Source organism: Quercus robur, chromosome 5 (assembly GCF_932294415.1).
Source record: "Quercus robur chromosome 5, dhQueRobu3.1, whole genome shotgun sequence".
Lineage (NCBI taxonomy): Eukaryota > Viridiplantae > Streptophyta > Magnoliopsida > Fagales > Fagaceae > Quercus > Quercus robur.
Genome location: NC_065538.1, coordinates 58,096,984 through 58,169,072, shown reverse-complemented (window position 1 = coordinate 58,169,072; position 72,089 = coordinate 58,096,984). Strand labels below are relative to the sequence as shown.

At 35.0% G+C, this 72,089-nt stretch overlaps 3 long non-coding RNA genes and 3 pseudogenes across 9 annotated transcripts in view; 2 read left to right on the top strand and 4 right to left on the bottom strand.

Annotated features, from left to right (window-relative positions):
- Positions 1 to 2,223, bottom strand: part of LOC126726445 (uncharacterized) — a 3,691-nt gene extending 1,468 nt beyond the window's left edge. The window contains exon 1 of the long non-coding RNA XR_007655878.1: positions 963 to 2,223. This is a non-coding gene — a long non-coding RNA (uncharacterized LOC126726445). The remainder of the gene's footprint in view (positions 1 to 962) is intronic.
- Positions 2,224 to 4,091: 1,868 nt separating this feature from the next.
- On the bottom strand, positions 4,092 to 7,762 carry LOC126726443 (UDP-N-acetylglucosamine transferase subunit ALG14-like; annotated as a pseudogene).
- A 30,721-nt stretch (positions 7,763 to 38,483) lies between these two features.
- On the top strand, positions 38,484 to 45,400 carry LOC126728435 (probable purine permease 10; annotated as a pseudogene).
- Positions 45,401 to 50,925: 5,525 nt separating this feature from the next.
- Positions 50,926 to 56,122, bottom strand: LOC126726444 (uncharacterized). Of its 7 annotated transcripts, none has more exons than XR_007655872.1 (8): positions 56,060 to 56,122; positions 55,569 to 55,974; positions 54,550 to 54,651; positions 54,352 to 54,442; positions 54,080 to 54,130; positions 52,772 to 52,840; positions 51,434 to 51,513; positions 50,926 to 51,242 (listed from the first exon to the last, which is right to left on the bottom strand). It is a non-coding gene; the product is annotated as an uncharacterized LOC126726444 (long non-coding RNA). The 7 variants fall into 7 exon arrangements; XR_007655873.1 differs by having other exon boundaries at positions 55,569 to 55,934; positions 56,060 to 56,105; XR_007655874.1 differs by lacking the exon at positions 56,060 to 56,122 and adding an exon at positions 53,393 to 53,487 and having other exon boundaries at positions 55,569 to 56,047.
- A 3,991-nt stretch (positions 56,123 to 60,113) lies between these two features.
- On the bottom strand, positions 60,114 to 62,386 carry LOC126726446 (uncharacterized). Its single transcript, XR_007655879.1, has 5 exons — positions 62,099 to 62,386; positions 61,946 to 61,983; positions 61,502 to 61,755; positions 60,675 to 60,798; positions 60,114 to 60,574 (listed from the first exon to the last, which is right to left on the bottom strand). It is a non-coding gene; the product is annotated as an uncharacterized LOC126726446 (long non-coding RNA).
- A 7,321-nt stretch (positions 62,387 to 69,707) lies between these two features.
- Positions 69,708 to 70,873, top strand: LOC126728434 (purine permease 21-like; annotated as a pseudogene).
- Positions 70,874 to 72,089: the final 1,216 nt, after the last annotated feature.

The following is a 72,089-nucleotide window of genomic DNA, read 5'->3' as shown; positions in this document are numbered from 1 at the left end:
ATAATGATTAAATCCTCCTGATTGAGGTTTATCTTATATGTCAAGAACTATCAAGGCACTCTTTATTCGTGTTTTGGCACAAAATGAGGATTTGGTCTGGAAAAGTGATTTTGTGCAATGTTCAAAATTGTGGCATTTGGATATAACCATTATGGTAGCTAACCCTTGAAACAATTAAAGCTTAATCAACAACTTCAGAATTTAGCCATGCCTTGGATACGTTCCATCACATTTGTTGATCAATTTAATGTACATAGCCAATTTCCAGAACCGTCTGAAATTCCTATTTGTGAGAGGTCTTATTGTTTAAGATTTTTGTGTTTGTAACCAAGTAGGAAATTATGGATTGATCTAACAAGAACTCACTTTGAAAAAATTGATTTCAAAAGTAGCCCCATTGGAGCTGACATTCATGAGAATAGAGTTTGAAGACAAATCTAATTCTTTTCATTATGAGACTTCAACAAAATGCATTTCAGACACAATGTCCTCCAAGAAATTCTGTTGAATATTTTAACTCCTTCCAAGTATGAGAGTAGAACCCAGCTTTCTAGTGTGGTGCCGCCATTCAATTGATTCAATATAAGATGTAATGTCCACAAGGTTAACAATTTTCCAAGAGATTTTTAGATGGGACCATCGTAGAAGTTATCATATATACAAAGATATGCAAGATGCCTAAATTGGTCTAAGAAATATGGGATTTTCCCTGTAAACTGACTGCTGGCCAAAAACATGTTAAGGTTGCAAAGATTTAGTTTGGTAATCGGTACTTGACCTTGTAGATTACTGGAGCCTAATGGAATGTATGAAAGTTTATTACTAATTGCTATTGTGCCATTAAATGATTCATAGAAAGATTAGGTGGGATGTAAAGTTGACATTTGCAGGGACCAATGCATGTCATGAAGTTGGCATTGAGGCAACCATAATGCTGAAAGAGAAGGGGGCTAATTCATTACCTGAAGCATATTTTTGTTCCCCTTGAAGGTTGATACCCCTTGTGTAAAAATATTGAACGAAAGAAAGATGAGAAACCCACCATAGAGCATTCATACAAAGATCATTTCCCTACAGATTAAGAAAATAAATATCTGATAGATTTCTAATTTGTTGATAAATGAATACTTCAAATCTTGCAAAGGAGAGATCGAGATGTGTAAGTCTCTTCCAAGTAACCAAAATAGCTTAGAATTCCCTTAACATTGCCTAACCAGGTGATGGGCTCCCGGCTTACCATCATTGTCTTGATCAATTAATCACAACATTTGATTCCCTGAACATCATCTTTTTAGCCAAACGAGAACATATTCATCATAAAAAAATAAAAAATATTGATTAACTAAGTATAATCTTTTGTCTCCTAAGTATCCTTTTTTTTTAGATGAATGAGATTTATTCATCAAAAACAAATACATTGCAAACAGGACTAGCAGACTACCAAAGAACCAAAACAATACAAAGAGCCCTATTAACAATATAGGATAAAACACTATAGTTTACAGCTCAACATATCATCAAAAGCAAAGAGAAGATAGAAAAATACAATGGTTAAGAATTAGAATCAAATAGTCATAGGGATGTTCCAAAAGAACACAACCTTTGTTTCTGGCTGTATTCACAATATGCCTGCTTGATGCCAGTCCATCTATCCTTTACAACAATAATCTTGAACGTAGTTTTTTCATCTTTAAGTTGTTCTCATGCCACTGAGAGTTTTGTCCATCCAAGTGTGATATATAAGAGCAATCCAAGAAACTTCAAAAAAAAAAAAAAATAACAAAGCTTTTTTGCCTTTTAGAACTATTGCCCAAGCCTATGCACTGCAAGTATCAGGTCTTCAAGGAATGGAACAAAGTCTATTAGTTAGAATACCTGGTAAGCTTGAATTGCTAAACTTTTGATGGAGTAAGTCTAATAGCATTCCATGATGTCCCCCACATTCAAATTCTCCAAATTTTGTAGTTCTAAATTGACATTTTCTGCTACATTTTGATCAAGGTTTGCCTCAAAACACTTGCCCTGAATATGAACCAAAGCCGCAAACCCTGCTGGCTGCCAACTTTAGTTTCCTCCATTGTGAGCTAATGAGACCTTTGCATTCACACTACTGAATGTCATTGCTTATCCGAGGTACATATTTAAGCAACAGAGGACCAAGATGCCAACCATCCTGCCAAAAATAAGTACCATTCCCATCTTCATAATGATATTTGGGAAATTTTCCACCTAAATTGGGGCCTAAAAAAGTGTAAAACTTCCATATAGTTTGTCCCAAGTAAGAGTCCAGATCCCCTCAAAAGTACATTTTCACTAACACTCCCTTGCAAGCACAATCACGACATTAAATGAATAACATTTCTCTAAAAAAAATGAACCATCCAGTTTTAGATGTCTTGAAACATGAGGGAAACATTGCTGAGAGACATGTCATTTAGGAGAAAGGTATAGTAAATTAACTAGCATTTGGAAGACCTGAGAAACAAAAACTTAGCAATTAATTTACTACTGTATCAAAATATTGTGTATATTTAATTAACATTTTTTTTTTTGAAAAGCTTTAAAATAAAGATCCAAGGTAATTGTTTCTTTATGAGATTATAGAAAATAACAATGAAAATATTTTTCTTAAACATCAAAGGCTAGATTTGGCATTGGAGGAGAAGTAGACTGTAAAAATACCCACACTTTCGCAATCTAGGCTTCCTTCTTAGTTACTGGTGGCAAATATTCCACCAAATAGCCTTGGAATTTGTCACAAAGAATACAATTAATTTGCTCACTTATGCAATATCTTCTTGTCTTTCACTGAAACTTTATAAAGAGATCACTAGGAGATTCTAAAGAGAGCTAACAGGATAGCCGAATGAACACTTGGCTTGTCACGGATTGCCTTTGAACTAAAATTTGATTTTACGCTATTAATCTACAGGGTTTAAATGAAATTATGAAGTTAATTGCCTTTGATGTTTATAAGAATAAACACCATATGCATACATGCCAATGGAGTGAATATAAATAATAATAATAATAATAATAATAAGTTACCCAGCAAAAAGATTATATAGAAATTGTCGAAATATTAATAAACATTATCACATGAGATCTACACTAAATATTTCAAAGACCATTATTAAATGAATGATTTTACACAATTAGGAACAATATTCCAATTTCATCAAAATAGAGTCTCAAAATACCAAAATAAATCCAAAATAAATGAAAGCAATAAACGTAAAATGCTCACATTATAGATACTCAAAGAATGTTGAGGGGGAAATCATAGATACTCAAATTTTGACAGAGAAGCAATTTGATTATAAAATGCTGATTATAACTACCAATTAAAAAAAATACCTATAGATTTGTTAGGTTGATACAGAACTATGGTATTTAAAAAACAGCATTCTTAGATATCACAAGCCACATATTGGATCTATGATACTGAACCACATTACAGTTAAATGTCCTACAAACTTTTAATATATATATATATATATATATTTCTTTTTAATTAGCAAGGAATTTTCTAAATTGTTTGCACTTTTCAAAACATATGGAAATTTACCGTCAAAAAAGGGAAGTGAAAACAGATAGACCAAAGGACACACGCGCGCGCACACACACACACATATAAAATTAGAGATAACTCACTCAGGGTAGTTTTACTTTGCTTACCCATGGTTTTAAAGTAGCAATTTTCCCTATTGAGGTTTCTTCCATTGTTAGGACACTAAAAAACGTTATTGGATTTTTTTTTTCTTTGTCTCTTCTATCTTCACCAGCTGATCATTTCTCTGTCTAATACATGCTCAAATCGAAACCAACACAACAAATTTTACAAACAAATGCCCCATATGATCTTAAAGAATTTAATGCCTTGTAAATACTCCTTAAATTCTCACAGGATGTCAAGATGCATATACTAAAAAATAAAAAATAAAAGAACAAAAGATTTAGCCCCAATATACCCACAAGAATCATGTTCACCTGCTGCCACCACTAACCGTAAACCACCAAACCTAGATGCAGTCAATATATGCTAATGCTCACATTATAAGTACCCACCAACACATGCTGGATCCCACCAATTTGATTCTTCACTTAAATTTTAATTATTGATAATCCAATAAATTCCACATAATCCCAATGCATATAAAGCTCCACTCATGGAAATAAATTTCCAAATTCAAACTAAAGCACCATATAATCTTCTACAGTCTTGTTGCTGGTGACACACTTCATCTTCTTGTACCCTAATCTTCCAATCAACAATGCATACCTTATCAAGATCCATACCTCTGCTGAAAAAATGATCCAACCACAGGCACCCTCCACCCCTCAAAAAGCCATCTACATCATAAATCATAAACTCCATAGCTGTCACAGGTATCCACCTATCCACAGCATGTCAACTGCACCAAATGCACCACCCTGTCAAACACATTGTAGAGCTTCATTCTTGTAGCCAAAATCCCGGTCCTACAAAACCCACAAAAACATCACCCCTCTTTGAATTTTCACATTATGCCCAACCTTAAAATTGACCTTGTAGGATACTTTGCTAGGATGATTTCTAGCACCAAAGTACTCATTAGAGGAGAGAGAAGAGATCAGCAGATGAGGAAGAGAAAGAAAAACTTTTTTAAAAAGCACATTGAAAGACATTTTTACCCATTTTAAATAGTGAAGTGTGAGGGGGTAGATTATGGTCAACCATAATTTAGTTATTAATTGAAAGAAATGTCTTACTTTTAAAACCAAAGCTAGGCAAAGTAAAACCACCCTATACCACAGTTGGTAATCTGTAATTATCCCTAAGACCAATTAGCAACCCAACTAGATTTTGGACAACAATTTCCTGTTACTCTGTACTTTAATAACATATATTCAAGCAAAGTTGATCTCCTAATTAATTTTTAAAGCAAGGATAAATAATTTATACTCTCCAAAAATTATTGAGATTATGTGAACCAAAAGTCAAAAATTTATTGAAATCAGGGTTCTTAGAACCTACAGAAATACATAGTTTTAGTGGGGGTAATAAAACATAGGTAATACTATAGTGACACTATGAAAATGTTGACTGCTTTGCAAAAACTAGGAGGTTGAAGTGAAAGTGCCAATATCGAAGGCTGAATTCATTCAATTACATGAGACAGCCAACATAGTGAGCTCATGAATATTGCCTTTGAAGGTGTGGCCATTGCACGAAGAACTCATCAGCTATTCGTAACTTGTAAAGAAGTAAGCCACTTAATGAGAGCCTTCTCACTCTTGCTATACTCTCAACATAGAAAACTGATGACCATCTAATCCCAACTACCTGCACTTAAGGTTAAAGGATGTACTCTGATATCATCTTAAATAATTCAAAAAATATGGACAAGAAAAACCAAAAGAGAGAGGGGGTCTTAATGGATGGAGTACATCCACACCTTAAAAAAGAATGCAATTGCACATAGTGGAACACATGTCCCTGGCCCGTTGCAGAGAAACTGAAGTTATACAAAGTTGACTACAGATTAATTAAGTTATATAATTAAATTACAGGAATATATTTATGTGTTCAAAACATAAATGACTGGAAGCATAGACAGGGATAGAGAAAATACCACTTGGGGGTCTAATTTTAGTCATTAGCTAGAGTGCATGAGCCATCGCAATCAAGGTTGTCCAAACAGAAGTTAAATATGATTGACCAACTTCTCTGCTTCGATAGATCTGCCTGAACCGAGCAGTTTCTACCACCTTGATCCCAATCTGCAGTAGAAACCATTTAAAAAATGAAACTTTTGTTGAAAAGCCTGCAACAATCATAAGAAGATACAATGTAGTACAAATGCTGCATCAAATCCAGCTTTCAGTGAGAAGCACAATGTAAGTACACCTGCTACAACAACAACGGAGGAAACAATAAAAGACTATGTCCTTTGTATGCAGAAGCTTTGTGATATTCTGCCCTCCGGCTCATCCAATCCTCATCCTTTTTTCCAAACAACAGTTCACTTATAAGGGAAAGAAATCATAATTAACAAAATGATTTATAAGTGCCAGAGATACTGGATCTTTAAACCTCCTTATATGTTGCTGTAGGATGAGTTTCCAACCTTCCAGCAAGAAAGTATCTGGTCGAAATAAGGCAGCTGTGATGATATTTATTTGACTTGCTTATGCCGGTGGAGGAAGGTTTTGCAGCTTATGAGTGAAGTAAGGCATTTAGTGAAGCATAAAGTGAGAATGGGGAAAAAGTTTCTTATTGCATGCTGCTAGGCATCCTGATGGCCCCCTTTTGCAAAAATTATGGATTTTATGTGATTTATGATGCTGTACGCATTAAGCAAGGTCAACCATGTTGTGTTATTTTGAACGGTCATTGGAACTAGCCTTGTGTTAGGTCCAATGACTTAGTGGCATTTTAAGTTAAGCTGGCTGAAGTACCAACTGGGGAGGAAAATCAGGTTCAATGCTTGGCTGTGGCTCACTGTTGGTTTACTTGTACGGACACCTGTCAAGTGATAAGAGAGAAGGGTTGAGGTTATTTAGTGGAAGATTATGCAATTTCCTGAAGTTTTTCCTAAGCATGCATTAGTTAGCTGCTTGGCAATGAGTACTAAGCTATGTACTTTTTGTAGCAATAAATCGGTAGTCTCGTGACCATTTGTTTTTTGCATGCCATTTTTCTAGTAGGATCTGAATAGCAATCTTGAGGAAGTGCTTGTTCAATCAGCAAATTTGTTGCTGGTCATATGAACTTGATTGGGCCAGTAAAAAGGTTAAAGGAAGAGAGTCGCAGCATGTTATCTGCAAGACTACTCATGCAGCTATCATTTACCATATTTGGATTGACCGAGGTGCTAGAATTCATGGTGAGAAAGTAAAGTCTGACATTGAAAGTGTCAAAGTAGTTATGCAGGAAGTTAGATATAAGTTATCTCTGTGTAGCAATATTAGAACGTCTTTACAAAATAGAATGTATCGTAATCTGTGGAACATTTCATTTTCTGTTTTGAGGTTATGGTGTAGTTAGCTGCTTACAACAACAACCACCAATTCATAGTGCCAAAATTCATGCAAGGCTATGAATCCTCAACACACTAGTCAGGGTCGATCATGTGTATTTTTTTTTTTTTTTTTTTCTATTTCCACCTGCTTGTCATTTAAATTTTTTATAAATAAAAATAACCACTGATTTCAAAACACAAAAAAGTCGCCTCTACTCATATCAAAGAATTAGTCATCCTCAGTTATTTACCAACTGGTTAAGAGCAAATAAATGCAGAGTAAGGTACTGTTAAAATATTGATTAAACAATTAAATTCACCATTTCCTAATACCAAGTGGTCCTAAATTCGAACCCCGTCTCCACTCACCATTTAAAATGTTAAATTCATAATTTTCTACTCGGGGCAATCGGTAATTTGATCAAGTTCAGTTAAGGTATGTACCTCGGAGTCGTCGAGGGCGCGAGCTTTTTTTTGAAGGCTCATGGTATCGGTAACATCGACAACAGATTAAGCATCTCTGCTGTATGACCCCCTACATTAAAATACATACGTTAAAACAACAAAAGTAACAGATTCATTATATGAATGGAAACGAGGATAGTAGCTTTAAGTGGTGAGGGCACTTACTGGAGCTAATAAGAAGAGGTTTTCCATGACCAGAGTCGTTGTAACTTTTCGAACCCTCCATTGTTAGAACTGAGAAGGACTTGGGTTGTGGCCTAGTGGAAGAAGAAGAAGAGTTGCTGTGAAAATCGTTGATGGATTTGGGTTGGGCCTGTTAGGTTAGGTGGGCGCATTTTTACTCAGATCTTGGTCCACTTGCATCTGGGCTCTCCATTAAGTGTCCTTTTTAAAAAAAAAAAAAAAAAAAAAAAAAAAAAAGTAAAAGACGTAAATGCACTTTTAGTTCATATATTTTTGTTTTGTTTGTTTTTTTTTTCCCTATATTTTAATTTTACTACTTTTAGTTCTTAAACCAATTAATGCGTGTTATTTTCGTTATTTCTGTTAATCAACCGACGAAAATATCTGACATAGCTGATAGAGGAATTAAATTATTATAAAAAATGCCACATCAACATTTATTTTTTTAAATAATTTATCAATTTTAACTAAAAACAAAAAAGAAAAAACAAAATTAAAAATAATAAAATATATAAATTTAGATCTAATTCATTTTGAACAAGAACATGATCACAGATTTAAACATCAGGTTATTCAAGTCATTTTTGTATTTTATCAAGTTACACATAGCTAAGCAAAGAAAAATTGATCTCTTGCAATATGTTTCAAACCCGGTGAGTTGGCGGTTATAGTTATAGCTACAACTCTCAAACCCAGATCTTCTGCAAAATCAATCTCCTAGAACCAAATCTGAATCTCCAGCAAAACAACCAAACCAATCTCCAAAAAAGCAAACTTTTACCTTCAAACCCATAAATTTTCTTGAGAAACAAACATAAAAAATCCAAATGGGTTGAATTGTGAGAGAGAAAATGAATCGTCAATGAAGATTGGATCAAATGCCCACAAGAAAAACAAACCAAAACCCCCAATTTTCTCAAACCCAAACAAAATAATCAAATCCAAAAATTATCAAATCAACCAAAAAAAATCCAAAAACCCAAATGTTGCCCATTGTTTTCTTCAAATCAAGACCCACTTGTTGTTGAAGTTTACCCCTTGATATTATGCTCGTTGTTGGTGTAGGGAGAAGCCGAAGAAGGAGATTCCTTTGCCTTGATCTGCTCCAAATCACCGCTGCTCTCAGCCCCTCTCTCTCTCTAAACCTAAATCCAAACAACCGCCGATCTCAGTCCCTCTCTCTACCCAAATCCCAACTACTGCATCTCAGCCTCTCTTTCTCTAAACCCAAACCAAATCCATATCCCAAAAGCTATAACCTGAACTTAAAGAGAAAAAGAAGTAAGAATAAGCCGAGAGGGTGAGAGAGATTTTTGACTTGAGAGGAAGAGAGAGATAGGAAAATTAATAAAGAGTTTAGCACCCTATTTGGGTTTTGTGTTTAGTGATGATGTTGTATTTGGTTGACAAGAAAATTTAAAAAAAATTAAAAAAGTTACTAAAAGTTTTTTTTCTTGATCTCTAATACCAAAAAAAAAAAAAAAAAAAAATCTTCCTTATTTTTTCATTTTAAATTTGAGTTTGTGTTTGGTTCTAGGTTTGTGCTCTTATGTTCTTGTGTTGATGTTTAAATATGTGATCATGTTCTTGTGTGTTCTTGTTCAAAATGAATTAGATCTAAATTTATGTATTTTATTGTTTTTAATTCTATTTTTTCTTTTTTTATTTATTTAAAATTGATAAATTATTAAAAAAAAATTAGATGCTGATGTGGCATTTTTTATAATATTTTAATTTCTTCGTCAGATATTTCCGTCGGTTGATTGATAGAAAGGACGAAAATAACACGCATTAATTGGTTTAGGGACTAAAATCGGTAAAATTAAAATGTAAAGACTAAAATAAAAATAAAAAAAGCCAAAATGTAGGGACTAAAAGTGCATTTACACCAAATTTTTTTTTTATTTTCTATTGGGCAGCGCTGGAATTGACGAGGAATGTATCATTTTGATCTAATATATATATATATATATATATTCAACTAGCCTTGTAGCACGTGCTTAGGGGCTCTTCTATTTTTTATTTTTTATTTGTAAACGTTAATACTTCCTATGATTTGGACAGCCAGTTTTTAAATATTGGCGCAGTAGGCTTGATACATGAAGTGTCTTCCCTGTTCTCCAATGTCATTAGTGTGTTGGGTTTGCCTGTTATGCCAGTTCTAGCTGTAATCTTCTTTCATGACAAAATGGATGGGGTAAAGGCGATTTCCATGGTGTTGGCTATTTGGGGCTTTATTTCATATTTCTATCAGCACTACCTTGATGATTCTGAGGCCAAGGCTGAAAAGAGAGATGTCAAGGAAGAAATTTTAATGTGTCCCCTATTGAAAGAGGTTGCCGACGAACAAGATGGGCTAAAGAATATTTATCAAAAAATTCCACTTTCCATAGAAACAAAATTTTATGAGCACTGAAGCTATTCCTCTGTTTTGATTCCTAGAATGGTTTACAAACTCATATTTCCAAACTTGTAGGTAAACCCCATGCCATTGTTTCTCCACATGAAGTGTAAATCATGGTCTTGCTCATTCCATTTCCAACAATATTTTCAGATTCCAGTAACTATAATTGGGCCCTTTTTATTTTGTCTGAACTACTCATCCAATTTGGGTATCGCACTTGGTAGCAAGTCTTGTGCATATTGCCATGTTAGACCATCAATTTGGCAAATTAAAGGGGCCTAAACCCCTCCCCCACAAACCCCAACAGCAGAACCACCCCTTCTATACCCCCTTTACAGCAGGTGAACACGAACAATGTCAAGATGATGGGCAATAAAAATAAAGGAGGCAAGCTCAGGAGAAACAGCTGAGCTGTCCTGAGAACCCACGGACACAACATGAAAGAGAGGTTCTGTTCAGGGTCCTTCAAGGGCAAAAGGAAAGCCAGAACTGACAAATGAGATAGAAGCAATGCAAAATATGTGGTAGCAAATATGGCCAAAGGTAAAGCATACTAGAATATGACTTTTCAAGCCAAATTTAGGATAAAAATTTGTTGAATTCTTCATCAAAAATAATAACTACTACAACATATAGCTATCACCGTGTTACATGCATTTTAAGTAAAAGTAAGTCTTCTTCCAAGGTTGGAACTTTTAAGACAAAAGCACAAAAAAAGAAAAGAAAAGAAAATTTGACACTGTTTTTCCCATTATTTAACAATCTCAAGACTTGTTATTAATATGTGAAGCCTGTTGGGTAGCCAAAAAATTATACCCCAGTCAAAGAATTTTGAGGGGGAAATGTTTGAATTGTTTATTGCAATTATAGATACTCAAATTTTGGCAGAGAAGCAATTTGACTATAAAATGCTAATTATAACTACCAACTAAAAAAAATACCCACAGATGACAGATTTGTCAGGTTGATATAGAACTATGGTACAAAAAAAACAGCATTTTCAGATATCACAAGCCCACATATTGGATCTATTTTGCTGAACCACATTACAGTTAAATTGCTTACCTATTGAGGTATCTTCTATTGTCAGGACATTAAAAAACGATATTGCTGATCAGTTCTCTCTCTAATACATGCTCAAATCAAAACCAACACAACAAATTTTACAAACAAAAGAAATGACCCATACGGTCTTAAAGAATTTAATGCCTTGTAAATCCTCCTAAAAGTTCTCACAAGATGTCAAGATGTACATACATGCAAATAACAAATGTAACAGTAGCTTTAAGTGGTGAGGGCACTTACTGGAGCTAATAATAAGAGGTTTTCCATGACCAGAGTAAATTGTAACTTTCGAACCCACTTTCTCCATTGTTAGAACTGAGAAGGACTTGGGTTGTGGAGTAACTAACAATAATCTCGTAAATATTGGGATTAGTTACATTGAATACGCACGTGATTAATGTGCATTAACAAGAAAGAGAAATATCTAATAACAAAAAAAATATCTGTGGAGCGCGTAAGATCTCTTGTACATTAACACTGAAGACTGGAAGCTTCTGAGTAGTTCTGAATAAGAAGACAAACAGCTTAAAACAATGTTATCCAATGTCAACTTAAAAGGATCCTTCAGTAGAACAAAACGTCACCGTCTATACTTAAGTAAAGCGATGCGGTTTTGCACTCTAACTTGAGTATGTTTTTAGAAATATGCTTTTAGATCTTGATTTTTATGCTTTTGTTATGTTTACTGTGTTTTTAACAACTAAAGGGCATTTTTTTTCAGAAATAACCATAAAAATCAAACTATTTTGTTAGTTAGCAAACCTTTGAAACAATTTTGCTATCTAACAATTCGAGCACGTTAGGGTCGATTTTGCTATATAACAACCACTTTTCCTATTGTGCCAGTAGTTGACGTGGACTGTCCACATGTACGAGTATGGAAATCGAGTCTATTGGACTCGAGTTCCACTTTCGAGTCCACTTATAAAAATCGAGTCCAATGAACTTGAGTTGTGCTTATAGAAATTGAGTCTACTGGACTCGATTTCCTATGTGATTCCACCACAACATTGTAGCATGTGAATGTAAATCAAGTAAATTAGACTCGATTTCTACTAAAGGAAATCGACTCTAATAGACTCGATTTTCTATTAATGGCTATCACTACTCCACGTTTTGCATGTGGGTCCCAACTGGGACCTTTTTTCCCCCTTACCCATCTCACTCAGTCTCAGCTCAGCGCTCACACCTCTCTTCAGCTCACACCCTCTCTTCACTCTCACTCATAACTTTCCTCAACTCTCACACAATAATCTTAACAGCACTCTCTCACAGGTAATGTTTTTACAATATTGGTAATATTTTTTGTTAATTAATATTGTGGTTATTTGCTAGGTTTTATTTTTTATTTTTTTATTTTTTTATTTTTTAAAAGAAAAAATTAGAACATATTAGGAATTTTTTTTTTTTTTTTGTTTTAGTGTAAATATTGTGATTAATTTATTTGTTAGTATATTGTGATGATTAGTTTATTTGTTAGTATATTATGATTACTTTAATTTTTAAGTGTATTTAAAAATAAAAAAAATGTTTGGCTTTAAGCTTAGACGTCCATATTATGATGCTTGGATTTTATTTCTTTGTTTTGGTAACTGCTAACCAGGTTCTCACTTTAGATAATGTAATATTTTTACAATATTAGTAATATTTTTTGTTAATTAATATTGTGGTTATTTGCTAGTTTTTTTTTTTTTTAAAAAGAAAAAATTAGAACATATTAGGAAAATTTTTGTTTTGTTTTGTTTTGTTTTGTTTTTTTTTTTTTTTTTTGCTTTAGTGTAAATATTGTAATTAATTTATTTATTAGTATATTGTGATTACTTTATTTTTTAAGTGTATTTTTTTTTTTTTAAAAGTATGGCTTTAAGCTTAGACGTCCATATTAAGATGCTTGGATTTTATTTCTTTGTTTTGGTAACTGCTAACCAGGTTCTCACTTTAGATAATGTACATGAGTTGTGTATCTTTAATTAGAGCTTGTAATTACGTAGAAATATTAAGCAACTTAGATCAGATGCTAGTCTCAAGTATATCTGTACTGTCCAAAAATAATAAGTCTCAAGCATATCAGTAGAAAGGATAGCTGATGCTTATTCTGTTGTCTACAATTATACTAACCTTTTTGTGCTTTGTGAGTCCTTATAATTTCTTTTTCTTTCATTTTTGTTTTTGAAAAATATATTTCTTTAAAATGGCCCATATAGCCTGTATACAACTTTGTAGTTTTAATTATGTTATTACAACATATTGGGAATATCCATTGTTTTTTTTTTTTTTTTTTTGGTTAGTGTAAATATTGTGATTAATAATATGCTAGGTTTTTAAAGAAAAATTAATATTGTGATTAATTATTGGGAATATTTAGTACTAAATATTGTGATCAATTGTTAGGAATATTTAGTACATATTGGTCTTTATCATGGGTATGAAATGGATTATAAGTTTGATACCTAAGATAGTATTTGTAGTCTTTTTAGCATAAATTATTTCAAGATATATTTGTTTAAGATTAGTAACAGAGATTTCAATGGAAAACTGATTGGTATAATATTTTTGTTCATCATAACTTATTTGAATGGGTTTTGAAAGTCATGCCCCTAGAATGATTTGGAATTTTAAAAGAATATGAAATTGGTAATGACTATTTTTGTATGTGACCTGAGGTGAGTATATGCAAATTTGGTTGAGGTTAGTATTGTTGGCATTTCATACGCAAAGTTTTGTGATTGATGTTGATTGAGAGTTATAAATTTGTCACTAACACAATTGCACTTGATGATCTATAGGTTGACAATGATCCATATAAATATATACTACAGTGGACCCCTTAGCAATACCAACCCTTATGACGGATTCCCATTTCAAGGTCTGGTTATCCAGTGCTACTATATGATGATACGTCGTAAGCTAAAGACCCTGAATGATTTGAAAGTAAAAATTATGGAAGAGCTGCAAGTGAACCTTACTTTGTATGACATACATATTACTTTCCGTTCTCCACATGAAGTCCTTAATCAATGCATTAATTATAGATATATGACGATAACAGAAGACAAACATGTGAAGATCATGTTTAGCAAGATGCAGAAATGGGAACAAGTAGCAGATTTTGAGTTGTACGTCACTTTGGAGCCACGTGCAGAAGTCAGCGTAGAGGAAATTGTACAAACAACTACATCTCTGCAGTTTGCAATCCTAGATGATCGATGCACCACATTGGGAGGCTATACACCCCCTTTTCAAGAGACACCAACAACAATTGAGAGCGAACTTGGCAATAGATATGAAGATCAATTTTGTACACATCAAGGTGAATCCTCCATACTTCCATTAATTGAAGATGAAGATGAAGACTATGTTGATCATGTTGCCATTAATGGTGAAGATCTTGATGATAGAGATGAGTACGAAAAGAGGATTGAGTGAGACTACTTTGACAGGGGTGTTGATGACCATGAAATTACTCCCAATCCTCATGTTGATGCTATGGCTGAATGTGATGAAGATGATGCGGATGCTACCATTAGAGTTCAGCATGTTACAAATACTCCCCCTGTTTATGAACCTCCTGCTTCATCAGTTTCTGCAAATACTTGAGAAAATATGGTTGATCCTGAAGTTGTTCAGCAAGCATTTGCTTCTTCTTGGAAAGAGGACATGCCTTTTAGTACAGGTTTGATTTTTGCAAATAAAGATGCGGTGAAATGTGTATTAACAATTTATGCCACAAAGCATAACATAAATTGTATGACTAGTAGGTCGACCAAAAATAGACTGTCTGTGAAATGCGTGGATGAGTCATGCAAGTGGTACGTTGGGGCAATTGTGAAGCCTAAACTCGAACTATGGATGGTCACATCTAGGGGTGTCCATGGGTCGGGTCGGGTCGGGTTTGTGCCCAACCCGGACTCGACCCGACATTATCGGGTGGGGAAGATTTCGACCCGCAACCGACCCACCGGAAGTTTCAGATCACCGGGTCGGGTCTCATCGGTTTTCGGGTGTAAATCGGTCGGTTTCGGGTTTTCCGATTCGCTGGTTTTGGCCGAAATCTGGCCGGATCTAACGAGGGTTGGGCGAGATTCCTTTGGATCTATGAAAATTTGGCTGAGATTTGGCTGAGTTGGAGTCGGGCTTACCGGAGTTTTGGCCGAGTTTGAGTAGATTTGGGATGGATTCGCCGGATTTAAGCATGTCTGAGTTAGGAAAAGACTAGATCTTGGCCGGATTTGAGCTGATCTAAGTGAAGGAAGCCCAAACGTGGCCGGATCGGAGCTACGAAGCGCTAGATCGTTGCCGGATCTTGGTGATTTTCTGGGTTCTTTGAGTTTTTGTCGGGCGGGTCGGGTGGCTCGGTTCCTTGAGGACGAAACCCGCCACTCGACCCGCCGGAGTCGGTTCTGACGATTTCAGACCCGTCATCGACCCGTCGGAGGTGTCAACCCGGCCGTGACGGGTCGGTTCCGGTCGGGTTGGTCGGTTCCGGCGGGTCTTCGGTTTGCCTGGACACCCCTAGTCACATCTTATGGGGGTCCTCACAGTTGTATGCCTCTTGGCACGGCCCTTGATGGTAGAATGATGGATTGTAATTTTCTTGCAGCAGAATTTGTGCCAATATTGTAAGAAAATCACACGGCCACAATTGATCACCTTAGAGACTTCATTAAAGCGAAGTATTATGGGCATAAGATTTCTTACTATAAGATATGGGATGCTAAACAAAAGGCTATTACAAAGATATTCGGGAATTGGGAAGAGTCTTACCAAAGGTTGAGAAAGTTGTTGTTGGTATACTTCGATTAAGAAACTGGCACTCGGTACTGGTATCACACCATACCTAGGTACGAGTTCGCGCTATGTATTTTGGACTTTCGCTCCATGCATTGAAGGATTTAGACATTGTAAGCCAGTGATCAGTATTGATGGGACCCATTTGTATGGTAAATATCAATGGGGGTTGTTGATTGCAATGGCCACCGATGCCAACAACAAGGTTTTGCCTTTCTCTTTTGCCGTTGTGGACAAAGAGTCAGGGCCTAATTGGGGGGTGGTTTTTAGAATGCTTCAGGATTTCACTGGGGGATGTGATAGCAAATAAGGACATCTGCATAATTTCTGATCGACATAAGGGTATTCAAAACGCAATTGCAAACTGGCCTAAAGATGATGGTGGACGAGTATGAGTATTTAACAGATATTGCCTTCGACATGTTGCTAGCAATTTCAACACACATTTTCAGGACGCTACTTTAAAGTCATTGGCCTTGAAAGCGGGGTATGCTACTTAGGAAGCTAAATTTGAGTTGTACATGCAACTTATCAAGGAAGCCGAGATTGAGGCCCTTAGGAAGAAACTGAGAACCAAGCGGCAGGAAAGTGAACCTGACTCATCCATCATGCCATACACATATCTAATGAAAGAGGATCTAGACATGTGGACCCAACTACATGATGGTGGATACCGTTATGGGGCTATGACAACCAATGTTTTGGAGTGCTTCAATAGAATGCTCAAAGGTGCCCATGGCCTGCCCATTGCTGCAATGGTTGAATTCACTTCAAGCAAAAATTGTCGCATATTTCCATGATTGACACAAAGAAATTACTCATGATCTCTCAAAGGGCAAGGTGTGGAGTAAATATGCCTTAAAAATCTTTGGACAAAACCTACAAAAATCTACAACACACCAAGTAAATGCGTATAATAATCAGAATGGTACATATCAAGTAATTACTGCATACAACACCTACAGCTCTGGAGGGGGACACCATATTCATGAAGTAAACCTAGTGGACAGAACATGTCATTGTGGAAAGTGGCAAAATCGAAAGATCCCTTGTTCACATGAAGTTAAGCTTGGATGAGAATCCACTCTAGCTGTTTAAGCTTTAAAGTGATTTGAGATAACCTTTGTCTTCCCAAGACCATCATCCATGAAGCAATAACTTAACGTTCTAAAAGAGAATGTAAAACAAATATAAGAGAGGGGAGATTAATGGGTAACCAATCATTAAACAATAACTTCATACAGGCATAAGCAAATTAGCAAAAAGTCATTTGCATGATACACTTTCTAAGAACCCTCTATTGATAGTGACAGATAATTATTTCTCCCCTTATAACCACAATAAAAAAAGAAGCTGGAGTATAGATTCTTTTCTTTTCATATATATATAGATTCTTTTCTTTTCATATATATGCTATATCAGCACCCAAGGCACTAGCAGAGAGAGAAATAGCTGTGAAGCAGAGTCCTAGTTTTCTGCTTAATAGAGTGTGACAATTGTATCACTATAAGGCACTATTTCTTTACACAATCAAATGTTCATTACATTTCTATAAGGTATGCTGTTCAAAGACTTTAATTCCTTACACAAAATTTCAATGTTGCAATTCCTTATAAAGGAAATATATATCTGAAAAAATGTTGTAAAAATCATAAATTGAATAGAGTTGCAAAAAGTCTTTCAACTGATGCACTCTCATGATAGCAATCCTTCTCATGAGGCTGGCAATGCAACAATAAGATTAATGAAAGTGACTAAGAAAACATGAAAGGTACCATGTTTAGTGATAGCCACTCTTGAGGGAGTGGTGCAGGTGCTAAAGGGAATCAAAAGAAGATACTATTGTTAGATGGACAGAATCAGATCATAAAAAACGATGAAAATTATAGCCACTTCATTGATTCTTTCGATCATACCTCAGCATTGATAATAAAAATGCATCAAATAAACACATAGGGGATTCGAAAATCTCACTACCTGACTATTCACTAAACCTTAATGCTGAAACCCAGTTGAATGCTTTGGTGTTACATAGTTAGACCAAGAAGTCCAGAACACACAAGAAAGATTAAACTCAACCTAAATCGTTCCGAGCCTTGCATTGTATAGGTTTTCCCACTATTTGTTTGCCCATAAGCAAGCACAGTGCCTACAGCAAAGAAAATGAGATTATTCCTATTTATATTAATAATGAATAAAATGCAACAAGTCCAATACAAGCTAATGGGTTTTCAAGGAAATAATATAGCTAACCTCTTGCCCATTAAACTAACCACTATTGCCACAAACACATGTATGAGAATGTAAGAAAGTAGTAAACTTATGAGGTTTTTGAATTCTAAAGTAGGAATTGAAGTTATATAACATGACAGCATAGTTTGGAATCTGAAAGTAACAAATGTAAAGAAGTAAGAAAGGGAGCAAGTGGGGTTTGCTGACAAAATTCACATACAAATTCAGATGGGGTGCTGACCCTAATGCATTTTACGCTTATGTGTCTCGTATAGTGTCTGGTATGTGGGGGAGGGGTTATTGCATCTCCTTGGTCAGGCTCGACATGTTGCTACAAATATGAAGTTACAACTAAACAATGGATTAAATGAATTCTAATACCAACCATAATAGCACTCGCAAAATTAATAATTACATTAAATGACTTGTCATACTGTGGGGCCAGTCTTGTGTCCTGCTTTGTGACCACCTATCCCACAAGGAGATGTTTTTGTTGTGCGTTTAGGTCGACCTTGTTGGGGTGAATGTAACCCAACTACCTACTCATTCTTGACATGCACATTTGGCTGTTTTGCTTGACTCCCAACAACTAAAGATTCTACAACTGCGAGGGAGGATGGTGTAGCAAATGAAATGTGAGTGAGGCCCGTAGTCATGGGATCTATATGCAGTCCAAGAGTGGGCATGAATGACATGGATTCACTATGGGGTGGTACATGGTCTATATGAGTGTGCACGACAAGAGGGGTCTCATTGAAATCAAAGTCGAGATCAAAGGATGGTAGAGTAAGTGAAAGGTGAGCGGGGTTAGAAAATGTATGTGAGGTGGGTGAAGGGATCTTGGGGTAAGAAGATGTATGAGTAGTGGGTAGAGGGATCTCTATGTCAGGAACTACATGAGCAGTACGTGGAGGGATCTTAGGAAAAGGAGATGCACGTGGGGGTGGAGGGAAACTGGGGCAGGAGATGCATGTGGGGGTGGAGGGGATTCGACCTACTGACAACCTGATGGTGTGTAGCACGCTGACCATGGCTATGGCTTGCAGGAGTTGAGCTCGTGCTTGGTTGTCTAGTATCTTGTGGCACTTTTGGATTTGCACCATCGGTATCATCTAAGGGAAGTTGGGCAGTTATACAGTGAAGGCGATCCACTGCCTTAAGTACAGTTATAATTTGCTTGTACTCAGGACTGCCTACTGTATAACGTGTCAACAGTTGCTTGTGACTGGCAACCTGCAAGTAAATAAATACAATTAGTACATCTAACACAAAAATGGTGATACACAACAAAATTTGAAAAGAAAGGTTGAACCAATTACCATAATAAGAACTGAAGCGACAGTGTGGTCGACAAAACTCCAAGTCACCCTATCGTACCAACGGAAGTATGGATTAGCAAGCAACATATCACCCTCTAGTCGTGCTCCATGACTTAGTAATCATGCTCGACTATTCCATACTTGGATATGGCTTTTGTGTTTGTCCCCCCAATTCACTCCAGTTTTCCCCCTTAAGTCTATTTTGTGAAAGGTGTCGTCAGTACCAACAGATGGGGGCACTTCTTGTACCATTTCAAACTGATGAACAACACGGTCCGATGTATGTTTCTCTACTAGTATGTTTCTCTACTAGCCAGAAACATACAAGTGGCACCCTCACCGTCCACACGTCCCTTCTTGCGACATAGAATGTGACAGGTGGCCTAATTCAGCTTCATATGGTTGCCACACCACCTGAAACAGCCAAATAAAAGGGTTGCATATTATAAAATGTTCCGTTATTTTCAACTATGAGCTATTTTACAGTTATAACAGTATACAATAGTCATAAACAATAGAAGAAACACAATTTGGGTATCTGGCTGGGATGCATAGAATCTAGAAGCTACTGGTACCGAACTAGAGCAATTTTGGCGGGGCTATTCTTCATGTTCAAAACCCATGCGGTCCTACAATTAAGAAAGAAGGAGTCAATATTTACCAATTATGCAATCTAATAAAAAAGAAAAAGGAATTATATGCTGATGGAAGCTGAAAAAAATCCATACTGTTTATTTTTCTTTCAAATACTACTACTATACTACAAAAGCATCCTTAGTTGTAAAATAATACTTGAATAATGCTAAGTTTAGTTTTTTATCAACTTAAGTAGTTGGGACAAGTAGGTCTAGACTTCTTTATTCGAAGACATAAATTTAATTGGTGAGAGAAAGGGAAAGAGAGAGTATAATAAATTCTTTTTTTTGTTCATCATTCAATGATCATAATTTTGTTGGCACGCTAGCGCACAAAATAATGATTACTTCTTATAGACTAGCAAGAGTGAAAAAAAAAAAAAACTTTATTTTAATTCTTTTCCTTATCAATAGTTGTGGAATTCAATTAATTTTTTTCCTATGCTATTTATCCACAAAACTTAGCAAAAATATTCCAACAAAAGGATGAGTTATGAAAGAAATAATAAAAAAGAAGAAATTGAAAGAAAGAATCTAATTAGCAAAAACTAAAACTGAGAGAGAGATACAAGCTTTGTATCATATATATGGCTCATTCTTCCTACAATATTCTAATTGAGAATTTCCCATTCATGAAGTGTTGTATTGTATATAGCTGAAAGGAAAAATTAATAAGATACAAGCTTCATTATCTCAAATTAGATAGCATTGGAATAGTTAATACTTGGAATTGAGAATTTGAAGTGATCAACAACAATAAATGATGGGTAATCGTAAATTTAACATTACATACCACTAAGTTTATACTAATAAATGATTATCTAAACATATGATTAGTGGTAGAGTTAGAAATTAATAACACCTGTATTATACATCAATCATAACATATGACCTCAGTGGTTGTGAAACAATATATAAAAATAAATAACAATCCTATTAATTTTCAAAATTTAAGGAATATCAAGGTTAAAATTTTATTTTCTATGCCTAACAATGTGTCATGTCGTTTAAAATTATGGATCTATTTCCAATAGAGAAAATCAGTCAAGGAAAAGACTTACTTAATGGACAATGGAGAAGGAGGTAATGGTGGGCCATATGCATCATCTGGTGGGAGGTCCAACCTTGGGCACAAAAAAGGGAATCTAAACCATGCCCAATATTGAACCAGTATCAAGGCCCCACTAATCTGAGTGGCACCTTTGTCAGTTGCCCTGTATAACTCTCTGTACAACCATGCAAGGCAAGCGCTCCTCCAACTGTATCGAGGTGGATCTTGAAGGTTCGTTAACATCTGCAACCACATCGTATGCAATCTATCGCCAGACTTGTCGGCGAAAATTGTGTCTGCCAAGAGTGCTAGAATATAACACCATGCATACTGATACACAACATCCTTTGTTGCACCATCGGGCAACCCTTGGTCTACTTTTTAAAGTAGCCGGTTAATTTGGATTCGTTGTCCTTTAAGTACCACAGGGTTAGTAACAATTCCAAGCAAATTCTCACATTCAGTAGCCCAAGTCTTGTCAGTTGTTCCAACAATTGCCTCACCATCGATTGGAATCCCCAAAAGAACCTCCACATCTTGTAATGTGATTGTCGTCTCACCATGTGGCAAGTGAAAGGTGTGGGTTTCAGGCCGCCATCGCTCAATGAAGGTTGTTATCAAGTTATGATCAATCTCTCTAGATGGGGTCCTATACAGCCCCTCTAATCCAACTCTCTTGACAATGTTGAGGACACGATCATCCACCATCGGGCGTCGTTTTCGGAACTTGTCATTACGACCACGGCATTTCAGTGCCCTCGGATCTTGCACATGATAGAACCATGGTGATGAGATGCAATATGCCATAACCTTTGTATATATGATTGTAGCTATTGATCCCAAAAAACAAAAATAAAGCGGTTATCAAGGGAAATTAAAATATCATCCCAAAAAACAGCAACAACGGGAGAAAAATAAAAGGATGCAATGCACTTGATACATTTGTTTTTAGCCGTTTATCCTGCTACTTATGTCGTGCATGCTAGTGTAAACATTGCCATAATAGCAATCCAACCCATTACCCACCATGTTTACAACGAATACATACATCAAAATTTGATTCTCTCTAGCTCTCACAATTCAATGTCTTTAATTATCTAAGTGTAACCTTTTTGTAAGGGTGTGCAACAGTCAACCAACCTAACTCAACCCAACTAATGGACATGACTATGCATTCAAAACTAGTAATACCATTGACACTTTAATTTTAGAAATGGAAAAAAAAAAAAATCAACAAAATGTAAAAGGATAAGAACAAAATATTTAACAGGTGGTCGGTTTTAATTTTACCTTGCCTTCCCAAACAGCGCACGATTGATGTTCTTTTAGAAACCTTAACACCGAACCCTCCATAGGACCAGGACCGAACTTATCAGGGATCTTAGTAGCAACAACAGCCATACTGCACGAAGTTTAGGGGGTCAAGAGTAATATAAGCACATGTTGAAGATAAATTGGTAAGGATCTCAATGTATAGCCTAATTTCTTGCACAAACGATAAGTATGACAATCAACCATAGGGAATAAAGATACATACACAATAATCAATGTGCTACCAACAATTGTAAAAGCAAAGCTTTATGTTAAGATTAAAGAAAGAAAGCTTAATTTGTAGCACAATTCTGACATTGACGACTTTTATGTTTATTATGAAAAACACGCACAATACTTTGAATGGTCAACATTCTAATTAAGAAAGAAGTCAAAATTATCTTTAAAAATGATGCAAACTAGGGGGACTAACTCAACCTAAACCTATATTCCATATCAAACAATAACAAGCTGTCTTCTTTGATTATTGTTACAGATTTTGCATTTTGAAATAAAATACTCAAGAAAGCTACAATGATAGCTAGCTGCAATCATACAACACACTTGAATGAGATGATTCCATCCATCTGAGAATGAGTTTTCCATAGGCTTATAGTGATAGTAATCATAATAGATCACGAGAATTATGTGAAGCCTGTGATGCAATAACAAAGCCTGATTGTTATCAATGCATTAATCATGTGGCAATAGGTTAATGATTTAGTAATGATGCAATATATTAAAATTAAAGAAAACAGCAGGTGCTGGAAGTTAAAAATGCAAGATCAAGATGCATGTACCCCACATCTACATGACTTCTATATCCTCTATACCATTTGTTTCTAGCCATATTCAACACAAAGATTCAACAATTAATCTAAGTTAATACTGCATTACCAAGCAAAGAATTAGGGAAATTCAAAACCACATAAATACATAATGCAATTGAATATGTGATAGGTAAGAACCATAAACAGTATTTCAAATTAGTGGGATGGGGATTCAAAATAAAGATACAATTTTTATAGCATATATTGGATTTTATGCTATCAATTGCAAGGAATAGAGAGAGAGTCCTTACTTTTGTGATGGACTACCAGCGGAGCCAACCAAAATTAGTGTCTGAGGGAGAAAGGCTGAGTGAGGCGGAGTGGTGGAGACGGAACAACAGAGCGAGAGGGAGCGACGGTGACGGAGCGAGAGGTAGCAACAGCGACGAAGCAAGAGGGCAGACTGAGTGGGAATGAGAGAGAGAGTGAGAGGGAATGAGACTGAGAGTGAGAGGGAATGCGACTGAGAGTGATACTGTGAGTGGTGTTTTTGAACTTCAGTTTTTGCAGTGACGGCGATGGAGCGAGAGGGAATGAGAGTGAGAGGGAATACGACTGAGAGTGATACTGTGAGTGGTGTTTTTGAACTTTTGATACTATGGTGTTTTTGAACTTCAGTTTTTGAGTGCGATCTACACGTGCTGAAAAGGAAATCGAGTTCAAAAGACTCATTTTCCATTTAACTTAATCGAGTCCAATGGACTCGATTTCCTTTAAATCAAAACAAGTCCAATGAACTCGATTTCTAGGCTTACGTGGACACATTGTCCACCTCAGCTGCTGGCGCAATAGCAAAACCGAGTACAATATACTTGATTTTAGAACCCCAAAATCGAGTCCTCTGGACTCGAATTGTTAGAAACCAAAATAGTTTCAAACCTTGGCTAACTAATAATATAGTTTGGGTTTTATAGTTATTTTTTTAAAAAAAATCCAACGAAAGTATAGAGGTGGGTTACAGAAGCCTAATGGGGTTGCTACGCCTACGCTGCCACCATTGTGATCAAAATCAAAATACAAATTGATAATTTTGAACTCATAATTATTCAAATAATGATAATTCAATTTATATATCTTTTTGTTTTGAAAATTACAAATATAAAATCCAAAGACTTTGAACCTGTAAAGTCTTAAAAGAGAGTTTGGAGATTATTTTTTTCTCCAGAGTCTTTAAAGTCTCCTTTACACTATGCAAAACTTTTCAATTTAGAAAATTGTTTCTTATAGTACCTAATTTTCCACACCATTTTTTTTTTTTTTAAGAACACTAAGATCGCCTATTGGAATGTATCAATCTTTCTTTTTTAAATAGTAGTAACGGAGGTGGTGTCATGGCAAGGTATGGTAAACTAGTTTCATCAATGTAGAGGATCTTTTCAATAATTAGGCAAAGCAGAGGTGGTGTCATGGCAAAGTCCTAGGATTGTGCTACTTGTCCCAATATGTCTACCGTACCAAACACCAAAAAACTGGGCCAAATTGTAACTGTTACCAGTGAAAAGCCTCCCTTTTCAATCACAAGTGGTACTTATTAACAGGTCAGAATCATATTGTGAAGTTTTTAAGTTTTGCCTGCTGACCAATGAAGCCAGAAAGACCCCAAATGATTTATCATAAAAAAAAAAGAAAAAAGAAAGAAGGGAAATGAAACATGAATATGAGCAGAAAGATGTCCTAATGTTGTTCATTGCAAATAGAACATCTGCCAATCACAAAAATTGGCCTATTGTGATTGTATTTGCATCAGCTGCTTAAGTACCTTAACAAAATTTGCTCACCATAAACATAAAGCAATGTCTTGTTGCTGTAGGTGGAGCTTCCAAAACGCCTTGTGGCTTGTTCTTTCACTGATCGTGTCTTTTTCTCAAACTCTGGGATAGAAGCTAACGAAGCTGCTATCAAATTTGCAAGAAAGTTTCAAAGATTTTCACATCCTGATGAGAAACAGCTAGCAACACAGTTCATTTCTTTTACAAAGAGCTTCCATGGGAGAACTATGGGGGTTGTTGCTTTGACAAGCAAAGAGCATTAACGGTCACCCTTTGAGCCTGTCATGCCTGGAGTCACATTCTTGAGTATGGTAATATGCAAGCTGCAATGGAACTGATTCAGTGTGGAAAGCAACGGAATTGTCTCCTGGTTTTTGACGAGGCAAGCAGCTGTTAATTTTGGAAAGATACTCTATTATAGATGCTAGTTTATGTGGTCCAAATCTATAGGCCAGATTTTATTATGAGGATGATATTATACACGTAGGAACTGCACTTCCAGGACTCATACCTCCTCCTGTCCAACCCCCACTACCACCGGCTTAAAGCATAATAGATTTTTCCAATTCACGAAACGTGATTTATATAACAAGTTGCTGTCATTACATGGCATTTTGAGTCAAGGAGAAAGGTAACACATTGGACTTCAATTAAGATTGTCTACAAAAGTAAGTGCTGCACTAACCCAGCACTAGCACGGGTGTTCTTCCCTTTTTTTTTTTTTTTTTTTTTTTTTTTTTTTATACCAATAAAACAAAGTCAATACATAAGATCTGGAGTAATCCAGCTATGATTTCCTGGGATGGTAGCTGCTAGATTAGCTATACAATAAACTGAGTCCAAAATGGATCTAGGGACATGCAAGGCTTTACAGCTAACACCCTGCTGTTTTAAGGATCTAAGATTTGCTACCATTACCATATCCTGCCAGCTATTAGAGCATAAATAGTTACAAGTCTGAACGACCTTATTGTTGCTACACAAAAACAAAATTCTGCAGAAACCCAATCTCTTAGCTTTTAAGGTTGCCTCCACAAGTGCTTCCTGCAATGCTGCATAAGTATTAACAGTTGCACAACTGGTACCACTCGAGAAAATGGCAATTCCTTGGAGATTGATGGCTTCATAAGCATAGGCAACTCTTCTAGATTTCCTTTTCCTAATCCTAGCAATTGTGATCAACAAATCCCAATGTCCTTCAAGGTTTTGGTATGCACAAGGATGTTGCACAGGTCTTCTTCTCTGCATGCTTGAGCTGCTAAAAGCCACCTGAAACCTGCATATGAAATTTGAACAGTTAGATTAACTTCCATTGGATTAGGATCCTTGCCCTCATGTAAAACAAGGTTCCTGTGATTCCAGATAGTCCAAAGGTAGGTGAAAATAGCTTGGACATAGTTCATCATGTCTTGATCCAAATTCTTGTAACAACTCAGAACATTACAAATCCAGGCCTGCATTGATAAATCTCTTAAATTAGAAGTGTGCACAGCTAGTGAAGAACCATGCCAGTAGGCTCTAGCAAAGTGCAGTGAAGGAACAAGTGTGAAGTAGATTCTTCCTCTTCCTTGCACATGGGACACGTACTATCTGTAGGAATACCTCTATTTTTCAAGGTAAGAAAGGTAGGGATACTGTCATGTAAGAGCTTCCATACAAATAGATTAATTTTGTGGGGGACTTGCACCTTCCAAATTAACTTCCCCACCTCTGGTGGGATCAAACTAGGTATGAGTTGAAAGTGTGCATCTTGCAAATGGTCTTTAAGTAGTAAATTATAGGCTTGTCTGACAGTATACTCTCTAGAATTTGAGTGTCTCCACAACAGTTTATCTGAGATCACCGCTGTTTTGGATATGGGAATTTGCAAAATGTCATCACATTGGGGTTGTGGGTAAAGCTTTCTAACCAAGTCACATTTTCAAACACCTCTAGATTGGTCTATGAGATCAGCAACAGTTCCAGACTCTTAAGTTTACATTGTGCAAGTTTTGATTGGCACATCTAAACCAATCTGGGTGATGAAGGGGAATATCAGCTCCCCTACCAATCAACCATCTAGCTTCCCTAAGTTTGATGTTATCCTGTTTGATTATGTTCCTCCAATACCATGAGTGATGGGGTTTTGGGGAGCATTCTTGAATAGTGCATCTAGGAAAGTACTTAGGTTTAAGGGCTTTTGCTGGCAAGGATTGAGGATACTGATCTATCCTCCAAAATTGTTTTGCAAGCATGGATTGGTTCATGAGACCAAACTTTTTAAAACCTAAACCACCCTCAAATGTTTTTTTTTAACTCCATGCTCATGACCCCACCAAAAATCACTGAGAATAGAGTCTAGTTTATTTCAATGGCCTTAGGGACCTTGAAACAGGAGAAAGTATACAAAGGCAGTGATTGTAAAACAGATGAAATGAGTGTAGATCTGCCAGCTTGGGATAGCAACTTTGCTTTCCATCCTTGGAGTTTAGAAGTAATCTTATCCACCAAAAAATGGAAGTTAGCCACCCTTTTCCCCCCTTAACTTAAAATCAAGACCAAGGTATTTACTAGGAATTTTGACTAGATTAACATGTAAGGACAATTCAAGGGAGGTTTGGTCCTCGCTGGTCATATTGGGAAAACAATATAGATTAGATTTTGCAAGGTTAATACATTGCCCTGATAGAGAACAGTACCAGTGGAGGATATGTTGCATATTTTCAATGGATTTATTGTTCTTAAAGAAAAGGAGGGAGTCATCAGCAAAAAAAAAGGTGGGTAAAAGAACTCCCATTCCTACCTATTTTAATACCTTGGATATCCTTGTTTTACTTAGCTTTTAGAAATGACAAGGGAGGATATTAGCACATATGAGGAAGAGGTATGGGGATATAGGATCCCCTTGCCTTAACCCTTTGGAAGGAGTGAAGGATTGAGTAATACCCCCATTGACTAGAAAGGTGTATTGAACAGTTGACACACACTCCATAATCCATCTAACCCACCTAGGACTGAAATTCATAGCAAGGTGTATTGAACAGTTGACACACACTCATATCAATTTTCAAAGCTCCATAATGTCAAAAATTTCATGAGCAATTAAAATATTGTTTGTAATACTCCTACCCTTAATAAAAGCATTTTGATAAGGAGTTATTAGGTCATTCATTAAGGGTTTGAGCCTATTCACCAAAATCTTAGAAATAACTTTGTAAATGACATTACAGAGACTAATAGGCCTAAATTGATTGACATTATCAGGAAAAGAAGTTTTAGGAATAAGAGTAATAAAGGTTTGGTTGATTGTTTTGAGTAAAGAACCTAAATGGAAGAAGGCTAGGACTGTATTGTAGATATCATGCTTCACAATGTCCCAATACTCCTGATAGAAGAAAGCTGGAATCCCATCTGGTCTAGGGGCTTTGTATGGTCCAAGTTGGAAGATGTTGGTTTCAATCTCTTTTGGTGTGACAGGTTTGTTCAGAAACATGTTCTATTGAGCATTAATATGAGGGATAGGTAAGGTTCGGATTTCTTCTAGGATCTGATCAATAGTGACCTCAGTGGTTCCTTCAAAGTTTTGTTTAAGGTGGAGAAACATTACTTCTTCAATTCCTTTCTGCTTAGTAATCAGATCACCAACCTCAGACTTGATCTAAACAATACAATTCCTTGCTCTTCTCTGTTTCACAACTATTTGGAAGTACCTCGCGTTTCTGTCCCCATAAGTCACCCAGTTGTGTCTAGCCTTTTGTGCCCATATTACTTCTTCCCCATGCACCAGAGTTTCAAGATCCTCTCTAACCATTTTCTCTTTTCTAACATCCTCAACTGTGAAGATAGAATTTTGAATCTCTTGCAATCGTGTCTGTTTGAGTTGAATCTCCTGTTCCAGCTTTCCAAAGACCTCCTTATTCCACTTAATAAAGTCTCTCCTCACATTGGAAAGCTTGTTTTTCAACTGAAAAGCTCTAGACCCAACAGTATGGATGCTTCAAGCCTATTGGACTACATCTGAACATGAAGGGTGAGTCATCCACATGTGCTCAAACCTGAAAGGCCTTCTTCCAAAGGATTGCTTTAGATCAAAATCAAGGATAATGGGGCCATGGTCTGATCTAACAATAGGGAGGTTCCTGAGAGAATAGTTTGGATATGCATTAATCCAATCTACACTTGCGTAAGCCCTATCCAGTCTCTTCATGACAAATTCCTCATCCTCTCTCTTGTTCATCCATGTATATTTCTGCCCCGAAGTAGTTAACTCACAAAAGGCTAAATCAAAAATTAGCTGAAGAAGGATACTAGATCTTGGAATAGGGCCATGCCTAAAGGAAAATTTCTCATCATCATTGAGGACTTGGTTAAAGTCCCCAATGCACAACTAGTTTGAGTGGGCCAAATTCCTAATATTTCTTAGATCATTCCATACCTCCTCTCTCTTAGCAACTTTAGGTTGGCCATAAATAAAAGTGATTGAGAGAAGATTACCTTTATTTTCCAAAAGATCAGTATGTACAAGTTGCCTGGATGCCTGGATGATCTGTAACTTCTGCTTTGGATTCCAAGCAAGCACCAACCCTCCACCCAAACCTTCTCTTGGACATTCCCAACCTTCCAAAAAACCACATTTGTTCCAAATTACTTTACCTTTATCCTTTATCAGTCAAGTTTCCATCAAAAATAAAACATCTGGCTTGAACTGGAGGGCAATTTTTTGGTATTGTAGAACTACAGAGGATTTGCCCAAACCTCTACAATTCCAACTAGGAACTCTCATTGTTGCTGGGGAAGTTGATGGGGGTTAGCTTCCCAGAACCCATTCTGATTCTCAGTGTGTATAGCATCCAAACTCTCTGGTATAACATTCTCTGCTTTATTTCTCTCAATCTCCAACTCAACATGTTCCAAATCTTCCTCACAGTCCCCAGTTGTTGAAACTCTTGAATAAAAACCAAATAGCAATTTCCTACGAATATTTCGCCCCAATCTACCAATTTCTTTGTGGATTCTTTTCTTCACAATCCTAAGCTAAGGATTCATATTCGAAACAAAGTATGATAAATCCCCACTACAAAACCAAGTTTGGGTCAAGGTTACTTAGAGTTCGAATACCAGCTTCTCTTATTGGGCATGGGACTAGTTGATCATTAGTTCCAATATCATTGTGGGCCGTAGAGGGTAAACGGGTTGTAGTTGATGTTGGACACAATTTACTATTAAATTATTGTAATTTATTATTTTTGGTATTTTTATGTAAAAAAACGTTATTTTAGGTTTAGGTGATTTATTTCCTTGTTTTTAGGTGCATTTAATGCTTTTTAGGTCAAATTTGGTTCCTGTTATGGTTACGTATCAATTAGGAGTTATGTTAGAATATATTTTCTTGTCTGTTAAGTTTTATGGGACCCTTAAAAAGGCCTCCAAGTCTGTAAACGTTTTTCATAGTTTATTATCAATAAAAATTCAAACTTGTGTCTATTGTGTTCTTTGGTGGATTCTAGACCTATCACCTTGTGGATTCAAGGAACCCCTCATGGATTTGAGGTTTATTACTAGGAACTAACAGTTTAGTTTCTATTCCATCAAGAGAGTATCATGTGCGCTTTCTTTAGGCTTCTGTAACATCAGTTGGTATAAAAGCCTTGACATACCCTAGTCTGATTGCTAACCAGCGAGACGGTAACCACCACCACAACAACAACGAATAACTTAGCGAGTATTACGTGACGTACAACAAGCACTCATAAATATCTATGCTAGGATGGCACCATTGAAGAATGGAAACAATAGGGATAACTGCAGCGGAGACATAACTCACGGGCAACCTATTGGTAAGCAAATTTCATATAGACCTTATAAGAGAATTGCAAGTTTTAATGGTTATTTTTTAAAAGAAGATTTTCTTGATTGGTTACTTGATCTAGAGGATTTATTTGACTATGAGAATATTTGTTATGAGAGAAAAGTTGGACTTGCTTTGTATAAACTTAGTAAGTATGCCTTATGTTGGTGGGAACGAGTACAATCTGATAGAATCCGAAAAGGTAAGGACAAAATTCGATCATAGCCAAGGATGAAGGATGAAAAAGATGCTTGCTATCAAATTTTATCCTTTGGATTGTGAAGAAATCTTGTCGTATACAATACAAGATTATTATTGGCCAAGAAGTTCATACTTAAATTATTTTGAAGAGCCAAATATTCCACTGCTAAAGGAAGAATTACATGTTGAAGCAAATATTGTTCTTGAAGAATATGGAGAAGTCAAAAAAGAAAATATAGAGATTTCTAAGGAAATTAATGAAGGTCTTGTTATAGAAGAAGAACCTGAAATCAGGATTGTGGAGGAGATTAATGAAGACCCCATTATAGAGAAAGAACTTGAGGTTGAGATAGTAGAGACCATTAAAGAAGAAATTATAGAGAAAGTTGTCAACGATCTCGATGAAATCAAGTTAGATGATTGCAACATTCAAACTCCTATTATTTTATTGGAAGACACCGAAACAAAGTTTATTGATTTTATTGGGGTGGAAAGATTTGATTTGTTTATTGACTCTTATTTGGTGAATATTGTCAATTACATGAAGATAAAGGGAGAAGAAGTTCAAGTTGCCCAATTAATGACTTTCAAGTTTGGCAAGAAGACAAAGAAGATGAAGTATTCAAAGTATTTGTTCTCTTGGCATGGGAGATTTCAGATGTTAAAAATGAACTCGAGGACGAGTTTGTTTCAAGTGGAGGGGTCTGATGTAGGACACAATTTACTATTTAATTATTGTAATTTATTATTTTTGGTATTTTTATTTAGAAAAACGTTATTTTAGGTTTAGGTGATTTATTTCCTTGTTTTTAGGTGCATTTAATGCTTTTTAGGTCAAATTTGGTTCCTGTTATGGTTAGGTATCAATTAGGAGTTATGTTAGAATATATTTTCTTGTCTGTCAAGTTTTATGGAGCCCTTAAAAAAGCCTCTAAGCCTGTAAACGTTTTTCATAGTTTATTATCAATAAAAATTCAGACTTGTGTCTATTGTGTTCTCTGGTGGATTCAAGACCTATCACCTTGTGGATTCAAGGAATCCCTCGTGGATTCGAGGTTTACTACCAGGAACTAACAGTTTAGTTTCTGTTCCATCAAGATAGCATCGTTTGTGCTTTCTTTAGGCTTCTGCGACATCAATAGCACTTTGGGCCACTACGTGAAGTTGGGCTTCCAAAGTATTCAAACACGGTTCGCTGCTTGAATCTCCAAGCTCAAACCTAAATCTTCCTCTGTCAACCTGTTGCACCAACGTTTCAATGAAGGAGTCAAGGGATTCTGGAATTTGCCCTCTATCCCAAGTTGAGTTTAACATCACCTCAGGTCTAACCTCATTCAACGCATCAAGATTAAACATAATCGTAGTGATAAATTCACTCTTTGAGTCTGAATGTGGAAGGGGTGGTTCTCTCAATATACCATTCGTGATGAACGGGCCCGCACCTTCCACCCATGCCCATTTTAAGTTAGAAGATCTTGGAGGGAACCACGTAGGCCTTTGGGTGAAAACAGGGGCAGACCTCTCATTTGGGTTTGGGCTTGGGTTATTGTTGGGATGCACATTAGGATGTCCTCTGTTATGCAACTCCGGTATGGAATGAGGTAGGGATGAGGCAGGAGAGTTGAAAGGAGTGTTGGGAGTAGTGTGGGAGCCTAAGTTTAAGGAATTTATGGCAAAATTCAGCATGGCCTGGACAAAGTCTTGGTTGTTTTCAGTATGAGAGGAAAATGGGTGATGATTTCTTTGTAAATGGATGGATGGCATAGAGTTAATGAAGGGGGGAGTAACTAGGTCTGAGTATCTACGAACACTGGTTGCATGTGTATGGGATGAACTTGATTGTGAATTGGGACTTGGCCAGATGGATTGTGATGGTTGTATGAATTGTTGGGAGGGTAGTGAGAGTTGTCTGGTGAGTGGGGATGTTGTTGCATGTTACTGAAATAAGTTCGAGAAGTCCATTTCCTTCTCTGGTTATAAAAAGCTCTAAAATTGTTGCTGAAATGAGGTTCAAGTGCATCAAAATTATATTGTACCTGGTGTAAATTCTGAATCCTATACCTCTGACGGAATAACATCATCTCCACGTCTTCCATGCTTTGAGTACATTGACTACGGGTATGCCCTATCAGACGACACCTATTACAGAGCTTATGAACCCTCTCATACTTTCATTGAATCTAGGTTTTGGAACCATCATCTAGCTTCAGCGTAAATCCTGTAATCACAGGCGTCCAAGGATTAACTCGCACCCTAACAAGCATAAACCTGATATTGCGTGGTATACGGTCTTCCCAATCCACACGTTCCACTATACCCATCAACATCCCCATCTTTTCTACAAGTTTTGGGTACTGATACTCTATAGGAAGCCCATGCAATTGAACCCACACAGCTATAAAGTTTAGCTGAAGCCTTTCTAGAACCAAATTGGGTCTCCACTTTTCCAGAACAAACATAGCACCATCTACGACCCAAGGACTGTTATTGCAGATATGATCTAAGTCCTCCATGTAGTTAAAATGTAAAATGTAAAATAGGAATCTCTACCCACTATTTGCGCTGGTCCTCTAAGCCTCAATGCAGCATTGATGATATGTTGAACGTGACTGATTTAGAATTCCTATAATCCAAAATAAACCCAATAGCACAAAAACCCCAAAAGTCTCGTTGAATAGAGATTTCTTCAGAGTCAGATTCTATAATAGGACCATGGCGAGCAAAAGGGACCTCACTCTCCTCACTAGATTGACCAATTGACTCCACTTCATCTGCAAAAAGTTCTCCACTAAATGAGATCTAGTTGGAAAAGGATGAAATCAGCTAGAAGGTACAAAGTGAACAAGATCTAGTTGGAAAAGGATGAAATCAGCCAGAAGCAAAATGAGAAAAATGTGGGGAAAGGAAAAATATTGAAAGGAAAAAACAGTGGGCACAAAACAGGGGCTGATTAACTCAGACATGCAAGGGGGTTTGGGAGTACAAAAGGAATAAAAAATGTAGTTGACATTAAGATGAAAAGACGGCTTCAGAGGAAGAAACTAAAAGGGGACAAAGTGATTGGTGTAAGGATAGGCAAAGCTTTTGAAAACGCCAGCAAAAGGCCTTACGGAGGGAAAGAGCTCTCCTAGAGAGAGAAGAAAGTCTATTTAGGGGTGTTTTGCTTTGATGGATAAGAATTTAGGCTTTTCATGTTGATTCCTAAATAGCCCAAAATGACTATTTCAATAGTAAATAGTAGCTTCAGTGGTTCACTTCTGTTTGGTTCTCTCCTCAAACTGTCCTTAAATGTGCTGTTGAATTGCTTCATCTACTTGTTGTTTCTTTTTCATTTTTTCTCCAAAATTTGGGAAGTATCCATGTTAACACATTTGATATTACTATGCCATAAGATGCTCTAAAATGTCTCGCATGCCTATTTTTGGACTGCATATCATAGGTGTTGAGAGGGAGAGAAGATATTATTACCTTAAAACTATTACTTAAGTAATTTGTTTCTTTGTCACATGACTCACATCTAGTTTATAATTGAGGGGTGCATATATGCTTAGCCTATGTTCTTGAATAAAGAATTATCATAAAAGTAGTTTTGGCCTCTTGTCCTAAGATTTGGAGGTTTGATGAATCCAACACCTAAACATACACTTGCACACAAGACTCATACAAAGAGCCATGTCCTTGTAATCATAAGAGAATGATTTTTACATGCTTTAAAAGACACTGGGTTTATCAAGTTTGCATTAGTGTGCAAGTCTGTTTTAGTTGAAATTGTTTTCCTTTTTGAGAAATGGCCAAATCTTTGAAAAATGAGTGTTTTTTTTTTTTTTTTTTTATATTTATTTTGGTAACTTTTTAAAGCTTACTTACCACAACAGTACTTCATAAATCTTGTTTCTGCCCGTTCCGTTTGGATACAGCTGAAAACTGAAAAATACTGTAGCAAAATAATTTTTAAATGTGTGAATAGTACCGTGGGACCTATTTTTAATGAAAAAGTTGCTGAAAAGTGTAGTTTGTGAGACTCATGAACAGCGCATGAGAGTACTGTTCACAGAAGAAAAGTCAAAAGTTATGGCGGGGAAAAAAAATTTGGAACGCAAACATGCGTTAGGGAAGCGCATCCAAACGCACTCTAAAGCTGAATTGTGCAAAAAGAGATAAACAAAGCTGCAATGAGGCTACATTGTTAAGATTATTTTTTATATCAAAGTGAGAGTTGATCAGATAGTGGATAATTTTGATGTTGACTTATTATTTAAAGTTTTAAACCAATGTCCCCATAGATATGTTTTACGTATTTGTTCTTTTTCGTTCTTTTTTTTTTTTTTCCTTTTTTTTTGGTTTTTTTTTTTTTTTTTGGTTATAAAGTATTTCCATATTAGCATTAGAAAAGCTAGAGAGAAATTCATATGCTAGTTAAGGTGATCTCATTTTCTATTTTACATGGAGTATAGGAACCTAGGGATGGCACAAATCTTGGTTATAAACTAAGTCAAAGTCTTGGTCCCATATTTTTAATTCACTTCCAAAGTTTGATCTTGATTATGGCTTGGGCCTTTGGATATCATTACTTTGTTTAAATCTTGGCTGCTATAATAGGAAGGCTTCCCCCAAAATCAAAGAGACGATGGGAAACAATTTTCTAGTAGGATTAATACTCTATCATTCCCATAATTCTAGTAGGATTTAATGCTTCTCTATCATTCCGTAGAAAGAGAATTGCCAGAACTGACGAATGAGATAGAACCAATACAAAATATGTGGTGGCATATATGGCCAAAGGTAAAGCATAACACTAGAATATGACTTTTCAAGCCAAATTTAGGATAAAAATTTGTTGAATTCTTCATCAAAAATAATAACTACTATAACATATAGCTATCACCGTGTTACATGCATTTTAAGTAAAAGTGAGTGTTCTTCCAAGGTTGGGACTTTTAAGACAAAAGCACAAAAAAAAAAAAAAAAAAGAATATTTGACACTGTTTTCCCCATTATTTAACAATCTTAAGACTTGTTATTAATATGTGAAGCCTGTTGGTAGCCAAAAAATTATACCCTAGTCAAATAATTCCGAGGGGGAAATGTTTGAATTGTTTATTGAAATTATAAATACTCAACTTTTGGCAGAGAAGCAATTTGACTATAAAATGCTGATTATAACTACCAACTAAAAAAAAATACCCACAGATTTGTCATGTTGATATAGAACTATGGTATGAAAAAAACAACATTTGTAGATATCACAAGCCCAAATATTTGATCTATGATGCTGAACCACATTACAATTAAATTGCTTACCGATGGTTTTAAAGTAGCAATTTTTTTCCCTATTGAGGTATCTTCCATTGTCAGGACATTAAAAAAGGATATTGCTGATCAGTTCTCTCTCTAATACGTGCTCAAATCAAAACCAACACAACAAATTTTACAAGCAAATGAAATGACCCATATGATCTTAAAGAATTTAATGCCTTGTAAATACTCCTAAAAGTTCTCACAAGATGTCAAGATGTACATACATGCAAATAACAAATGTAACAGTAGCTTTAAGTGGTGAGGGCACTTACTGGAGCTAATAATAAGAGGTTTTCCATGACCAGAGTAATTTCAAACCCTCTATTGTTAGAAGTGAGAAGGACTTGGGTTGTGGCGTAACTAACAATAATCCCATAAAGATTGGGATTTAGTTACATTGAATACACACGTGATTAATGGGCATTAACAAGATAGAGAAATATCTAATAACAAAAAATATCTGTGGAGCGCTTAAGATCTCTTGTACATTAACACTAAAGACTGGAAGCTAACGAGGAGTTCTAAATAAGAAGACAAACAGCTTAAAACGATGTCGCTCAGTGTCCACTTAAAAGGATCCTTCAGTAGAACAAAACGTCACTGTCTATACTTAAGTAAAAGTGATGCGGTTTTGCACTACTAACTTGAGTATGTTTTTAGAAATATGCTTTTAGATCTTGATTTTAATGCTTTTGTTATGTTTTCTGTGTTTTTAACAGTGAAAGTATAGGGGCGGGTTACAGGAGCCTAATGAAATAAACCTCAGGTGGGTAGAGTGCCAACTTTTAAACTATAGGTAAGCAATTTAAATTTTGACCAAACCATACATAAATAGGTAAGTTGTAATCTACCCAAATATATTTGAACAAAGAGAGACAATGCTTAGGGTACTGAATGCTCCCTCTCTTCTCAATCACCTAAATTATTTGATATAGTGGACATAACACCCATAAACTCAAATTTTAATAATATTTAGTTTAAAGACTCATAAGATTCTAAGAAAAATAACCAAAACTTAGAGTCTCTTATTTGAAAACCAAAATTAGATCAAATGTCTCCTACACATAATGGGGTTGCTACGCCTACACTGCCACCATTGTAATCAAAAGCAAATTACAAATTGATAATTTTGAATTCAGGATTGTTCAAATAATGATAATTCAATTTATATACCTTTTTGTTTTGAAAATTACAAATATAAAAGTCAAAGACTTTGAACCTGTAAAGTTTTAAAAGAGAGTTTTGGAGATTTCATTTTTTTTCTCCAGAATCTTTGGAGTCTCTTTTATGCTGTGCAGAACTTTTCAATTTAGAAAATTATTTCTTATAGTACCTAAGTTTCCACACTTTTTTTTTTTTTTTTTTTTTTTAAGAACACTAAGATCGCCTATTGGAATGTCTCAATTTTTCTTTTTAAATAGCAATAACGGAGGTGGTGTCATGGCAAGGTGTGGTAAACTAGTTTCATCAATGTAGAGGATCTTTTCAATAATTAGGCAAAGCGGAGGTGGTGTCATGGCAAAGTCGTAGGATTGTGCTACTTGTCCCAATATGTCTACCACACCAAAAAACTGGGCCAAATTGTAACTATTACCAGTGAAAAGTCTCACTTTTCAATCACAAGTGGTACTTATTAACAGGTCAGAATCATATTGTGAAGTTTTTAAGATTTGCCTACTGACCAATGAAGCCAGAAAGACCCCAAATGAATTATTATAAAAAAAAAAAAGAAAAAAAAAGAAGAAGAAGGGGAAATGAAACATGAATATGAGCAGAAAGATATCCTAATGTCGTTCATTGCAAATAGAACATCTGCCAATCACAAAAATTGGCCCATTGTGATTGTATTTGCATTAGCTGCTTACGTACTTATAACAAAATTTGCTCACCATAAAGCAATGTCTTGTTGCTGTAGGTGGAGCTTGCTAAACGCCTTGTGGCTTGTTCTTTCGCTGATCGTGTCTTTTTCTCAAACTCTGGGACAGAAGCTAACGAAGCTGCTATCAAATTTGCAAGAAAGTTTCAAAGATTTTCACATCCTAATGAGAAATAGCTAGCAACACAGTTCATTTCTTTTACAAAGAGCTTCCATGGGAGAACTATGGGGTCCGTTGCTTTGACAAGCAAAGAGCATTACCGGTCACCCTTTGAGCCCGTCATGCCTGGAGTCACATTCTTGGAGTATGGTAATATACAACCTGCAACGGAACTGATTCAGTGTGGAAATACTGCTGCTGTATTTGTAGAACCTATCCAGGGTGAAGGTGGCATATATATATAGTGCAACAAAGGAATTTTTATATTCCTTGCGTAGAGCTTGTGATGATTTTGGTTCTCTCTTGGTTTTTGACGAGGTAAGCAGCTGTTCATTTTGGAATGATACTCTATTATAGATGCTAGTTTATGTGGTCCAAATCTCTTATTTGAAAACCCAAATTAGATCAAATGTCTCCTAAACATAATGGGGTTGCTATGCCTACACTGCCAACATTGTGATCAAAATCAAAATAAAAATTGATAATTCTGAACTTATGATTGTTCAAATAATGATAATTCAATTTATATATCTTTTTGTTTTGAAAATTACAAATATAAAATCCAAAGACTTTGTACCTTTAAAATCTTAAAAGAGAGTTTTGGAGATTTCGTTTTACGCTGTGCAAAACTTTTTAATTTAGAAAATTGTTTCTTATAGTACCTAATTTTCCACACCATTTTTATTTTAAGAACACTAAGATTGCTTATTGGAATGTATCAATTTTTCTTTTTAAATAGCAGTAACGGAGGTGGTGTCATGGCAAGGTATGGTAAACTAGTTTCATTAATGTAGAGGATCTTTTCCATAATTTGGCAAAGTAGTGGTGGTGCCATGGCAAAGTCCTAGGATTGTGCTACTTGTCCCAATATGTCTACCACACCATGAATTGTTGATATGAACTTCAATTTCCCAAAATGAACATTTGATAGCGTTGAGCTACAAGAATTTTGATAGTGTCAATCAGTTTATTATACATGGAGTAGTATAGGTATCTTTGATCTTTTATATTAGTTGTTTTGGTTTAAATTGATTTATATACTGTTATAAAGAGTAAATAAATACATTGGCTGTACCTGTAGAAGATTTATCCTCTTCTAAGCACCGAGTTATTTGGGTACTGAGCTTGTACTAACTCATTACCAACCGTGGGAGCATTTTTTACTTCAAGGAAACTCATGTACTCTAGGCAATTTTTGCTTGTCCCACATTGGAAAGATTGCCTCCCTCTTTCTACCTTATAAGGGATGACCAATTAACCAAACTAGTGGTACTCTTTCTCATTGGTTCATCCCTTATAAGGTAGAAGGAGGAAACCTATTTTTCCAATGTGGGACAAAAAGAATTCAAGGCAAGGCAATCAAGCCAAAGCCGAAGGCAAAAATTCTTGAGTACCTACAATAAAAGGATCCTTTTATTGTGGGAGATTTTTTGCTTCAAGAAAACTCAGGTACTCCTAGGCAATTTTTGCTTGTCCCACATTGGAAAGATTGCCTTCTTCTTTCTGCCTTATAAGGGATGACCAATGGAGATAGAGTCCCACTAGTTTGGTTGCAAAAATTGCCTAGGAGTACATGAGTTTCCTTGAAGCAAAAAATGCTCCCACAATAAAAGCCAAACTCTATCTCCATTGGTCATCCCTTATAAGGTAGAAAGAGGAAGGCAATCTTTTAAATGTGGGACAAGCAAAAATTTCCTAGGAGTATATGAGTTTCCTTAAAGCAAAAAAATGCTCCCACACCAACCATGGAAAATTTGCATTGGAGAAGACTTCAAGTACCAAGGAAAGAGCAACAAACTCTGAGACTGAAGCTCTTGCCGCGGCATTGGTTATGGGGTTGAGATGGACTGCTACGATGGGATTAAGAGTGATAATTGCCAAAGGTCATATTCAGAGTCATGCCAATGCCATATGCTCTCAAGATCACCATGTCTTTCATCTTTTGGAAACTCGTTGGAAGAGGGTAGAGGATGTGCCATGCTGTTCGTGAATTTGCAATGGCAATGGCAATGAATCTCAAAAAGGGCCAACAGTGGGGCAAGAACTTAAACACATTATGTCTTTTGTATTGAAGAAATGGAACAAAGTCTATTAATTAGTATAGTTGGTAAGCTAGAACAGCTAAAACTTTGGGTGGAATAAATCTAATAGCATTCCATGATGTCCCCCACATTCAAATTCTCCTGATTTTGTAGTTCTAAATTGACATTTTCTGCTACATTTTGATCAAGGTTTGCCTCAAAACACTTGCCCTGAATATGAACCAAAGCCGCAAACCCTGCTGGCTGCCAACTTTAGTTTCCTCCATTGTGAGTTGATGAGACCTTTCCATTCACAGTACTGACTATCATTGCTGATCCGAGGTACATATTTAAGCAACAGAGGACCAAGATGCCAACTAGCTTGCCAAAGATAAGTACCATTCCCATCTTCATAATGATATTTGAGAAATTGTCCAACTAAATTGGGGCCTAAGAAAGTGTAAAACTTCCATTTGGTCTGTCCCAAGTAAGAGTCCAGATCCCCTTAAAAGTACATTTTCACTAATGCTCCCCTGCAAGCACAATCATGATATTAAACGAATAACATTTCTCTAAAAAAAAGAACCATCTAGTTTTAGATGTCTTGAAACATGAGGGAAACACTACTGAGAGACATGTCATCTAGAAGAAAGGTATAGTAAATTAACTAGCATTTGGAAGCCCTGAGAAACAAAAACTTAGCAATAAATTTACTACTGTATAAAAATATTGTGTATGTTTAATTACATTTTTTTTTTTTGGAAAAACTTTAAAATCAAGATCCAAGGTAATTGTTTCTTTATGAAATTATAGAAAATAACAATGAAAATATTCTCCTTAAACATCAAAGGCTAGATTTGGCATCGGAGGAGAAGTAGACTGTAAAAATAGCCACACTTGTGCAATCTAGGCTTCCTTCTTAGTTATTGGTGGCAAAGAATCCACCAAATAGCCTTGGAATTTGTTACAAAGAATACAATTAATTTGCTCACTTATGCAAAATCTTCTTGCCTTTCATTGAAACTTTATAAAGAGATCACTAGGAGATTCTAAAAGGAGCTAACAGGATAGCTGAATGAACACTTGACTCGTTATGGATTGCCTTTGAACAAAAAATTGATTTTACACTATTAATCTACAGGGATTAAATGAAATTATGAAGTTAATTGCCTTTGATGTTTATAAGAATAAACACCACGTGCATGCATGCCAATGGAGTGAATATAAATAATAATAATAATAATATAAGTTACCCAGCAAAAAGATTATATAGAAATTTTCGAAATACTAATAAATATTATCACACAAGATCTACACTAAATATTTCAAAGACTATTATTAAATGAATGATTTCAATTTACACAATTTGGAATAATATTCCAATTTCATCAAAACAGAGTCTCAAAATACCAAAATAAATTCAACTAACAAATATAAAATAAGTCCCAAAATCCATATAAAATGAAAACAATAAACATAAAATACATATATGTTTTAAACTATTAATTGCGTGAGTTAGTGAGTTAGTTCAAGTTACTTGGGTCAAATATTTTGCCAAACCGAACTTGACCCAAACCAAGTATCGAAAAAGTTTTAGAACAAAACCCAATCTACCCAATCTATCAACACACGAAAAAAACCCACCCAAGGCATTGGGTCAAGTCGGTACACATCCCTAACTAATAACTAAAGAGAGAAACAAAATGGGAACAGAGCAACATGAAATGTAATAAAATAGTTTATATTTTGTATATTTATACATCACTGGTTTTGTATATTTTGATAAAGATCAGGGAGCCAGAAAAGCACCAGACATAAAGAGTTAACAAGAAAGCACAATCCACTTAAGTGCAAGACCCTCAATTTTGCAGAATAAAAAGGACCCTATTAATAACATGAATTGAGTGTGTTTATTGATGCTGCTAAACAATGGTGCTTGTTGAAAAACTAATTCATTAGAAAGAAGTACACATCAAAATTCAAAAGGAATTCAGAAAATAGCAATGCTTCTCCTCTAGTAATCCCTTCACATGTTCTTACCAGTTCAAGAAGCTGAAGAAGCGAACTCAGCTGGTCATATCAACACCACCAACCAATCATCAATCTCTCAACCCAGAACCTTCATGCAGTGGTTCCGAATGACCATCTTTACACTCTGTCCTCTCTGGCCAGTCAGCAGCTATACTACTGGGAAGACTCTACTACAACAAAGGTGGAAAGAGCAAATGGATAGCAACACTAGTGCAAGTTGCAGGGTCCGAATCATCATTCCTTACTACGACATCTCTCCATCCGAAAAGCCTACTACAAACAGTATAAACAGGAGTGAGCCCTCCACCTTAATCCTTGCTTTGATATATGTCTCTTCAGGCAGCAAACGGTATGATGTATTCAGTTGGGCTCTTGCACCTTCCAGTATCTACTTTTGCACTTATTTGCGCATCACAGTTGACCTTCAATGCTTTCTTCTCCTTCCTTGTAAATTCACAGAAGTTTACTTCTTTTATAATCAATTCTCTAGTTCTTCTCACTGTTAAGAATATAAAGTGTGAGAAAGACTGAATAGTCTGTATATTGATGTGTTATACCATGTTGTGTATGCTAGAGTGGATGCGAAAGAGGAAACATAGAAGAGGAACACTGAGAACACGAGAGTTACGTGGTTCAGCCTAACGGCCTACATCCACGGAGGAATCCCTTAAGGGCTACATCTTTGTTATATGAGAGTGTAGTATATAGGCGACTAAACCCTAGACTACTAGTACAAGCAGGAATGAGCTTGGGCCTATTACATTGGGCTAATATGTCTAATATATATCTCTAACACCCTCCCTCAAACTCAAGGTGGAAGCTCGATGAAGACTTGAGGTTGGATAAGCATAAGAAGATCACTTGGAGATGCCTTGTAGAATGCCTTTGAAGAAACCACAATGAAGAATGTGCCAATTGTCCAATTTTGGAAGTTCAAATGAAGAAACGGAGGCCAAAATCGAAATCTACGCGAAAAACTGAGCAAGATAGGCCATTTTGGAAATTTTGACTTTTGGTCAAAGGTCAACACAAAAAGTCAAAGTCAACAGTCAAAGTGCTCACGGGTCCGATCCGGGTGGTCCGGGTCAACGGTCAGCTAGGTGACATGGTGCTGACGAGACGACACTGCTGACGTGGCTGATGACGTGTCGCTGATGACGTGGACTAGGGCGTGCGTGGCATGCTGACGTGGATAGGTGACGTCATCCGGTGACGTCACACGTCATTAGCAGCAGCTCTTCGGCGCGTGTTCTATTCCACCGGCGAGTGTCTGGAAATTCCGAAGGCGCGTGGGAGCGCGTGCGATGGAGATTGATGCTCGGACTTCGGTGGTTTGGCAGATCGGCGAGCTACGAGGCCATCATGGCGGCGCGTGTAACCATAGGAGGATCTGACCCTGTGAAATCGGCGACGGCGCGTGGAGAAGTCGCTAGAAACTGCACTAGCGCGTGGTGGCGCGTGCAGTGTTCAGTGGAGACCGGATTTCTAGGTTTTTTCTCACGGGAGGCCTTGGGGAACGTCTGTGTGGTTGGTTTCATCAGGCGAATCTTGGATTTGCACAGATCTAAGATTGATGTCACGGGTTTGCTTGAGTTTATTGGATTTTGACACAGCACAGAGCCATGGTGGCTGCGAGATGCCGTGGAGTCTAGATCCAGCAGAGAAATATGTGTGACTTCAGATGGTGGTATGCACGTGTGAATCTTCTTTGCTGTGTAGAGATGTTTGTTTGATGCCAAGAATGAAGTTTGGCTCTGATACCATGTTAAGAATATAAAGTGTGAGAAAGACTGAATAGTCTGTATATTGATGTGTTATACCATGTTGTGTATGCTAGAGTGGATGCGGAAGAGGAAACATAGAAGAGGAACACTGAGAACACGAGGGTTACGTGGTTCAGCCTAACAGCCTACATCCATGGAGGAATCCCTTAAGGGCTACATCTTTATTGTATGAGAGTGTAGTACAATAACCTCTTGTGTTACAATAAACCCTAACATGAGTATATATAGACGACTAAACCCTAGACTACTAGTACAAGTAGGAATGAGCTTGGGCCTATTACATTGGGCTAATATGTCTAATATATATCTCTAACACTCACCATCTCCTCTACCCTGCTGGTATTTCAAACCAATTCTACGAACCCCACTGGAAACTCTAATGTGAATCATGAAATTGGACTCTTTTGCACTGTTGGTGCATCTGCTGGATACGGATTGATGCTTTCCCTTACACAGATCTCCTTCCATAAGGTTTTAAGAAGAGAAACATTTACAGTGATTTTGGAACTGGTAATCTATCAGTCACTGGTTGCAACTTGTGCTACACTGGTAGGGCTCTTTGCTAGCGGAGAGTGGAAAGGTCTAAAGAGAGAGATGGACGAGTTTGAAATGGGGAAGTTTATTTATGTCAGTACTTAGATTTGGACAGCTAAAGCTTGGAAGATTTTCAATATTGGCGCAGTAGGCTTGATACATGAAGTGTCTTTCCTGTTCTCCAATGTCATAAGTGTGTTGGGTTTGCCTGTTATTCCAGTTCTAGCCGTAATCTTCTTCCATGAAAAAATGGAAGGGGTAAAGGTGATTTCCATGGTGTTGGCTATTTGGGGCTTTATTTCATATTTCTATCATCACTAACTTGATGATTCTGAGTCCAAGGCTGAAAAGCGAGATGTCAAGGAAGAAATTTCAATGCTTCCCCTGTTGAAAGAGGTTACTGACGAACAAGATGGGCTAAAGAATATCTATCAAAAAGTTCCACTTTCCACAGAAAAAAATTTGCAAAATTGTGAGCACTGAAGCTATTCCTCTGTCTTGATTCCTAGAATGGTTTACAAACTCATATTTCCAAACACCATACCATTGTTTTTCCACATGAAGTGTAAATCATGGTTTTGTTCATTCCATTTCCAACAATATTTTTCAGATTCCAGTAACTATGATTGGGCCTTTTTTTTTTTTTTTTTTTTTTGTCTTAACTACTCATCCAATTTGGGTATCGCACTTGGTAGCAAGTCTTGTGCATATTGCCATGTTAGACCATCAATCTGGCAAATTAAAGGAGCCGAAACCCCTTCCCCACCAACCCCAACAACAGAACCACCTCTTCTATACCCCCTTTACAGCAGGTGAACATGAACAATGTTAAGGTGATGGGCAATAAAAATAAAGGGGACAAGCTCAGGAGAAAAAGCTGAGATATCTCGAGAACCCATGACTATAACATGAAAGAGTGGTTTTGTTCAGAGAGGTGTTACGTTCACAAAATTTTCACAACATTTCATAGGTGGTTAGTTGTTATTGGTTCTAATTTGAACCTACCGTTGAAATTACTTTTCAACTCCACTAATAACAACCCGTAACAACCTGCTATATAGGATTTGTTGTGGAAATGTTGTGGACATAGTATTTCTCTTTTGTTCAAGATACTTTAAGGGCAAAAGGAAAGCTAGAACTAACAAAAAGATAGATCCAAGCAAAATATGTGGTAGCATATATGGCCAAAGGTAAAGCATAACACTAGAATATGACTTTTCAAGCCAAATTTAAGATAAAAAGTTGTTGAATTCATTATCATAAATAATAACTATTACTACAACATATAGCTATCACTGTGTTACATGCATTTTAACTAAAAGTGAGTCTTCTTCCAAGGCTGCGGCTTTGAAGACAAAAGCACAAAATAAAAAATGAATATTTGACACTGTTTTCCCCATTATTTAACAATCTCAAGACTTGTTATTAATATGTGAAGCCTGTTGATAGCCAAAAAATTATATCCCAGTCAAAGAATTTTGAGGGGGAAATGCTTGAATTGTTTATTGCAATTATAGATACTCAAATTTTAGCAGAGAAGCAATTTGATTATAAAACGCTGATTATAACTACCAATTAAAAAAATACCCACAGATTTGTTAGGTTGATACAGAACTATGGTACTAAAAAAACAGCATTCTTAGATATCACAAGCCCACATATTGGATCTATGATACTAAACCACATTACAGTTAAATGTCCTACAAACTATTAATATTTTTTGTTTTTTTTTTTTAATTTAAAATTAGCAATGAATTTTCTAATTTGCACCATACAAAACATATGGAAATTTACCTTCAAAAAAGAGAAGGGAAAACAGATAGCCCAAATGACACACACACACACACATATATAAAATTAGAGATAACTCACTTGGGGCAGTTTTACTTTGCTTACCCATGGTTTTAAAGTAGCAATTTTCCCTATTGAGGTTTCTTCCATTGTCAAGACATTAAAAAAACAATATTGGATTCTTTCTTTTCTTTGTCTCTTCTATATTCACCAGCTGATCAGTTCTCTCTCTAATACATGCTCAAATCAAAACCAACACAACAAATTTTACAAACAAATGCCCCATATGATCTTAAAGAATTTAATGCCTTGCAAATACTCCTTAAATTCTCACAAGATGTCAAGATGTATATACTAAAAAATAATAAATAAAAGAACGAAAGAGTTAGCCCCAATATGCCGGCAAGAATCATGTTCACCTGCTGCCACCACTAACTGTAAACCACCAAACCTAGATGCAGTCAATATATTCTAATGCTCACATTATAAGTACCCACCAACACATGCTGGATCCCACCAATTTGATTCTTCACTCAAATTTTAATTATTGATAATCCAATAAATTCCACATAATCCTAATGCATATAAAGCTCCATCCATGGAAATAAATTTACAAATTTAAACCAAAGCACCATATAATCTTGTACAGTCTTGTTGCTGGTGACACACTTCATCTTCTTGTACCCTAATCTTCCAATCAACAATGCATACCTTATCAAGATCCATACCTCTGCTCAAAAAATGATCCAACCACAGGCACCCTCCACCCCTCAAAAGGCCATCTACATCATAAACTCCATAGCTGTCACAGGTATCCACCTATCCACAGCATGTCAACTGCACCAAATGCACCACCCTGTCAAACACATTGTAGAGCTTTATTCTTGCAGCCAAAATCCTAGTCCTACAAAACCCACAAAACCATCACCCCTCTTTGAATTTTCACATTATGCCGAACCTTAAAATTGACCTTGTAGGATACTTTGCAAGGATGATTTCTAGCACCAAAGTACTCATTAGAGGAGAGAGAAGAGATCAGCAGATGAGGAAGAGAGAGAAAAAGTTTTTTAAAAAAAGCACATTGAAAGACATTTTTACCCATTTTAAATGGTGAAGTGTGAGGAGGTAGATTATGGTCAACCATAATTTAGTTATTAACTGAAAGCAATGTCTTACTTTTAAAACCAAGGCAAAGTAAAACCATCCTATACCACAATTGGTAATCCGTAATTATCCCCAAGAACAATTAGCAACCCAACTAGATTTTGGACACAACAATTTCCTGTTACTCTGTACTTTAATTAACATATATTCAAGCAAAGTTGATCTCCTAATTAATTTCTAAAGCAAGGCTAAATAATTTATATTCTCCAAAAATTATTGAGATTATGTGAACCAAAGGTAAAAAATTTATTGAAAACAGGGTTCTTAGAACCTACAGCAAATACATAGTTTTAGTAGGGCTAATAAAACATGGGTAATACTACAGTGACACTTTGAAAATGTTGACTGCTTTGCAAAAACTAGGAGGTTGAAGTGAAAGTTCCAATGTCGAAGGCTGAATTCATTCAACTACATGAGACAGCCAAAATAGTGAGCTCATGAATATTGCCTTTGAAGGTGTGGCCATTGCACAAAGAACTCATCAGCCATTCGTAACTTGTAAAGAAGTAAGCCACTAAATGAGAGCCTTCTCACTCTTGCTATACTCTCAACATAGAAAACTGATAACCATCTAATCCCAAATACTTGCACTTAAGGTTAAAGGATGTACTCTGATATCATCTTAAATAATTCAAAAAACATGGACAAGAAAAACCAAAGAGAGAGGGGGTCTTAATGGATGGAGTACATCCACAACTTAAAAAAGAATGCAATTGCACATAGTGGAACACATATCCCTGGCCCATTGCAGAGAAACTGAAGTTATACAAAGTTGACTACAGATTAATTAAGTTATATAATTAAATTACGGGAATATATATATATATATATATGTGTGTGTGTGTGTGTGTGTGTTCAAAACATAAATGCCTGGAAGCATAGACAGGGATAGAGATAATACCACTTGGGGTCTAATTTTAGTCATTAGTTAGAGTGCATGAGCCGTCACAATCAAGGTTGTCCAAACAGATACTAAATATGATTGACCAACTTCCCTGCTTCGATAGATCTGCCTGAACTGAGCAGTTTCTACCACCTTGATCTCAATCGGCAGTAGAAACCATTTAAAAAATGAAACTTTTGTTGACAAGCCTGCAACAATCATAAGAAGATACACTGTAGTACAAATGCTGCATCAAATCCAGCTTTCAGTGAGAAGCACAATATAAGTACACCTGCTACAACAACAATGGAGAAAACAATAAAAGACTATGTCCTTTGTATGCAGAAGCTATGTGATATTCTGCCCTCCGGCTCATCCAATCCTCATCCTTTTTTCCAAACAACATTTCACTTATAAGGGAAAGAAATCATAATTAACAAAATGATTTATAAGTGCCAAAGATACTGGATCTTTAAACCTCCTTATATGTTGCTGTAGGATGAGTTTCAACCTTCCAGCAAGGAAGTATGTGGTTGAAATAAGGCAGCTGTGATGATATTTATTTGACTTGCATAAGGGTATATCTTTATACCAAATTATTTCTTATGTGGGTGGAGAAAGGTTTTGCAGCTTATGAGTGAAGTAAGGCATTTGGTGAAGCCTAAAGTGGGAATGGGGAAAAAGTTTCTTATTGCATGCTGCTAGGCATCCTGATGGCTCCCATTTGCAAAAATTATGGATTTTATGTGATTTATGATGCTGTAAGCGTTGAGTAAGGTCAACCATGTCGTGTTATTTTGAACGGTCATTGGAACTGGCCTCATGTTATGTCTAATGAATTGGTGGCATTTTAAGTTAAGCTGGCTTTTGTACCAACTGGGTTGGAAGATCAGGTGCAATGCTTGGCTGTGGTTCACTGTTGGTTTACTTGTAAGGACACCTGGCAAGTGATAAGAGAGAAGGGTTGAGGTTATTTAGTGGAAGATTGTGCAATTTCCTCAAGTTTTTCCTAAGCATGCATTAGTTAGCTGCTTGGCAATGAGTACTAAGCTATGTACTTTTTGCAGCAATAAATCGGGAGTCTCGTGACCATTTGTTTTTTGCATGCCGTTTTTCTAGTAGGATCTGAATAGCAATCTTGAGAAAGTAATTGTTCAATCAGCAAATTTGTTGCTGGTCGGATGAGCTTGATTGGGCCATTAAAAAGGTTAAAGGAGGAGGTGCTAGAATTGATGGTGAGAAAGTAAAGTCTGATATTGAAAGTGTCAAAGTAGTTATGCAGGAAGTTAGATATAAGTTATCTCTGTGTAGCAATATTAGAACGTATTTACAAAATAGAATGTATCATAATCTGTGGAACATTACATTTTCTGTTTCGAGTAGTTGATAGGTGTTTTGTGGTTATGGTGTAGTTGTGGTCCTGGTTCTGCACCTTAGCTGCTTACAACAACAACCACCACCAATCCATAGTGCTGAAATCAATGCGAGGCTATGAATCCTCAACACACTAGTCAGGGCCGATCATGTTTTTTTTTTTTTTTTGCTGCTTGTCATTTAAATTTTTTATAAATAAAAATAACCACTGATTTCAAAACACGAAAAATCGCCTCTACTCATATCAAAGAATTAGTCATCCTTGGTTATTTACCAACTAGTTAAGAGCAAATAAATGCACAGTAAGGTACTGCTAAAATATTGATTTAACAATTAAACTCACCATTTTCTAATAGCATATGGTCCTAAATTCACCATTTAAAATATTAAATTCATAATTTTTTACTAGGCTTTTGGGACAATCGGTAATTTGATCAAGTTCAGTTAAGATATGCACCTCGGAGTCGTCAAGTGCGCGAGCTTTTTTGGAAGGCTGATGTATGAATCCCCACATTAAAATACGTACATTAAAATAACAAATGTAACAGATTAATTATATGAATGGAAACGAGGATAGTAGTTTTAACTGGTGAGGGCACTTACTGGAGCTAATAATAAATCAGGGAATTGTAACTTTCGAACCCAATGGAGAAGGACTTGGGTCGTGGCGTAGTGGACGAAGAAGAAGAAGAAGAAGAAGTGTTGCTGTGAAGTTCTTTGATGGATTTGGGTTGGGCCTGTTAGGTTAGGTGGGCTCATATTTACTTGCATCTGGGCTCTCCACAAAGTGTCCGCTTGACACAAAAAAAATTCTGATTTTCTATTTTTGCATTTCCTCTATAGTTTTGAATATTCACCTAAAACTAAGCGGCTGGTGTGGGCATCGATGAGGAATGTATTGTTTTGATCTTAAATTTTATATATATTAGTGTTTAACCTGCGCAATGCGCGGGAACATTTTACATATTAATTATGAACTTTGCATCCTACATAAATTTAGTTATCATACTTCCACTGCATACATTCAAACTTAAATAATGTAATATATTTAAGCATATAGTGTCTAAAAGAAGAATTTGACTTTAAGCAACAACAACACCAACAATTATGCAGCTACTTAAGCCTCCAGCAGCAGCACCAACATGAGTTACGCAGCAACTTAAGTTGAGCATTATTGCCACCAATCATGAGCATTGGTTCAGCCATCATAAATCCTGAAAATCAGTCTCATTCTAGTAAAACCTGAACATAGGAAAACATTGCATCAAATCAAATCACTGCCAAACTCAAGGAGAATATTATGCAATAATAAATCATGACAGATCATATTTAACCCATGCATCAAAACTTTCCTTGTAACTTGTATTTTAAAATATAGTAAACTATTTTATTACTTTACAATATAGAATATGTTAAGAGTCATCAAGCAACACCTGTGATGTTGCTGCTGAAGTTGACTTGCTGCCATAGCTGTTATTGTTGATGTTGCCTAACATACACCTGTCCTAAGCTGCTGCATTAGAGTTAGGGAATTGTTAGTCTTTTACCATAAAAGCTGTTAACATCTGTTAGTTGCTGTCAGTTAGATAGATAGGTTGTTAGAATGCAATATATATGGCTTTACTTGGAATAGCTTTGAATACTCAAGAAAACTGGATATTAGTGGTTTGCTAGAGTGGTGATTGTAAGGACCATTGAATGAAATAAGCAACAGTTTCTCTCCTAATCTTCTCTATTCTCTCTAAATCTTATTTCTCATTCTTGGAGGCCAGTTGCCTCGAATTAGGTATTTCTCATAGATATGAATTACATATTATGTTAAAGCTCTAAGCATAAAAGTTTGTGGAAAGTAAGAGACAACAATAATGGATTGTTATAAAGTTAGTCTAAAAGGTTTGGCAATGTGTAGTAGCTAATATTTATTTGCACATAGGCTATTAGATTTTCTATCACACATTTCAACAAACATTTGGCATTCAAATATGCTTCAAAACACAGTTCTTATACATGGATAGGAGATGTTAGTTAAGAACTCAATCATGGATACCTTTATTAACACATGGTTTAATGCCACAATTCATATACTTAAATTATTAAGGTTTTTAGTTGGTCAATGAGTACATGTAATCAAATTGATAAAATCAAGAAAAAGGAAATATGTGTGGATATTTGAGCCTCAAGAGAATCAGGGCGTTCTTGATCCTCATTGAGACTATAAAGCTATTTCCATTAAAATTTAACATAGGAAGTAAAAGTTTAATTTATATCCAGAGTTCACTGCACATGATTACATGAAAAAATTGCACTGGAGTCTCCCCCATCTCAGCAGGTTATTGATAAAATTTTGGGAAAACAAAAAAGGAAAAAAAAAAAAAAAAAAATCAATTGTAGGTATCTATGCCCAATTGCTCATTCCTAGTACAAATAAGAGTAAAGTTAAACTCCATATGTTCTCAGCTTTGGTTACCTATAACCATCAGATTCTAATAAATTTAGAGGGAAAAGGGGGAAGGGGGGTGGGCAATTGATTTTAGACCTTTATAAATAAATAAAAAAACTCTAGTTCTTTATAAATGGGTTCAAAAACTGAACTTCATTTTAAATATACTCAAATTTTTCAAGTAATACTATCATGTTGACAATTATCATACACCAAGGTTTCTCTTCCAGATCGTGCCCAATACCAAGCAGTGATGTAAGCCAAGCTTACTGTGATTTTAAATGTATGTATGTATGTATGATGATGATGATGATGATTGATATATCCATACCACATCAGCAAAGACAATCTCCAGCTCATTGAAAAAGTTCTCTCTCCGATGTTCGTACTTTGCAGCAGTCTAGAAAATAATATATATATATATATATATATAAATATAAGGGTTATCTACATAAATCAAAGAAAGGAGAATTAAAGGTTTATTACTAAGAACTGAGTATGGGGATAGAACCCTATGTGCAGAGAGAGAGGGGGAAAGCAGTCAATTTACAATCTTAAAGGGAAAATAGGCATGCATTCTACAAAATATAGAAATTTCTTCCTCTAGCATGCCATAATTAGGCATCCAGTAAAACAAAATTTTTCTAGTTTGCCATAACAATAAGATGAGATTTATGGTTTGCTGAGGCTTCTTATAGATTCAACAGGCAGAGGTATACATACAATTTTCCATGTTGTCCATTTATCAACTTGATAGTTTCTGATACCAAAAAGTACATTGTATGTCTATCACAGATTCTTTCAATGTCATAAAAAGAAAATGCAAATCTTCCCTTATTTCCTTGAAACTTTAAGTGAAGTTGCCTTCAGAAAATTTTCTAGTAAAAAATCAGCTTGCACATATAACACCCATAAAAACCAAACAATTTCACCAAGATCCTATTTTCATTACCTAATCCTTGTTCATCATTCCCCCCTCCCTCCCAACTTCACACGGTCTCAAACATTTCCCATCACATTCCATCAAAGCCAGCACAACTTTCAAAACTATAAACAATCAGCAAAATAATTAATTTAACATTAAAAAAAGAAAAGAGAAAAAGAATCACCCTCATAACCCAAATACAATTTATCTCATCATCAGAATGCACAAAACCCATATTAAATTTAAAAACAAACAACACTTTCACTAACCAAAAAGCAGACTCCATTGGAACATTGACCCCAAAAAACTCCCATTTTCAAATAGCAACATCCCAAAGATAACACATTTATAAACCACAAGCCAAGAAAACAACTAACAAAAACCAAACTTTAAATAACAAAATGTGTTTTCTTATCAAAACTTTGAATAACCAAAAAAAAAAAAAAAAAAACTTTTTGTTGAGTTACACAAACACCCAATGGGTTTTAAAATCCTCCATGATCTCACCCTACAACTTGGGGGAAGGAAGTGCCATTTGTGCCAAAGCTCATTCCTACCAAAACTTCACAAAAATTGAGAATGGCACACGCATTGTCAAATACACAAAGGATTTGAACCAAGTATAACAGCTACATATACCCAAAGGCTCCAAAAGTACAAAGAATTCCCCCACCACCAAAAATAAAAATCCAAAGACAATTCATATAAAATTACCTGAAGCTTCTTGGCAAGGGCCACAACTTCATCCAAGTTTGCGTTAATTTCCTGTTACAAAGATAACAATGCCAAATGATTGGTTTTGTGGGAGATTCTTAAATTCTATTAAAAAAAAAAAAAAAAAAACTGACTATTATTTAAAAAAAAATAAAAAATAAAAACAACAAAAAATAAAAATTTTCACATCTGCTTCTGATTCCATTGATTAAATTGAGTAAGCAACAGAAATTTCACCTCCTATTAGCACAATGACCTGAAAGATGACTCACCTCCAGGTTTTTGCCATCAGGGGCTATATCCCTGTCATGGAAGCACCACCAATCAACTCCAAGCTTGTTTATGAATCCAAAATTGGTTTCACTGTTATATGCATTAAGAATTTTGAGGGGAAAAAAGTTCATATCATTTCCATTGGTAAATTATCAGTGCCAAGTATACAAAATTGGACAAATAAAGATCAGTCTTACTTCTTCTCTTGGCCATAGCCACTGAATTTGCAACATCACTTCAGCATTTTCTATTGAAAATCCACTTCATTCTTCAAAAATTTCTTCTAATGCAATGTGCTCCTATGAAACAAAGTATTTCAAAGATTTCAAAAAATAAAAACAGAACTATTGCAGGTAGTGATTTCAGCAATTTGACTGTGTGTGAAGACTCTGATTTTTCTCTCTACTTTATAATCTCAAATCTCTACATCGATATTCTAAAATCCCCAAATTTTTCCTGTTTGATATTGAAACAGTTTTTAACAGCAACTGCGGTCCTACTTTTCAACAGAAACTGCCATAGAACGGTTGCAGAGAAAAAAAAAAAGTAAGAAGAAAGAAAAGAAAAACCAAATATAATTCAGAGAATAAGAAGAAAGAAAGAAGAGAACAATAGCATTAACCAAAAAAAAAAAAAAAAAAAAGGAATATACAAATCTGAAAAATAAGAATCAGAACTGATTTTTTTCCTTAGAACTTTGAGTCTCTCTCTTTCCGTTGTGCTCCTTAAAAACTGTTTCTCTTTGTGATTGTGGTTCCGGTGGTCTAAGTTTGGCAAAGGAATGGATGGTAGAGGAAAAACCAATGGTAATGGCGGGCCTTAAATATTTATCTCTTGGCACCCTATGAACACTGTCTCTCCTATTTCAATTGCATTTTAATTTTTTAACTCAAATAACTAAATCTAAAGCAATCCAACCAAAAAATTCAACCTAAAACATATTCAATCCCCAGATTTGAAAAAGAAAGTACCCACCAGATTTGAAAAAGAAAGTACCCAAACTAAAAACAATATTTTTAGAGATTTCTGTAATTAAAAAAAAACAAAAAAACAAAACAAAAGCAAATATCTAAAATTGAGAAAAGAAAACACACATTTTGATAGAGATTCCAAAAACCCAAAACATAAACGAATCAAATCTAAACCTACCCAACAAAAAAACTCAAATAAAAGTAACGTTTTATACCCAAACCTACAAAATTGAGAAAAAATGTACCTTTGTCAATGTCGGTTCCGCTGTCTGGTGGTCTAAATTTGGCAAGGGAATGGACGGTGTATGGTTCAGACGAACTCTTCTCTCTTTTCCTTTTGATTGTAATGCACAATGGACGGCCTTAGGAACTCTGCCTCTTTCTCTGTTTCTTTCTCCGTGCCTTCTCTGTTTACCTTTCTGCCTAGGTTTTGGGTTTGCAAAATCGCGTTTTGAAACTTTTTGATTTCTTATGCCCAATCGATGCAGTGTTTACCGTTCTGCCTCTTTCTCTGTTTCTTTCTCCGTGTCGCAGGCCTCATCCTCTCTGTATTTCATCGCCTCTCTCTTTCTCTGCTTCTTTCTCCGTGTCCTCATCGCCTCTCTCTATTTCTATTTCCATGTACATTTAATTTTAATGTAACCCAAATACCTAAATACAAATCAATCCAACCAAAATTTTCAAAACTAATTCATATTTCATACTTAGATCTAAGAAAGAATGAAAAGAAAATTACCAGCGGTAGTTCTCTCTCTCTCTTTCATCGCCTCTCTTTTTCTAATTCTGTGTATCCTTTAATTTTAACCGGGTTTTGTTTTTTGTTATTTATAATGGGAGGCTTTTTAAACGGTGTTTAGGTTGCCAACCAATATAATTTATCGTTTTTTAACTTATGTACGTGTCTGATTTTTAGATAACCTTTTTTCCTAACGTGGCAACACTTCCTTAAAAATTTCTGCTATTATCTATATATTTATATTTATATTTATATATATATATATATATATATATATAAAACCGAAGTTTTTGCTAGCACCACAATTTTCCATGTCAGTATTATTTAAAAAAAAACAAATATTTTGATTTTATATTTCTATATATATACTAAAGAAATATTTTCCACATCACTAATTTATTTTCAAATTTTATATAAAAAAAGAAAAAGAAACATCAAGCTAAAATGTGAAATCCGACTCCTATTTTATAACACCAACAAACTCAAAACCCTAAAGAGTTCATTCTCTTTGCTTTGAATATTGGCATCAATGCGGCTGAGGCATTGGCGGTGCCACCTTGAAGGCAAGGTGAACCCTTTTTTTTACACCTTAAACGCAGACCAATGACTCCATTAGTATGAAAAACTCAGATTTATCATCCACTAGGAGATATAATAGATGTAAGTTTTTCTTCTTCTTCTTCTTCGAATTTTCTTCTTCTTTTCCTCTATTTATCTTCTTCACACGCAACCTAGCTCTCTCTCACTGTATTGTGCGTGAATGAATTTGAATCAAACAAGTTTGTGTCTTGCTCAAATAGCACTTTACCGAGAGAGTATTTGAGTAGCATAGGAGGGAACAGGACCAACTAAAAAGGCTGCAACCACTTTTCAATGTGTGGTGAAAAAGCATGCCACGATTTTAAACTATTTAAGTGTTTTTTTTTTTATAATAGCTATACCCATTTTAGTGTTTTTGACTACCATGCTAGCACCAGCCTATTTATTGTTTCTTTTTACTGATTTTTGAAATGAGTTTTTTATAATGCCTGCAAACTTCTCCAAATAATAACACCTGTTGCTACAATATGCTGTGCTCAGGCTTTTGGCTAAGATCAAGTGGATCCCTCAGCCCTATTTCCAACTATGGTGGTGATCAACAGATGCTCAGAATCCTTATTTGGAAGGTAGTGCAATATTTCAATTTAATTACTTCATCAAATACTTCTAATTTTTGGTCTCACTTATGATTGTATCATATGTAATTTTTTTTACCCAAAAAAATTTAGAGTAATAAATGTTACAGATATGGCTCTAGCCCAAGTCCTAATGCATTATATTGTTCTTATTTGAGTTGATATACTAATTTAGAAATATTGTGAAATTTTTTGGGGCATTTTATTGTAGATTATTATAATTTTTAATTATGAGTTAGGCCATGTACATCTATTATATTATTATTATTATCAATTAATAAAAATTGATATATCATTTATTGTATGTAATTATTTTGATACAACTGAAAAGAAACATCCAAACTGAAACATAAAACCTTGACTCCTATTGATACAACTATTCTTAATTAAATTCAAAAAAATCATTATTTGCTTTGCCTTTATATGTTTGTATCATTTTTGTTTATGAAGTTATTCAAAATTAGGTTACAACTAATTTTGTAATTAAACTTTGTCTCATATTTAATAGTTTTCCCGTGCATCGCACGGGTTGGCGACTAGTATATACTAGTCGCCAACCCGTGCGATGCATGGGATAGTTAAACAAAATTTATACACATTCACTTTTATTGGTACAATCATTTGAAAATAATTCTAACTAATACCCAAATGTAAGAGACATATTGACTTACTATTTAAAGTAGCATTTTGAAGAATTTACACATATTGTGCAACTGAGCCTTAATTTCTCATCAACGGTTAGAAAAATAAACTGCAAATATATAAATAAAGACCATGACTTGAGAAGGACGCATTAAACTTCAAATTAGAGTAGTAATGTTACTTTCTCAATCTTTACTCAGTTGCAATAATAATATAGAGGAAATTCAAAACATGGAAAAAAAAAATTACAACAATTAATTCCATTATCTTTCATGCTATACTTTGTAACTGTACGGAATTAAGTCAACTCAATTTAAGTAGTTGTAATAAAATTGGCTTCTACTATTCTCTATTTTATAGAGATATGAACATATTTGATTTCTCAAACAATTACCGGTATTACAATAAAATGATTTATTATTGAAAATAAGAAACAAAGAAAATCTCTCTATAACTTAAGAAACACAATATACTAAAATTAAAGAGAGAAAATTTTCAGAGGACAAAATATTATAGATAATTTAAAAGAATTTTGGTTTAATTCCTGAACACTGATTAGTTTAATTCCTGAACACTATAACTCCATAAAATTCATACTAATAATAATATTTTATGATAGCGCAGTTAGAATTTTGGTTTAATTCTTGAACACTGAATTGGAAATTGATTATATGAGTTTTCAATGGTGAACAAAAATGAAGTTAAAATTTGAGCATTGTAACAACTTCTTCACACAGTATTCTACGGGTAGCAACGAATTTAATTTGATTGTGTTACTATATAATCCAAACTTATTAATATATCAGGACTTTTAATTAATTCAATAAAACTATCAAAGCCTTTCCACTACAAGAACATGTGAAGATTTTGTTAATTTGAGCAAACTTAAACCCCTCCATCCACTTAAATTTTAGAAACAAATTATACACTTAAAAGGGTTAGTAATTTATAGCACTTACCCCCCACTATTAGTATACAGAAACCAAGTGCGGTCGTCGTAATCCTTTGAAAGAATCTTCCCCAATTGGACCCTATCAAAAAAAAAAAAAAAAACACCCAATTAACAAAATTGATCCAAAAGGGTCTAAAAAGCACACAAAATCAATTCAAAAAACAAAAATATGAGACAAAGTAATTACTTTCCGTTGCCAATGAAATTGTCTTCTGTATTGCTGTTCCAAACTGCAACACTTATCTCTCTAAGGCCTTCAATTAACGAAAACACAAACTTCTCTTGGAATACCGGAGTATTATGACCATCTATACACATACACACAAAACAAAATCAACATAACTCACTATAACTCTATAGAAGCCTCAAAAATATAAAGAGAAATTAAAGGGGTTGAATTTGATATTTACGTTTAGAGAGAGAGAGAGTTTGCAGAAATCGTGGCTTTATATTTCTTAACTTGAGAGAGGGGTAAAGTTGCTAGGGTTTTGAGGAGTTATAATGTTTTTATTTTTATTTTTTATTTTTTAAATATTGTGCTGATGTGGAAAATTGTGGTGCTAGCAGAGGCTTCGGTTTTATATATATATATACTAGCTTTTTAACCCGCACTATATGCGGGAAACTTTTTATTTATATTTATTAGAAAGAAATTTTTTTTAATAATATTTAAATACACTTTTACCACGTACTAAACGCCTAACACATATCTCCATTTACAAATCTAATTACAAACACCATAGGCAGATACCAAAAACTAATTTAACCAAATCTAACTCAAATATCTAAATCTAAAACAATCCAACCAAGTGCATTTGAAGATGTTGATTCAGCATCAGCTAACTTTTTTTTCCTTTTGAATTCCAATGTGCCTCTACATTGTTTTTTGTGTGGTTATGTGCTTAATGCTCATTTCATATCTCAGTTGTTCTTTTTGTTCTTGCTCCTTTCCAATCAACCAAATATTTTTTTCCCTTCTTATTTTCCACCTATCATGTCCCTTTTGTGAGGAATAAATATAGACCTTTGTAGATTTCATTCAACCCCAACACTTATATACTGCACAAAGTAAATGTATCTCAGAAGCTTGATAAGAAACTATAAAATTCAAATAAATAAAAAATCATAAATGCATATAAACCATAAAGTTTGATCATAATCTCCAGTAAATAATGCACCGATTGTTTTTTTTTTTTTTTAATTTTTTTTTTATATTTTTTTTTATACATAGATTCATTGCGTTATTGAAAGTGTATGGGGAGTTGTAACAGCAAGGCAGAATATGAAATTGCAAAAAGTGTACCCATATCTCCTTGCAATCAAAATCTGTTGCAAGTTGGACTACAAATTTGGTTATACAGAACAAAGTAAGTTTTCTTATACGTTCACAAACTTATATGCTTCTAATTCAAGGAAAAAATTCAAGTAATTAAAACATAATTAAAAAAAATATAACAATAAAGAAATGTTAGATCCATATGGAAGTTTCCATACAAAAAAAAACCTTAAGTAATACATGAATATTAACAGAAGTTCAAAGTCCTATAAAAGCTCAAATCTCTTAAAACAGTACACCAATATAAGAAATTTGAGTGGTTTACTCTATCTTGGCACAAAGTTAAAAGTAACCTCCAACTTTTTATGGCTTATCCAGACCTTCAAATGCTTTAATATGTCTATAAGTCTCTCATCAAGCTCTCTGATCCATTCAACCACAGCCTTTGATATTTCAAAATTAATATATGCCTGTCATTAAACAAATAAAGGCATTATTACTACCAGTTTTCTCAAAAGTAACATACTCAACATGCTTTTAAAAAAATGCTAAAGCTTTATTACAACAGACCTTTGTATAGAGCACCTGGCAATTGAAAGGGTGAGATACCAGCCCCATGAAATATGAATTGGCTATACTGATGCCCACCAGAAATCTATAGCATCATGTCCATACACAAAATTCCAGTTTGCACCTAACAAAAGTGAAAAGTCTAATAATGTCGAGAGAATCTAGTTCCTGTTCATTAAAGAGCACATATTTAGCATTCACAAATCCAATCAAATGTATGGTTTGCTGCTTACAGAATCTAGTTATGGACATCAGATGCTGTTAGATTTCACATACGTTGTTGCAAAATGACTTGAATTATCTATATTCATTAAATATCATGTAAGATGCATTTCAATTTTATTCACTAATCATCAAGCCCTGTAGATGTTCAGGAAGCAATATTGAGAAACAAATTCAAAACACATTCTAGCAATTTAAGAAACTCTTTTTAGCAATCAAATAAGCTTTACACAACTATCTCTAGAAGCTTAATCTATCAGAAAGCACCACAAATAGTTCCCATTCATTATAGAGTACATAATAGTTCCCCTAACTTTCAAATACATAATCTTAAAGGCCATTGTCATTCAATTTTATAGAGAAAAATATAGAAGGGTTCCAACTTGGGAGCCCTATAAGAATTAGAGTCTAAAAGTTCATTTTAAGATTAAGTTTCATATTCTTCCAAGAAGAGAAAAAAATGATTATGAGGAGATAGAAATAGTGATTTACCACCAAACTTTCTATGGATTACATGGCCAAACTGTCATGGATTTCAATAATAAATTTTTCTATTTTATCTATAAAGCAACTATATGGGAAATTAGGGAAAAAGGTAGCCAAACCTTTTGGATTTTCTTTTTTCCTCTGTCTGTTGGTCTGGAACGGAACATGCAAACAGTTAAAAAGTGGGCCAAATCATCAGAGAGAGTATCCGAAAGAGGGAAATTAACCACGCTATTCTGACCATGTGTGTATGGAGTTACAGAGAAGAAACGAAACAGGGTGGAAGAGCAAGTCTCAGTTACAGTGACTTTGAAGTTTTCATTGGGAAGTGATGCAGCTTATTTCACTAACACAATCATTCCGATTCCGAAATCTAGAATGTGAACAGTTCAGGGAGAAATACATTGAAATCGGAATATTCAAAGTAGAGTACTAACACCACCAATAAACAAAAGCAATATATTCATCCAAAGAGCAGATTACAAACCCTAGATTTGACAAAAACGAAAAAAAATCAAAGTAGATCTAAACGATTTGGAATCTGATCGATTCGAAATTGGTACCTGGTTGAACTTGAGGGCGTGCAGATGAGAATGTCAAACTGAAAAGCGAATAGAAAAACTTAATTAAAATACCAAAATCGAAAACAATCCAAACAAAATATCAAAACCTAATCATAATTAATAAACAAACTTAAATCGAAGATAAAAACTCACCGGTGAAAGAAATTAATGGACAATTAGATGAAGAAATCTGACAGGAAAGTGAGAGACTTCTTTTCATTCTTGATTGCAAACCGTGGAAATATGTCAATGGGCTTCTGTTTTTTCTTTTTCATCGGCAGGGAAAATCTTTTCTTTTGGCCGTTTGTGTTAACAAATGGAAAGAATGGATGATTGTGTGTTTTGAGTTTCAATTTTTAGAGCGTGCAGCTTTTGATCTCTCGATCTCTCTCTCCTTCTGCGTTCTCTGCCTCTCTATTTCTCTGTCTCTCGGTCTCTCTTTCTCCTTTTTTTTTTTTTTTCGTGTAGCTATCTTCCTTTTTTATGTCTTAAGCAGTTAATTTCCTTTTATACCAATAAGGGTTCCAAACAATGTTTTAATGTAGCGAAAAATTATAATTTATTACTTTTAAACGGTGTTATAGCGTTGTCAAACAATATAATGTATCGCTTTTTAAAGTTACACATGTCTAAATTTTAGGTAGGGACTTTTCCTATTTGTCATTACCTCCTTAATTCTAGGAACTCATTTTCTCTTAGCTTCTGCAATTATATATATATATAGAATATAGATATATATATATATATATATATATATTTATATCAACTAGCCATGTAGCACATGCTTACGTGCGTGTTTAGATACTCTTCTATCTTTTAGTTTTTTTGTAAAGGTTAATAATCTTCCTTCGAGGTTTGCAACTACTATTAATCACCAATAAATTTTTTAATATAGAAAATGTATATTGTTCAAAAAATATTTCTAGTGAAAGTCACAACAATTGTTAGGGATAATTTTAAAATACATCCAACAATTAACAACATTAATTTCATATAGAAGAGATGAGGTTGATAGAAATGAAGCTAAATTGTAAGAGTTTCAATTAATTGAAAAATTATAAATTGAATTCGAATGGGAGGCAGAGATGATATTTGCACAATTTTGTGTTTTAATAAAAATCTTTTATCTTTTTTTAACCAAATTCTGTCATAATATTGTAATTAAATAAAAAAATTAAAAAAAAACTTATACCTATACAAATATTAGGTAATATTTGTAAGCTTTTATCAAAGAAAGAGGAAAAAAACACAAAGGATAATGATATGGAAATGATAATGATAAGAAAATAAGGACATGAAAAAAGCTAGAGTCCAGAAAATAATAATAAGCAAAATAGTGAAGAGTTTGAATGGGATCCAAACAAAATAAAACCAAATAGAGGAAAACATCGAACTTTAAATCGAAGGCAGAGTTGGTATTTGCATAGTTTGTGTTTAAACCCAAGTTCTACCTTGAAAAGCAACCCATACAATTAGAAAGAAAAGGATAATGAAGAAAAGCTAGAGTCCAAATAATTTGAATAAAAAAAATAGTTAAGAGTTTGCTCGGGATCCAAACCAAATAAAAACCACAAAGAAACAAATAGCAAAAATAAACGTACCCAAATTCAATAGAAACCAATTGCGGTTGATTTGATTTTTTTTTAATTTAAAAAAATATATATAAAAAAGAGCCATGTACATTAACATACTGTTAGCATGAGCAAATAGAAAAGCATGATGATGATGGTATAGAGAAGAATGACACAAAATTGAGATAACTGAGGAAGAAGCAAACAAAATAACCTTGAAGTTGAGTTTTAAAACCAACATGAGTATGGTCTTATTTTGTAGGCAATATTTACGTAGGAATTAAAAGATATATATTTTTTTTTTAAACTCTAAATCATTTTAAAAGAATAATGTTTTTTTTTTTTTTCCTAAGCTCTAAGTCAACATTCAACTAAAACATTTTTTCTTAATGCTAAAAAAATGTAATTTGAGTTCAAATAGAACTCATATGTGAACTTTGAACAAAACAACAGGAATGCAAAAAATAAGAGTGTTTTTTTTTAATAAAATGTAAAAAACAAGTGGCCCCAATGTGAGAAACAATCTAAGCTTGAAAACCAACGTAAGTGTATTGGGAGTGTGGTGAGTGTGGTTCTATTTTGTAGATAGCATTTTACATGGGAGTTAAAGAAGAATTTTTACCAAATTTTGCCCCTACTTAAACGTAGGATGTAGGGATATTTTGAAACCAAAAAAAGTCTAGTCTAAATAGGGGAAACTCCTTAAATAGTAGTATAGATAATGTGCTACTACATTCTTATCATCAAACTCACCGTTTTTACTCCAAGAGAAAAGAGACAAGAAAAAGTCTTAGAGACCGAGAAAGAACAAAGAGAGAAGAGTGAGAAAGAGAAAAGAGCCAGACACAGTATTAGGAGCTTTACTTGTTGCTAATGATGGCATGAGGATTGAGGGTAATTGGGCAACATTAGGCCAATCACTTGGCTTCATGTTTTCTTAACACATTAATGGCTCTTCATGTTAGATTTGTAATGCTTCTAAGGGCTCTTTAAGGGGGACATGCCACCCAATCTCCCTACTCGAGTTGGATTGATAAGCAATGCAAAGGGGCAACATGTGGAGGCACCTTACTCCTCATGATGCCCCAAGGCCATGGTAAAGAGGGGCCATGGTGGGCAGAGTCGGTTTTCATGAGGAATGGCAGTAGGTGGTGTTGACCCTTTGTGGTGGTGCATGGCATTGGTGGCTTAGTTACTTGTTACTTGTGAATGAGCTTGGTGGCTTGTGTGCAAGGTAGGGTTGGGCTGCCATGATGATAAGCAATTAGATGATGTGTGTAAGGCATTGAGCTGGTGGGTGCTGGCTAAATGCATGGATAAATGCTAGTAGGCTTATGGCAATTACTTAGTGTGTGCTGTATGTGGGCATGCTGTGTGGGTTGTGTTGTCTGATAGGGGAGGGCTTGGGCATGGGCCAAGCTTCCCAAAATATGGGAAAACATGTTGTGTGGGCTGTTGAGTGATGGGCAAAAGCCCTATGATCTGTTGAAACATGGGTTGTGCATGTGTTGATGTGCAGGAACAGTTATCAGGCAGTTATTGAACAATTATCAAGCAGTTCCTAGTTTTCCTAATGTTCAAAACTGCTGTGTAGGGTCTAAAAACATGGAGAGTAAATGAAGACAATATCAATTCAAGATGTCCTAAGTTGGACCCAAGTGGCAAATTGTCCAAGACCTAGGCAGTAATTGCCATAATAGTTATTTCTATGTATATGACCCTAATGCTATCAGGGGTGTCAACAACAAGTACTTTGCCTTAGGGAGAATTTTGTGTGTTTCTCTAGGCTTGTACAGGGTGTCCTTTGTATTTGAAATTGAGTAATAAAGTTTAGGAGTGAGTTCCTTGTAAACATAGTGTGTGTTGTGTGTGTGAGTCCCTATATAATCCATTCTAAGTATTTTTTGCTGCGTGTGTGTGTGGTGTTGGTTAAGACTAAGTTAGGAACATAGGACCATCAAAGGCAGAAAATTGAGTGAAAAATTTGAACCTGTGACACACAGAGAGACATGGGCATGGCCTCTTACATTGATTGAGACACCTTTACTAGTAATTATCTTTGTTGCCATATCTCTTTGTTCTCTCCAAAATATAATTTGCTCTCAATTTTTTGGGTTTCAATTCTTTTTCTTTTTTATTTGGCAGATAAGATGCTTTTTTGAGGGAAATTTGATTTTTGTTTTCTCTGGGACAAATTTCTTCAATTTAGGATTCTACAAGGTCAACAATTTCAAACCTTAAATTTGCAGGATTGAAATTTTCTCACTTTAATTTTTAATTTGAATAATTGAAATTGGTGATATGAGGAAACGAAAATTACACTAAGCCTAATCTAAATGATGAAGTCTTACAATTTTCGTTTTATTTTGAGGTTGCTTGTTCCGTATTAATTTCCTTTGGATTGTGTTTAGTGGTTAGGTGTCAATACTCTCTTCTTTTCGGAATCTTTAATCTTTTGAATTTATTATTTTTAAATGATTCATTCTAGAACTAGAATTAACATCCCTATAGCTTTATGTGTAAGAGTGACTACTCATACATTTAGAATTTGCATTCCTAAAAAGGTGCATGAAACATGTTTTTACAAGATTTTCTGTTTTGATTGCTACACATGAGATATTTATAAAATGTGTTGTATTTTTTGAATTGATTTGGTGTAAACCTCTATTGATTCATTAGCACACCCCCTCCTTAATAATTGTTTTACTTTTTACTAAGGATGGTTATATGAAAAAAAATCATATTTAATCCAAGCATATAATCTATGATGTCATATGGTTTGTACATCTACTAATGAAATTTCATTTGTTAGGATTCAATTAGAGTTTCACCAGCCACATGGAAATGCTGTGAAGAATTTTTTTTTTTTTTTTTCTTTTCAAACCAAATAAAGAGTAAAGATCCTCTTAAAATAGGGTTGCCTATAATATTATGCATTATGTTGGTATTAGTATGCACTTATTATGTTACTTATATGCTTCTTATATGAAAGGTTTTGCTCATCTTTGCCACTGTAGTACATTTCTAGTGTACTTGGTTGGCTTTTATTCTTAATAAAATTTCTTACATTATTTATTAAAAAAGAAATTGTTCTCTCCAAAATCTTTCTTTAGTCCAAACCAAATAAAATTCTCAGGTAGACACCCAAGTATTCTTGCTTGTCAAATGAGTTTCCATCAAACTCAAGGTCCTAACCTTTCCCTCCCATTTTTTTATATTTATATATAATCATGTTGTATCTTTTATGCTCTCATTTTTTAGAGTTTTAGTTATTTTTCTTTTTGATTTCACTACTAAGGTACTATTTGGTTTGAGGTAAATTTGATTTTTCTTTCCTCTGGAGATTTTTTTTTTCAATTAAAGTTCTACTAATTTGGGATTTAAACAGATTTGATTTTGGTGTTTAATTTGGGTGTTCAATTTGGTATTTTAGTTTCACATTATGTCTCATTGTAAAATTAATCTTTTTATTCCTATCACACACACAAACACATAATTTCGTACATGCATATTATTATTAGCTTTGTTTTATGATGATATTTGATTTGAAACTTTGGATTTGGATGTAGATCCAACATTCATTAATGTAGCCGCAATGGATAACTAGTACTATATATTCATAGTTTGCTTTTGTTTACATGCACACAAACTAACGGGTTTAGCTAATGTGAATATCCTATCTAATTATATTGAATATCTTGCTAATGGTTTAGCTAATGTGCAGCTCATGGAGGAGACAATTCGACATGATTGGGTCATGGAGGAGACAGTTCGACATGGTCAGTTCTTGGAGGCTGTGGAGGAGACTGTTTAACATGATTAGGTCTTAGAGGTTGTGGAGGAGATAGTTTGACATGATCAAGTCCTTAAGATTGTGGAGAAGACAGTTTGACATGATCAAGTCCTTGAGGCGGCCGTGGAGGAGACTGTTCAACATGATTAAGTCTTAGAGGTTTTAGAGGAGATAGTTTGACATGATCAGGTTCTGCAGGCCATGAAGGAGGCAGTTTGACATGATCAGGTCCTTGAGGCGGCCGTGGAGGAGACAATTCAACATGATTAGGTATTGGAGGCTATGGAGGAGATAGTTCGATATGACTAGGTCCTTGTTTTCTATCAACATTCACACTTCCCAAAAAGGAAAAAAATTACGTTCGTACTAATAGTTGTGTGAAATAGAATTTGTGCTGATCATACCAATTTTCCTTGGAGATAGGTATCATGTAACTTTTCTAATTTCTTCTGTTAAGGCCAAAAGAATAGTAGGGGAACTTGGGCCCTATAAGGTTTGGCAACATAGAACTTAAGTACAAAAATATGTCACTCACCCAAAAAAAAAGTACAAAAATATGTGGGGCATTTCTATAAGATTCTATTAGCTTAGTTTTGTCCTGCTACATTACTAAAGCACTAAAAATCAAAGAAAAGCAATCAAACAGCCATTTTAGGAACACATGATTCATTTACCCTCTTTGCAATCAATTACATTTAAAACTCTAGGATCTTGAAGGGATGGTTTTATTTTTAAAAAATATCTAGCATTGTTGAACTGATTATATTTGGAGAAATTATAAAGTTGACATAAAGTTAGTCCTCGACTAATTTTCATATAGGGTTTTGGAGAAATTTATTAGATACTCTAGGAATATAGGAGCCTACCCCTGTGTAAGAGGGAGAGATTATACTCCTGGAATACCCAGTAATCACTCCTATTTTGGATAAGATGTGCATCTGACAACCAAGCTAACTTGATGCCAATTGATTTCTTGACGTAGTTGCTCCATTGGTTTCTTCTAGTCTTTTTTCTTCAAATTGGAGATTGACGAACAAAAATAAAAAAAATGCTAGAGATATTTTTATGAAGTGCTAAATGAGAAAGAATTTGTGTAAAGTTATTTGTTCATTTTATAAAGTTAGCATTATGACATTGGTCATTTTTTTTTAGTAATATTAGTGAAAAAACGTGTAAACCTCAAATTCGGTTAAATAGAAAACTATAATACTAAACCAAGAAATGCTTTGTATTGTATTCAAGCTCACTAAATGAAAATACATACACAAAATTATCTATTTATAGAAATCCATAGATTAAAACTACCTCTAGAAGGTTCATCTCTAACAACATCTAACAAATCTATAACAGAAAGTACAGCTGTACACAAAAATATCTGGATTCTAGAAAAGAGAAATATCTAAGAACATTGTTAGCTAGTACAGGGCAAGTACAGAATTCAAGCTTAATGAAGAAGAACTGCCAAAACGACACCGTCTTCAATTCTGAAAAATAGGCTAGACTTGAACCAAAAACGATGCCGTTTATATTAAATAGAACGTCATCATTTTAGGCTTAAGAGATCTTTGAACAATTGAATCCAAGTCAAGGAAGTCACTTCCTACCGTACTGGCCGGTATGGCCGATATATACCGTACCGGTCAGTGTACCGGTACAAATACACCCCTTGTTTCGTACTGGAAAAAATACCGGCCGTACCGGCCTCGTACCGGTGAAATCCAGCCATTTCGACCGGAAAAGATGTTTCAGACCGGTACAAACAAGAAGAAAAAAGAAAAAGAAAAGGAAGAAGAAGATGAGAAAAAGTGAGAAAGGGAGAGAAAGAGGTAGAGCAAGTAAAGGCCGAAGCTGTGAGAGAGAAATAATTTGTTGCTTTACTCTGTGTTTGAAAAATTGGGGAAGACATCCAGCCGCTTCTTCTTCTTCAGTTTTGATCGAGACTGAACTCTCTTCTTGTGCTTTCTGTTTTAGCTGTGTGTGTGTGTGGCTCTTGTTTAATTGTTTTGTGTGAGTTTTAGTTTTGTGTGTGTGGCTCTTGTTTAGTTGTTTTGTGTGAGTTCTGACACACCCACGTGAACTCTAATGAGTTCAAATTTCCAACATACTTTGACTTTTTGGCTGGCTGCCAATCACATTTGGTAAGCAATTTTTTTTTTTTAATAATTAATATAATCTTTTTATCTTTTTATTATTATTACAATCTAGTATGTCAGTTTACATTATTGGGTTGATATTTGAGCAAAAATTAATCATATTAAAAATAAGCAATTAATTTAGAGAAATATGCTATTATAAATTTAAGGATTCTTATATAGATTTATAAATAATTCTAAATAAATAATCAAGTATGTATATATATATATATATATATATGTAAAATAATAGTGATAAATTCGAAATGGTATACCGGTATTGACCAGTATCCGAAATATATCGTACCACTGGTCAAACCGGTATAGCCTCTGGTACGGTATTAACTTCCTTGATCCAAGTTGCTGTTGGAACAGTGCTTGTTGATCTTTGAATCCAAGTTACCATTTATTATTATCTTCAGGGGTCTCTCTCTCTCTTTAGGTGTACTTGAGGCAGCATACAGCAAACAAAAATTGAATCCAAGTTACCGTTGGAACAGTGCTTTCCTCTATTTCCTTATAAATTCACACAAGTTTACTCCTTTTATAATCGATTCTCAAGTCCTTCTCACCATCCCCTCTACCCTGCTGGTATTTCAATCCAATCCTACGAACCCCACCGGAAACTCTAATGTGAAGTATGAAATTGGACTCTTTTGCACTGTTGGTGCATCTGCTGTTGCTGGGTACGGATTGATGCTTTCCCTTACACAGCTCTCCTTCCAAAAGGTTTTAAGAAGATAAACATTTACAGTGATTTTGGAAATGATAATCTATCAGTGAGTCACTCACTGAGTCACTGGTAGCAACTTGTGCTACAATGGTGGGGCTCTTTGCTAGCAGAAAGGTCTAAAGACAGAGATGGAGGACTTTGAACTGGGGAAGTTTATTTATGTCGGTTCTTTGATTTGGACAGCTATAGCTTGGCAGATTTTAAATATTGGCGCAGTAGGCTTGATACATGAGGTGTCTTCCCTGTTCTCCAATGTCTTATGTGTGTTGGGTTTGCCTGTTATTCCAGTTCTGGCCGTAATCTTCTTACATGACAAAATGGATGGGGTAAAAGCGATTTCCATGGTGTTGGCTATTTGGGGCTTTATTTCATATTTTCTATCAGCACTACCTTGATGATTCTGAGTCCAAGGCTGAAAATAGAGATGTCAAAGAAATTTCAATGCTTCCCTTGTTGAAAGAGGTTACCGATGAACAAGATGGGCTAAAGAATATCTATCAAAAAGTTCCACTTTCCACAGAAAACAATTTCCAAAATTATGAGCACTGAAGCTATTCTTAATCCTTCTCTTCCTCTATCTCGATTCCTAGAATGGTTTACAATCTTATATTTTCAAATGTGTAGGTAAGCCCCAAGCCAGTGTTTTTCCACATGGTGTAAATCATGGTCTTGTTCATTCCATTTCCAACAATATTTTCAGATTCCAGTAACTATAATTGAAAAATTATAAATTGAATTTGAATGGGAGGCAGAGATGATATTTGCACAATTTTGTGTTTTAATAAAAATCTTTTATCTTTTTTTAACCAAATTCTGTCATAATATTGTAATTAAATAAAAAATTAAAAAAAAAACTTATACTTATACAAATATTAGGTAATATTTGTAAGCTTTTAGCAAAGAAAGAGGAAAAAAATCAAAGGATAATGATATGGAAATGATAATGATAAGAAAATAAGGACATGAAAAAAGCTAGAGTCCAGAAAATAATAATAAGCAAAATAGTGAAGAGTTTGAATGGGATCCAAACAAAATAAAACCAAAAAGAGGAAAACATTGAACTTTAAATCGAAGGCAGAGTTGGTATTTGCACAGTTTGTGTTTAAACCCAAGTTCCACCTTGAAAAGCAACCCATACAATTAGAAAGAAAAGGATAATGAAGAAAAGCTAGAGTCCAAATAATTTGAATAAAAAAAATAGTTAAGAGTTTGCTCGGGATCCAAACCAAATAAAAACCAAAAAGAAACAAATAGCAAAAATAAACATACCCAAATTCAATAGAAACCAATTGTGGTTGATTTGATTTTTTTTTTTTAATTTAAAAAAAAAATATAAAAAAGAGCCATATACATTAACATACTGTTAAGCATGAGCAAATAGAAAAGCATGATGATGATGGTATAGAGAAGAATGACACAAAATTGAGATAACTGAGGAAGAAGCAAACAAAATAACCTTGAAGTTGAGTTTTAAAACCAACATGAGTATGGTCTTATTTTGTAGGCAATATTTACGTAGGAATTAAAAGATTTTTTTTTTTTTTTTAAAACTCTAAATCATGTTAAAAGAATAATTTTTTTTTTTTTTTTTTTTTTTCCCTAAGCTCTAAGTCAACATTCAACTAAAACATTTTTTTTTTAATGCTAAAAAAATGTAATTTGAGTTCAAATAGAACTCATATGTGAACTTTGAACAAAACAACAGGAATGCAAAAAATAAGAGTGTTTTTTTTTAATAAAATGTAAAAAACAAGTGGTCCCAATGTGAGAAACAATCTGAGCTTGAAAACCTACGTAAGTGTATTGGGAGTGTGGTGTGCGTGGTTCTATTTTGTAGATAACATTTTACATGGGAGTTAAAGAAGAATTTTTACCAAATTTTGCCCCTACTTAAACGTAGGATGTAGGGATATTT